The 63184-nt window shown below is 40.5% G+C and overlaps 2 protein-coding genes across 2 annotated transcripts; both read right to left on the bottom strand.

Annotated features, from left to right (window-relative positions):
- Positions 1-23070: 23070 nt before the first annotated feature.
- impg2a (interphotoreceptor matrix proteoglycan 2a) lies at positions 23071-43599 on the bottom strand. The gene is made up of 21 exons (XM_070915345.1): positions 43521-43599; positions 43193-43423; positions 41253-41419; positions 41113-41138; positions 40969-41001; positions 39966-40012; positions 39483-39553; positions 39229-39384; positions 38155-38213; positions 38016-38036; positions 35283-35491; positions 33758-33801; positions 32108-32303; positions 30884-31857; positions 29718-30005; positions 29400-29619; positions 27354-27564; positions 26056-26244; positions 24510-24711; positions 23612-23691; positions 23071-23113 (listed from the first exon to the last, which is right to left on the bottom strand). The coding sequence occupies exons 1-21, from the start codon at positions 43597-43599 to the stop codon at positions 23071-23073; spliced, it is 3546 nt and encodes a 1181-aa protein (XP_070771446.1).
- A 2724-nt stretch (positions 43600-46323) lies between these two features.
- LOC139292266 (sentrin-specific protease 7) lies at positions 46324-62586 on the bottom strand. The gene is made up of 22 exons (XM_070914536.1): positions 62507-62586; positions 61810-61875; positions 61593-61699; positions 58254-58508; positions 56888-57000; positions 56365-56483; positions 55799-56129; positions 54929-55089; positions 53969-54100; positions 53824-53857; positions 52116-52343; positions 51531-51988; positions 51110-51237; positions 50504-50620; positions 50291-50407; positions 49636-49731; positions 49329-49549; positions 49168-49214; positions 49051-49094; positions 48273-48341; positions 48039-48189; positions 46324-47842 (listed from the first exon to the last, which is right to left on the bottom strand). The coding sequence occupies exons 1-22, from the start codon at positions 62561-62563 to the stop codon at positions 47705-47707; spliced, it is 3189 nt and encodes a 1062-aa protein (XP_070770637.1). The 5' UTR covers positions 62564-62586; the 3' UTR covers positions 46324-47704.
- Positions 62587-63184: the final 598 nt, after the last annotated feature.

The following is a 63184-nucleotide window of genomic DNA, read 5'->3' as shown; positions in this document are numbered from 1 at the left end:
CTGCTGTGGCCAAGAGCAGAAGGTCTTTCACAGCTCAGTCGAGTGTGTGCAAGTTTCCCTACTTGGACTGGTTGTGATTTTGAGTATGGAAAAAGACAATAATTTAGATTTTTTTCCACTCACTTTTTCCAATCTGCTGATGCCATAAATGGAGTAGCTTATTAAGTTACAGACTTCCATACCAGGTCAGAGCAGTTTGAGGATGAAAATGTTGCAGACGTTAAAAGACTCATACTTCTCATACTTCATGCCACACCACAGAAATCACGCTCTTCTGTCATCACTATAGCACCACATTTCTATATTATAACCTCTATTCTGATGCATATTTTCAAAGAATGCCTCTGACTTCTGCCCCTGCTCCATTTTTGGAAATTTATTATGTGCCTGTCAGGATGTGTGGTAGTGCAGTAAGTCTGGTTTTCCTGCCAGATAAACGGGCTCCGCTCTGCATTCTGTAGCAAAGTGGAAAATATGATGTATGAAATATTCTTCCAAATATTCACACAGTTTCTCAGAGGTCACAGGCTCAGTCAGTTTCACTTAAACATCCACACGTTTTGTTTTTCATGTGCAGATAATAGCAGCCTCTCAGATCACCCTGTCATGTTTCTGATAACAATATTAAGTCGTAAATATAAAAATCGCAGCGGTACCTGGATGCACCCAGAGGATGACTTCATTGCTGATTACTGGAACAGTTGTTGTGGCGGTTGCTCAACAACTACACAATGTTAAAACTTCACATACTCACAAAGAACAGGTGAAAAACATACGTGCATCTTTCCACATCTGCTGAAGTCAAAAACCTACAGAACAGACAATTCTTGATCAGTATGTTCAAAATGTTCACATTTACACCACAGGCCAGAACCAGTAATTCCTCTATGAAAAAGAGACCCACAAGCACAATATGATGACGTTTGATAGACAAGACAGTGTTATTGCCAACTGCCATGTGGCAATCAGCAAATCTTTCTTTCTGGAAAGCCATGGGGTACAGCAGTGTTCTGAATGATGAAGCAGAAGGATTTAGGGGGACTAGAGAACAGAGAAAAGAGACAAATATAATTCATCCACTCTAAATTTGTCTCAGAGAGCAGAAGAGAGCGACCAAAAGCTCAATGTGGTTCTCATTTTGTGTGCCTTGGTTTGTATATATGTGTGTGCACGCTCACTGTGTCTGTGCAAGCGTGCATACTTTATGTATGTGAGTACGCTTGTCAGGATGGATCTTCCATCTGAAAGATAAATAACCACATTACATGGGGGGATCAGGCGTGCAGCTTACAGCTGACAGCAGATAGGATACTAGACAAATCCACAGGCATTAAGTAAGAATCTGGCTCAGAGGCGCCGATACACAAACACACAGATGTCGGTATCATAAAAGTCCAACTTTTTACACACTTTCTGCTCTGCTACTGCACTGTTATTTCACACCCAATAGTTTTGACAATCCTGCAATACACATGTGATGTAGATGCAGATTGACCTCTGTACACATGCTCTTTTTCCCTTAAAAAACTTTTTGGGAAATACTTCTTGCCAAAAGTTCGTCAAGATGATGATAACACTCACATGTCTGTGCAATAAAGCAGCTATAACCAATATAATTTTTAACATCAATAATGGATCACAACTGCTTGCATGTGAAAGAAGTCACTTGTAGTCATGAACCCACAGAGAATTATCACCCGACTCTGTAGCTCCCCTCAGCTTTATAGAGTTTCAGCTTATTGTTCTGGTTTTACAGCCTGCAAATTCACATTCACTAATACCATCAGCATCATTTTCAGCTGCAGCTGGCAGCTGTTTTCAGCAAAAAAGCTCTACAAACGGCAGGCAGATGAAGTTAGCAACTAGCAGGTGAACAAAGTGGAGCATTTAGCAGCTAAAGGGGCAGCTAAAGAGAGTGAATATTGGACTGACATTCTTCAGGTTTGCCAGAGACACAACTCCAAATGAAGGCTAATGTTGCGTCTTGTCAGACTTCCATAGCACAGTGACTCCAGAAACGTGTTGTTTTTGGTTTTTGTACAAACCAACAAGATATATCATCTTAATTTAGAGGCGCTGGCAGGTGGATTTTCTACCTTTGAACAGAGCCAGGCTAGCCGTTTCTCGGTTTCCAGCCATTCTGCTAAGTTAAGCTAACTGGCTGCTGACTCAAGCTTGATAGAAAGTGAATAAACGCATTTCCCAAAATGTTAAACTAGTCCTTTAACAGGGTCCAAAGGTCAAAGCAGAAAAACATTTGTGCTCTGTGAGTAAGAGGAAAAGTATACAAACACAACTTGAGGGTCAATGAGGTGTGTTATTAACCACTCAAGCATTATGTATTACAGTATGGACTGCATTCCCCATGATTCCACTAGTCCATTAAGCATCCAAATGCAAAACACAGAGCAGTCAAACAGGGAAGAGGGTGCATCCTTGACAATAGTTAAAACAGCAATACTTTACGTAACACATTTATGACTAAAATCACATAGCAGCTGCACATCATGCTGAAGTCATTTTCAGGCCTTGACACACTGAAAACCACTCACCTCTGCCTCCTTTCAAGTAAAAACCCAGCATCATATTTAGTTTTAAGGTTAAGACACATTTCTGAAATAATGTTTTATAGTGGAACATTGGCAGACTATGGGAGGGCAGTCTTGTACTGTACACGAGTGCTGCAGAATGGGTCAGTGTGCACACAGCGGAGCAAACACAGGAGGCCTTCAGAAGCCAACAGATAAATTGTTTTGATGTGTTTGCACACAGTGCGCGTCCCTGCACTTCATCGTTTGTGTTATTGTGAAAGTTAACGCTGCACTTTGTGAGATGACGTTAGTACAACAGTATCCATTGTCTCACCCAGGAAAACTTTTGGATGATGAGTGAATGCTTATGCAGGCAAAATGTAAGCTTAATGTATTTTTAATGCTGTCTTTCGATCACAATGACATATCGCCCCATGCTAAGCTAGTTTAGAGCCATCTTGAAATAGCGTCAGAACTCGACGACAGGAAAATAAACCATTAGAAAAGAGTCGGGGAGAGGTAGACAGACAAAGAAGCAAAAGAAGGAGACACAACCTCTGATTGAAGTGAGTTTGTTTTCCTGGCTTGCTAATATGATTGTACTAAATCCTTCTTTTGGTCTCAGCTCTGTCTTTGTTCCTCTGGGTGATTAAGACAAATAAACCATGGGATCAAACTAAGACAGGCTCTGGAAGACAGAATGGAGGAAGACAGGAGAGATTTGAACATAGTTCGCACAGCCCCAGCTCAGTAGGTGAAAGCAAACGGGAAGGCAGTGCACTGGTCTGTGGAAAATAATCAGCCACTCCACATCCCATCATTTCACACTTACTGAACAGAATACAAACGCCACAGTTTACAGTAAATGATGTAACAGCCTGAAAATCGGCAGTGTTACACTTTCTACAGAAACTAATTGCTCCTTCTTTCCCTTTTTATACCCCTTCATTTATCTGTTAAACCATCTGGATTGTGAGGTAGAAAAAAAATGAAGTATTTACCTGGATTTGAACCAGAGTAAATCAACATGTGACAGACGATGAAGTAAGAGGCACTTCATGGATACACAGCAGTCCTTGTTCGACCTCACAGGAGATACATATAACTCTCAACAGGTGTCTCTGTAGGGTTTCATCCATTTGTCTTCATGTCAAACAGTGCAAGGTTGGCGCTGCAGCAGAGCTGGTTAGTGTTAGTGTCCTGGCACGATATTCATAAAATGACAGATGAAGGGAACGAAAGAAGAGACAGAAATAATAGGATTGTTTAAGACATAGAAAACAACAATTAAAACATTTCTGTGCCCAGTGTGAAATAGAAGAAGTAAATACAGAAGCACATTTTCTTATAGGCTGCCTTTAGGAATCACACAGAAAATTCCTCCAACTTTACCCAAAAAACTCCAGAGGTCCCTCTCCTAACAAGGAGTTTGTCCAGCACCAGAACTGATAGGGGAATATATAACTTCACTGAATCTAGTTGACGAAAGAGAGAGGCCACAAGGAACTTAAAGGGAAATTCAGATGTATTACAACTTGGGTCTTATCTATGACGTTTTCACCTGTTAACAATAACGCTGTTCTCACGTTACACCAGTTAATTTTTGAGATTTGGAAACATGACGTCACTTAAAAGAAATCAGACAGGGCGAGAAACATGAGCAGTCTGATGATCATACAGGATGGAGACAAGCTAACAATTACACCAGATTATCTATAAAACCTTTTGGGGAGGTGACACCACAAGTAAGCACAGCAGGATTGTCAGTATTAATCCCTCATTGCACAGGAAAACTGCTACGGTAAGTACAGAGGGTCAAAGTTCAACCTGGAAGTCAGTCTGTAAACTGTGATAAATGTTTAGAACAGACATTGAGTGTGTGCGTTTTCTCTTCCAAATATGTCTGGCTAACCTGACAGTCAAGCAATTATGTTTATCATGCATTTGTTATTATAAAAATACCGATTGTAGCAGCTTTAAGACATTAGCTTCTGAGTGGGTATACTTTATTTTTCTTCTACTTTAAAAGTACTCTTATCGGTTGTTTTTGTTATGAACGCACTCATATTTATAACTACACAATCAGCTGGCTAATGGTTACTTTTTATAAAGAGAAATAACGATAACTGATAATGTTGCTGCTTATCGATACTATGTCTTTATAATAATTCAGCCCCAGGGCCTGTTTAATACCGGGTTTCGGTACCCATCCCTAGTTCTTTTTTATATGTTCTGTACTCTAAGAAGTGAACCAGAAGACATGATCTGAAGCTCTCGATTATACTTTGTTATACCGAACAGACAGACTTTTCTGTTACCAGTGATTTACCACCTAATTTAGTACATTTCTCTGTTTGACAGTGGGAAAAACAGATAAGAACAGTTGGCAAAAACCATGAAAAATTCAACAACGACCATACAAACTGAGCAAACAGACACCATGGCACTGCTGCACCCATTAAACCACCAATAGGAATGATGGCTAAAATTACAATAAGTGGGATTTGTTCACAATCACCCTGACACTCAGCACTAACTGGACGCAGACTGAGATCTGGATGTGATGAGTCCAATCAGCATGGACACTGCTGCATATTCTGTTAAGTTAAAACAGTCTGTGTGTCCTCAGGAGCAGCATGTGAAGTGAATTTAAAGGACAGCTGATGATGAGCCAGTGAAGCAAAGACGTTGCTTGAAGCAGCATTCCTGCTGCACAGGGATATTCTTAAACTGGCAGGGAGACTCATGAGCCAGTGGTCTGTGGTTGTTTACTATGTTTTTAATCTCTCCTAATGATAAAAACACTCCATTCTCATTCACATGGACTCACATGGAGACTGGATTTCTTGTTCTGCAGGGGACAATTGCAAATGATACAAGCTGGGGAACAATTGTGACTGTGACTTGAAGCATTTGGAAAATATTCAACATGTAACGATTACTTATCAGCTTCACCGGACAGCTTCAAGAGCAGCAACAAATCCTTACACATAATGCATATGGATGTGTGGATAACAGACTGTTACAGTGAGGGCATTCAGGGTTTAGGGATACTCCCAAGCGATGACTTTTACCATCCACCAAAGACCTTTAAAGGAGAAAGAATAAATATCAGAACTATCCTACCTCATGCAGTGGAAACCCAGAGCTGAGGGCAATGATAAGTTATTATTAATTCTTTGGTCCATAGAAACAAATGACATGTCAGTGGTTTTGCATGTCTTAGCCCATTAACTGCTGTTTTACTTTCCATTTTCCAAAGCACACCGTAAAGGTTTTTTAATTGATTTTCCCAACTTCCAGGAAGCTATTTGTTTCAGTTTGCCATAAAAATCTACTTGCAGAGAAAGACTTTCAATTTGCTTGAGATGCAATTCATCACAAGGAACATTTTGTCACCTTTACAGTATTTCATCATCTGGGTGTTCATTCCTTTGAAGTGTGTGGGGTTTTCTTTTAATGTTTCTTGTTGGTGCACTCCAGGACACTCGCATCCAAGTTGAACAATTTTATACATATACTACAAAATTCATATTATTCAATTCACAACATCCACACTTACTATAAGAAAACTGGAGAGGAAGCGCTACATTGATTAAAACATGAACTGGACTGCACACCAGTCTTCCTCAGGCTAAAAATAAATAAATAAATCACAAACACGGGCACAAGTAATCCATATTTACTTATTTTGTTTGTCTTGCAGGTTTTGTTTTCAGATAATGTTCTTATAAAAGTAAGCACAGACGTTATCCATTGTCAGAAGGGAACACAAGTGAAAACCATCAGAGAAAAATTAATGTATACACACCTGCAAAGCTCCCACAGTAAATAGAGGTAGAATATGCTGCAGTGAACTACAGATAACCTGACATCATGTGCAGCATGTGGGAGATATTCTCCATGGCAGCAGTCGGGGCCAGGTCTGTAATGACCATGCTAATGCCTGATTGCATTTAATTTGATACAAATGAGCACATTATCCAGCAATTTACCAGGAGCAATTATTGCGTAATACCTCACTTCATTAACAAACGGGGTATTTTGACTGGCACGTCACATCAAACACAAGTGTCAATAGTGAGCTGGGGATTTTTTTTAATCCTCTCTTTCCTCTACTTCTCTCAGGGGATCGTATACTCACCGCTGTGGAGAGATGTGCTGCTGGTGTAATAAACTACGATTCCCCAAAAAACTGCTGAAAGATTCCTGACAGAAACAGGCCAACATCTAATTGGGCCTGGAGAAGAGGGAAGTTCTAACTCTTAACTCTTTTTTTTTATTATCCATCCCTGTGTTTCCCATTAAAATAGTTTCCAGCCACTGAAAAGAGGATTTGAAACAGCCAGCCTCAGGTAGTACCTGCTGGAGCGTTTGCCAGACAGTTGGGCTGAACTCTAGACCCTGGTTCTGGTTCTGGTGTTGGACTCTTTCCAATAACTCTTCACCCTTTCAGTTAAGTCTATACCATTTATTTATTCCTCTTTTTTTTATCTTGAACACACAAGTCACTTTGCATGTAATAGCTGCGTGTTTCAGAAAGCTTGTGGTAATTGTTGTCAAAATCAGAAAGATAACATCGTGAATGATATGCATCTGTTGTATCATGTTGTGTGTTTGCTCTACGCAAGGCTGAAGAACAAGCTAAACATCAGCAACTGAAACCACAGGATAGTCTGCAATGCAAGATAACAAAAATAGTCTTGTCTTTGTTATCTGCTCTCTCACTTTGAGTCTTCTTCTAATTTCAAATCAAACTTGCTACAGATGTTTAATTCAACCAATCTAATAGTAACTAAGGTAAGAACAGATCCAGATATCCATATGGACAATGTGTGTGTGTGTGTGTGTGTGTGTGTAAAATAAGACATTTGACTGAAGAAGAAATGTACACCAGAGTAGCTCCATCTGTACAGGCACATGATTTTTATCCAGCTGGAAACTGAAAAGGTGCGTTTGAGGTGAATTGTGCTTAGAGGACCATCTTGTTTACAAATTTGAATCAGCAGAATAGCAATTCAAAGAGACACTAAGTTTGGGAAACAATCAATATAAAAAGGTATAAACTAACAATAATTTGAGTGGCCAAACGCATCCTCAATGTTCTAAAAATGCATTTGGTGAATTAATTAAATTAATTTTCTACATACATTTGTTCTAGCTAAATAAGCTAGTTAGTGAATCCCTTCGTTACCAACTGACCAACGCTAACATGTTGCTATAGCTCTAGCTTTTTAGTAACACCAGACAAATGCAGCTGAAATTAGCCCTTTATTGTATCACACACACAGCAGTTCATTAACAAGTGAAACCAGACAAATGATGGTTTTCATTTACATAATTAGTCTTTCTGTTTACAGTTTTGGGTTTACGCTCATGGTTTAGATACCACATTTACATCATTTTAAATGTTGTAAGTTGTGTTTTTTACATTGACATTCCTCTGAGCTCAATTTGACACCATAGATTTGTCGGAATTCCCAACTACAACTACAAAGCTGACGTGAATGTTTTCTCCCTCGTGGTTGCTCATAATATTATCTGTATGACATGGCGTTCCCCACTACCTGTTCTCCCAAGTCTCTGGGAGAAGGATGAAGGATCTCAAACTGAATATGTAGGTTAAGAAGATAATTATATGAAGTGCTGCATGTTTGATAGCAAAGACATAAAGCTAAATTCATTGACATGAAAGTGTATTTCTGAGCTGTACTATATTGCTTTGAGTCCAGTCCTTGACATGTGTGAGAGGGCCCGTCTGGACAATGATTACTGAGGCCATAGACGGAGAGAAGAGCGAAGACATCCAGGTCTAATTGTGAGCAGGTGACCAGCAGGCAAACGGTGGACAGATTGGAAAAACGGCCCCTGCTTCCAAATGCCACAGTCACCCCAACTGGCCCTTCTCCCTCACAGGCCTTTTTAATTTTCCATAACATTCCTTAATCCACCTGGCCGACTCTGCACACACCATACCCAGACACACTGCAAACATACACACGCAGATGCACAATACTTTCACATTTAGCCTCCAACCTTCATTATATTACCAGTAGATGGATGTGTGTGGGCAGCTTTCACTGAAGCATGATGCAAACCACAGCGTGTGTCAACAAACAATGAAGAAAGATCCACAACGGTGAAGGACAACCTGGACACGAAGAGATCTAAGTTACATACACACATACATATGATGATACAACATACAAGACTGGGTTGTTTATCTTCAGTTGACAGGTTGCTGTGTAAGCCACAATCTCTTGATTACACACACTGGTTAAAGTCTTGGACGATTTGTTTGGGCAAAGGACCATCTGGTTTCCATATGACTTTCAGAAACAACTCTTACTATTGGCTGGAAACCAAGAAATATCAGCATTGCTAAGATCAGCAGTTGGCCAAGGGGCTTCCTGAAGAGAACAGAGAGCCCTCTGATCTATTAAAAAACCCAACACAAAGATGGAAAGATGGCTTCATGAAAGTGCTGTTGCACCCAAGATTTTATTTAAAATGAGTGCAGCTGAGCTTAAAAAAAATATCATGTTTTGCACCACACAACTAACTCCTAGGGCATATGATCTCATTGTAAATACATGGCAGACTACAAAAAATATCAATTTCATGTATTTATCCATTATTGAGTCTTTTTACCGAGAGGTAGAGTTGTCTGTTAAATAGGAAGCTACAGCCAGTAGCCAGTTAGCATAGCTTAGCTTAAAGACTGGAAACTGCTAGCCTGGTTCTATTCAAAAGGTAACCTGCCTACCAGCACTTCTTATGCTCATTAACACTAATAAACACATTTTATCTCGTTTGTGTAATCCTTACAAAAAACGAGGTGTAAAAACAACACATTGTGTTTATGTGTTATGTTCTGGAGTTTCTGCTGGTTTCCTGGCAAATTAGGAAGTCACTGCGCCCAGCCAAGAACACATAATCTGACACATAATTCCCAGTAAAACCACAACTAGTCATTTCTACATTTTAGTAGGTGGATTTTGTTACTTTATTTCCAACGAAATGTCCTAAAATGTCAGATTATCCCTTTAAATAAAGTAAAAGATGATGTGCCTTTACGGTGAGATAATCTCAACTGTTCAAAGCAAATGAAACAGTTTCAAGAATGTGATTGTTTTGAAAGGTAAAGAGATCTCAAGTGCAACTTATTCTAATACATTATTCATCCTTTCCATAAATCTCTTAAAATACATAAAGATTCATAAATTCTCATTTTTAAAAATCATCAAAAGGTTAAGATTAGTTCAAGTTCATGCTTTGGATAATATTCCCTCCAACCCCTGACAGCCAGATCTGAACTTCTCACAGAGTCCATCAGGTTGGAGATGACATGTCACCCAGCCAGTTGGACTTGAACGCAGCGAAGAATGTGCCAGGCTACAATATCATTTAAGATCTTTAAGCCAGTGGAGAAAATAAAGTAGATGGAGAGGTTAAGAAAAGAATACGAGGAAGGATAACAGGCGAATCAAGTTTGACAGATTGAAAAGAAAACATGGAGATCAGGGAGGAAAAAGTGATGAAGAGATTCTTTAAAAGGAGTATCGTAATCGCAGATGATTTAAAACATGCTCTCCTGTTGAGCCCTGATTGTTATTCTTGCCTAGATTGGTTGGTAAGCCACGATTTCCTGCTCACAGCACCATGTATCTAAAACATTATCGCTGTCGACCACAGATATGATCGACTGAACAACAGAAGGGCCAAGGAAAACAAACCAATGGCTGAAGCACAGCAGGGCTGATAGAGAAACAGTTGTACAAAACCTGTTCTCTGCTTGCTTTGGGATCCTTCCTTCACCCTCCCTCTGCGCTGCACCCCAAGAGACATCAAATCCTTTGTCACCCTGTTGGAGACATTATTGGTGTCGATCAGCTGGATGTCTAAATGCCTTCTCCTTTTCTGTATGTTAAAGGAATAGTTTGACATTTTGGGAAATATGTTAATTAAATTTCTTGCTGAGAAGGTCGATACCACTCTCACGTCTGTACTGGCAATATGAAGCTGGAGCCAGCAACCAGTTAGCTTAGCTTAGCATAAGGTCTGGAAGCAGGGGGAACTTGGGTGTGTGTCAACACCTTCATATACAGTAAGACATGCCACAATATTTTACTCCAGAAAGTTTCAGGGTGGTGTTAACCAACAAAGATTAAAAACATCAGGTAAAAACAGTCGCTGCAGTAACCTGTGCTGGTGGTTTTCATGTTATGTTTGACAGTCTTTTATAGTCGGGCCCCACTGGTTTTATAGCCGCTTTGAGGCCCCGGAGGAAGAGAGAGGAGGATGATGTGACTGAACTGTCTGCTCCTCATCTGTTATGCAACGCTGTCTTTCAACCTGCCACACAGTGGGTAGTCTATTTCCCATCTTTTTTGTCCCATAAATAAAAGATTAATCTGTGGCATACATGTTACATGTTTAACAAAGATAGTAAATATCAGTTGGTTGGATAAACGGCTTAACAAAGATGGATGAGCAGTCGTGACGCAGCTGGTGGATGTAGGATTTGACTTTAGCCAAACATTAAAAGGTGCAATAATGACTGCTTCGGTGCTCTGTTTCTGCTGTTTCAAGCAAACATACTAGTCGTTTTACTTGTTTTAGCCCACTAACTAAAAGTAGTGTATATTTGACTCTGCATCTGACCATCCAAGTTTTTAGATTAACTTCCCGCATTCGGGCACCCACTGTCATCCATTAATTTCAGCAAGCTATGAAAAGTTGAGACAGCCGATCGATCACAGTGGACATTTAACTGGCTTTAGTTTTTGCCAAAGTTACATTGAGGCAAGGTAATTAAGCTGAAAGCTAGGAATGTTTTGGAAAAGCCTCCATTTGAGGAAACTCCAGCATTTCAGCACTAACACCAACCTTTTAATTCAAAAAAGCACCAAACTCACATTATCCTTCCTGACATCCATGTTTAGTTATCGTTTGTCTTTACTACACACCGCCAAGCGTTTTCAAATAAATCACTAATGCTAGCTGCAGTACTGTGGCTTAAAAAAAAGTTGGACTCCATTTTCACTGTGATGGATTATGTTGTGCAAGTTTCTGGTCTCCAGTTAATTATCATACTGCAGTGAAATTACCAGAAATCTGTGGCTAACTATAAGGCAGGAAATCCACCTTAATCTTCTGGTATGCTTTAGAAAGTGGGCAGCAGTGGTATTTTATTTTTGCTTAATGAAATTAAACATGACCCACCAAAGACTGCTTGCACAGCACTGAAAAATGGGCATCACTGATTAACAAGTGTGGCAAATGTGACAATATTTTGAGTCATTTGAGGACTGGTTGGTATCCACTCTTTTATTTAATACAGCTGTAAAGTACCTACTTCACCTACTCCCCTTCCAACCATATTGTTTGTAAAACCAATTGAAAATGGCCCCGCCAGCATCAAACTGCTGAAGTGCTGTGAAAACAATACTGGTTAACAGATTTGAAAAGGGAAAACAAAAAGCCACCTTCCACCACTATTTCTCAACAGAAAATACCAACAGAAAATGTCCAGATGGATTACAAACTTATATATCAAGTAGGATAATTATAGATTCACGATTACAGAGCAATACATTTAAAATAAATCTCCTCAAAGGAAAAGCATTAATATTGTACATGCAGAACAAATGCTGTGAGGCACTGACTACAAAAGTATTATTTCGTGTTTGTGCTAGATTCAACTTCTTGATGATGAACAGTCTGATGGTTCTGCTACTGTCTGCTGTTTACAGACTTTAATTAGACACTCCAGCTCCTCTCTCCACATGAGCACAGGGCCTCAGAGGGCTTTTGGTCCTGGCCTCTGGTTTCTGCACCTGCACACTGTCTCTTACACTATTTTTCTTTTCCACATGGTGTCTTTTCTCTTCCAAATGCTCCCTTGATGCTCCTGCCAGCAGGTCAAGAGTCACATAAACACCACACACAAGACACACACGTGGTTAAGAATTTAATTGGAGAACTGCAGCCAATCAAACACCAATTTTGACAAAAAATCTGGGCTTGGAACAGCTTCTTTCTCAACACTATGTCATGTGTTTCAGTCTATTTATCTAGATAAGGATGATAATTCTACGAAAAAAATCTAATATCATCGTTTATTCAATACTTGTGTTTTTAAGTAGCCTTTAACGAACACCATTTTGCATAAGCCCGAGAGGCGAGGCGAGGGGCCACAGTACGCTCAGACATGTCTGTAATCGCAGCAGAACAGAGAGGACTGAACAGTGTAGCACTTCATGGGAGCTGTAGTTTTTTTGTATGATCACAAAGTTAACTTTGTTAAAATCACAATAGTTTAAATTTCTATTAGCAAGTGCTGTAGTAGATGCCGATTTGTCTTAGAATATGGAAAGTAAACCCCAGGAAATCGCTTCATTTTTCCACAAAGGTCGATGACAGAAAAGCTCAATGAGGGATTGCACTGAGTTACAGAAGCTAGAGGAACAGAGGCTGGTTTTGCATGAGCTGCCAAGGTCAATAGCCCAACATTTGGGTCAATAGGAGTTTAACTTTGATTCATTTCTCATTTTTAGACACTGTAAAGTCACAGCGAGAGCACACTTGGGAATGATTGAATGTTGTTATTCCACACAGAAGGCCGACCAAAGGAAACAAGCTTTTGACTTTGATCTAAATTTGTCTGGGATCCTGTCTTGTCCTATGTGACACAGCAGTCTTCCCTCATTAACAGCTAGCATGGAGCGGGCAGTTACGCAACCAAAAAAACAAAGACCTCCAGATGATGACTTATGATCTCACAAAACCAATACTGTAAAATCATAATCACATAAACAGAGAGCATTTATTTATCATAGGGGAGTAACAACTAATTTTTTTATTTCCTATTTCTAACATTTAACACTGTGGCCACTAAAAGCTAATGTGAATGACATCAGGTTGGGAGCTCAGTGGATATGTGAGCAGCTTCTTTTCAATACAGAGAAGGCAAACCTGTCCCTCACTATAAGCTGAGGTGTTGACGGGCCAGAAGAGGTTTCCCTGCAACATCCATTCCCAGTGAGGAACTGTTTGTTCCCACCCGCCCCTGCTGAGGTCTGTGCTGACAGAAGGTCTGGAACAAGACAGCTGAGATCATGTTTTTCACACTCTTGATTTAGCAGTTCCAGTGCAGTTATAAATAATGTCATGGAGTAAACGCTCCATTACACACATATAATAGTGAAGGGACATAATTGGAAAAAAGAAGAAAACTATTATTCATTTTGCATTTTTTATGTCTGTGGGGACAAATGCATCATCCCATCAAAGGGATTTTTTTTTTTTTTTTACACAGACTGTCCCAGCCTATTACTGTAGGTCCAGTGTTTGAACAACACAACAACAATCACCAAAACAGAGGGATAACCAGTGCCAAACATCCAACTGATACTTGCTGATAAATAGCCAACTGGTTAGTGCTGCTGCCAAAGAACCTGGTCTGACTCTACCCCTGATTAAAGAGGGATGACAATAAGAGCTGTTTTAGACTTTAAGCTCAGGTTTTATCTCAACATATGTCTTCCTGCATGGAAATGTATGATATCAATCAATTTGACAAAGGAGAAACAACTTCTTGCAAGGTAATACATATCACAAACGTAGCTGTTTGATGAGTGTACAGTCTGATGGAGCCGTGATTCCCAACCAGGGGTACTTCTGCATTTGCAGGAGGTATGTGGAGATTATGTTACTTGAAGTGGCAGTATGTACTTTACCAAACCAACCAACAGTTCAATTTTCTGAAACACATTTTATGATATAATTAATAGTGTGGTACGTCAGACAGAAAAGGTTCAGGAACCACTGTGATACAGAATAACTGCACTAATCTGCCTTTTCTGACTGTGATAGTCAAAATGAAAGAAAGAAATTCTCAAAAATGGGGGGGGGGGGGGGGGGGCTTTTTACATTACAGTGCCACAGGACCTAAAGTGTTTCCCCGGCAGACTACCTTGGACAGTTATGTATCACAGCTAATGGCATTACGCTCATCACACAGACACGCACACACCACTTCTCAACAGGATAACTGCTCATCCCACAACATCTGTGTGGTATAAATCACCCTCAGAGAGGTTACCTCACAAACCACCCGGCCTCACAGCGAAAGAGAGAGAATCCCTTGGCAGCAACCGCCAACCAAGAGAAAGGAATTTGACTTCCACAAACTGAAATACATCAATTTGTAATTGCCAAAACACTGAAGTGGGATTTGGGGATGAGAAGAAGAAGCAGGCTAAAAAATGGGGTGATGCAACGGCAAACTGAAATCAACACCCCATTACGCTAAATGTATCTCCAGAGGTCTCACTGTGTAGATGTTAATCTGTCTCCTTTGGATGCTAGTATACTACTATGAATTATGTGATGCACAATTGGAAGTTCAAATACTTTACTTTGCTAGGATCTGGCTTCAGCTCATCTATACACTTCGTTTTTGGGCCAGTAACTTGTAAACAAGAATTACACTTAAAAATGCTTTAAAAAGCCAAACGATGCTAATGAGAGCAGCCAGAGCAAACCAAAATAGTAAAGTTTCCAGCCAAAAAATTACAAAACAGTGAGCTAATTAATGCTAATTCACTTACAGCAGCTTGATAAGTAAGGGCGTTTAATAATCGGCAGATTTGGGCCTGTGGCAATGACTATCAGGCCAGTAGGGCTTGGGAAAAGCTAATGATGACTTGCACACTCCTATCAGCCAGTGAACTCTTGGTCACCCATTACATGCACTACACTGCTGGTGAGGCACGTGGGCCGAAAAGAGAGCAGTAATCCAGCCACGTGCCTTTTCTGATTCTTCTTCCCTCGATCCGATTCGCTCTCCTCTTCCATCCTTCTCTCTCAGACACACACCCATAGCAAACATACTGGACACATTAATGGGTCCACATCATAGTTAGAAAGAAAATACATAGTCATAAGATATAAAGGGAAATGACGAAGAGGAGGAGCTGGTGTGAGTGCAAGAGAGACTGAAGGAGAAGGAGCTGTGACAAATGATAAAAAGAGATGAAAGTGAGTATAAAATGATCATATCAGTCGTTGGAAAGTCATTGATAACTTCCATAAAAAAACCTGCCATGTGATTTAACTTGTTGCAGTAAAACATTGTGTTTGTTAAAGCTGATTTGCCTCCAGACATAACAATTTGACATGATCTGTAACAGCAAAAACCTTCCTAAACAGCTGTTGCTAAGAGCAAAAAGTAAAAGTTTTACTTGAAAAGAGGGTCACATTCAGAGGTACCAGCTTGCCAGCAGCAAACGACTGCAGAGATGAACTATTTTTCATGCTGCAGAGGTGCAGGAGATAAACTCCATAGTTTCTGCACAGTGTTTCACAGCCAGCTGGTGAAGGCCAGGGTTAGCACTTCCCGCTAACTCTGTCATTTATCTGCTCATAAATCAGCAGATTTTTATAAGACATTTAACAAGAGTCTGCAGAGAGAAGAGGGGATGAGCTGCAGACATATTGAGATATCAAATAACGCCTCTGCAGGCTTATCAGTATAATTACATGCTGTTGTTGAGGAAGAGGCAGGAGGATAAGAAAAGACCTGTTCACTTACAGAATCCTGTAACTTATTGCCTTCATGACAAAGTGTCTATCCTCCCTCCTCTCCTATGCAATCAGGCATTCATTCAGTGTAGGCTAATTCATCACCAATCACACTTGGAGCCTCTCCAAACTACACTGTTTTATCGGCTCTCTCTCACACACACATTTGTGGCATGACAACACAAGGGTAAAAATGGCTCTAAAACACTTTTTTTTAAATACTGCCGTCAATGCCCTGATCTCTGGTATATATTGTGAGTAGTAAAGTTGAGATCAGGGCACAAAATTAGAACCACCTGGTGAATAAATGGCTGGTAGATTTGCTTCACTCACCAGCCAAAAAAATCAATGGTAATCTATTGAGTGGCTGGTAAAATCTGAACATTTACTAGCCATTTGGCAGGTGGACAAAAAAAGTAGATTTTGCACCCTGGTTGAGATTGATGCAGCTGTCATCCGAGTGCAGACAAACAGATATATGGCCCCCTTGTGGTTGCACAGGATCAGATGCATCCAAAACACCACAGATTCTTCACTTCCTGTAAACTGAGAATAGATTCCGCAACAAAAATGTCTCTTGAGTTTCCTTTCCAACATAACACCATTTGGAATTTGTGCAGCTGGAAAACCTGCTGTTTCCAATACAGTTAACACCCACAACAACCCATACATTGCTAAAGAAACTGCCCTTGTGAATACTGATGTGCAGATTGATGAATTAACTTCTAATTCTTTTTGGGGAATTTTTGGTTGAATTAAAAAAAACGAGACAGCTAGGACAACTTCTGTATTGCAGCACTCTGACCACCCAGACAGACAAACCCAAGAAGATTAAGTACCCCAGGTAATCTGCTCTGAGTCTGAGGAGTCAGATGTCCTGACACCCCCTTTAACAAGGCCTGCGATGTGGCAGTGCAAGACAACCAATGAGATGATTCTTCACCATCCTTGCTCTTGTCCTTCTTAACATGTAGTCAGCTTTATACTTAATGACTTTTCCTAAATTGATGAGAATTGCTTAGAAACATGACTTTGAACTGATGACATGTTTCAGAAGTCCACTACAGAAACCAATGTTTTTGGGTCTCACAGACAGCGATTAATCTGCTGATTATCGATTAATCGATTTGTCTATAAAATGTTGGGCAATAGTGAAAAATGTCCCAGAGCCAAACATACTTTATAATGTTATAAAATAGAGAAAAGCATCAAATATGAACAATTACGAGGCTTTTGTCATTTTAGATTGAAAATTATAATCAAGTATCAATTATTTTTCTGTCAATTAATTCATCGACTAACTGTAACAACTCTAGCTGACTTTTTGCACCCACTTGAAGTTGTATAGTAATTTAGTTTGTTTAAAACAACGACCTCTGAGGTCTAATTGACCCCAAACATAAGTAGCTCAAAGTTAATAGTAAATAATAAAACAAATGTAGTGGAGAACAAACTACAATATTGTCTTCCAAAATACAGTGGGGTGCAAGTATATAGTAGCATAATATGGATATACTCAAGTATAAACTTTGTAGGCGATTTAAATAATCTCAGACGATCCCGGGGAGAGAGAGAGAGAGAGAGAGAGAGAGAGAGAGAGAGAGACCACCAGGAAAGAAACCAGCAAGCAAATAGACAGTCAGACAGTCAGACTGAGACAGAGAGAGGGAGAGAACATCTGACTCACTACTTCTCTCTTTGATGGAGCTGAGGTATCCATGTCATCATATGTCCCACTCCACTTGTTACTCGGCCATTTTGTTTGACTGACAGAACAAAACTGCTAGCTTGCTAGCCGGTTGTTTCATTTAAATTAAGTTATTACTTTCTACTGTTAGTTATGAGGCCACAGTTATGACTGCCTTCACAATTCACTTCAGAGTCTCTCCTCCAGCGACGTGTCGATTCACAGTGACAAGACAGCGATCATATCTTACTGTTTGGTACTTAATCAACTTCACCTGTCCTCCTCACTTCGATAGACTTCGGGAGACTTCGGTAAGGCTGCAATATTGTGTTTGACCACACACGCTGGTTAACATGTACCGGCCGTTACAATCCATGGGGGCGCTGTTTCACTCATTTCAGAAAAATGGGAAAATGGGAAGACAAGGCCGCTACAACGAAATTAAAGTGAATAAAGTTTTAACCACAGTAGATGCTCTTCCTGGTGTCCACATAATGTGTTAACAATACCTCAATTATGTGGAGACAATTATGAAATCTTTAGGATTAATTGATTATCCGATCAACAGAAAATATTATTACTATTATTATTACTGCTATTATTACTCATACAGAAGAGTCTGCTGGGTCCCAAACAATACAGGAGTAACGCAAATGTCAACTAAACACAAGGGAACATCCTCCATCACAGGGACTTTTCATCTGTTCCTCACTCCTCTACCCAAATTATCCTTCAGCATGAAAAGATTACATGTCAGTCTGTCAGCGTGCAGTAATGATTTCCTCCCTCACTTGGTGTTTTCCATTTTTCACCCACTGTCCTGCACTGCAGTGACGGCAACTTTATGCGGGATCCCAACTGAGCCAGTACAGAACCACTTGCTGGTTGCTGCTGCTGTCACTCTTTATCCATCATTGACTTTTAACATGATGAGGCGTAAAGCCGGCACACCCTCCATTGCCATCACCATGCTGATTTAGATTTTTTAATATTAAATGAAATTAAATGACGCGATCACTGGCCACCAACACACCCGCTGACCTCACCAAACCACACCAAATATAATCCAAACCTCTGGAACAATGCTCATACTAAAACATAACAAAAGAAAACAGCAGCTGGATCCAATTTTTTCTCCATGTAGTTCAGTGACACACAGTTCAAGATTTGAGATATTGTTTCACCAGGCCAATGCTATGTTTACACAATGTCCTGTACTTGTGTACAGTATGACGCAGGCTGAGTACTGGTATACACACTTTTAGAAACTATTATGGCCACAGGCGGGCCTATAATCCATACCCGCTGAGGCTAATCTGCTCTTCGGATTATCCGGGAGTGGATAAACACCTGGTCCCACAGCATAGTGGAAAAAGCCAATATATCAGTGACTTTCAGAGAAAGACCAAGCCTCTTCCCACGCTATCTGTTTTTCTTGTCAGTGACAAGAGCAGTGGTATAAGTATTCACATCTTTTACTATAGTAAAAGTATCAATACCATAATGTAAATTTACTCTGTAAACGCATTCTGACTTTTACTTAAAATAATTGTTTTGGGAGAAGAAATATAAGAAATAAATATTATCAGGAAAATATTCAAGGTATCAAAAGTAAAAGTAATCATTTTGTGGAACCACTACTACACCGCTTACACTATTGGATTATTATTACAGATGCAATAATATGCATTAAACTAATCAAACACGCCCAAATGACTGCATTATGTTGCTGGTGCTGGCTGTTTTTACTGAGCTTGGAAAATCCAGTTTTTCTCTTGGAAAATCCAGTTTTTGTGCACCTGCAACCAGGAAAAATATGCAGAACAAGCTCAATCTTACCTCTTCTTTATTCATTTACTTAATTTTAAATTTTTTCCTGCTGTTCTTGTTTTAGTTGATTCATTTGATAATTATTCTAACCTTTTATTGCCATTTATATCTAAGCTTCTTATTTGTGTTTCTTGGTACCTGGGATCTTTTGTATTATTTTCTACGTGGCTATATTGTATATGAAGTCTCTGCCTCAATGTATTTCCAAGTTAAATTAAAGATTGAATGAGTGAACATGTGAGCAGCAATCACTTGTAGCTGGTCGAGTTGGAGCTACTGTGGGCAGTTTTTTGTTCGATTATATTTTACAGGCTGATCATGTGTTATTTTTGTAAATAAAATCTTAATCTGAAAAGTAACTACAGCTGAGTGGAAGTACAAAGTTGCATAGAATTGAAATAGTCAAGTAAAGTACCCCAAAATTGTACTTAAGTTAAGTGCTCAAGTAAATGTATTTTGTAACTTACATTCCACCACTGGACCAGAGTCTGCATTTTATATAAAACATTTTATTTTTGTACACGTTACAATTTGTTATTAGTCATTTACACAGCTGCACGGTATGATAACACTGTTAAAATGGTGAAACAGTTATCAGTATAAAAAGAATATGTTCATATAGTGACACATTTGAGACACACATGTTTACATCCTACAACTGTTAATAATATCCTCAATGCAATTTACATGACAGAACACTGTATGGGTGATTGGCCATTTGTCCAGGGGGCAGATGGAGGACGTTGACAAGCACTGTATGCAGACACAGAAAAAAGCATGCATATGAAAATAACATTGAATATGCAGATTGCAAAAGGCATGACACTGTCACAAGAGTCTGCTTCACCAGTGTTTCTCGCTTGTGTAGACGTCTACAATAAGAGCAAATGGACGAGAAGCTTGTAATGTAAACAAGAAGCTAGGACATGATCTACGTGTCTGACCTCGTAATAGAACTGACGGTCAACAACAAACGAAAACCTACAAATCGTAATCAGCTGCAGCTGTGAGGGTCCACGCAAGGGACAACAAGGATCAAGCACAACAAGTCCAGGGAGGAATATATGAGAGTACCAAAGAAAACACTGGAATTAGTCTCTCAGAAGGTTTCAGATAGAGGAGCTGGATTGTGGCCAAACAAGTAGTCAAGGGGCATCTCACTTTTTAAGAACTGCTGGTGACCTTGAAGTCACTTATAGCAGGAAACGCAGCTTGAGATTGTCTTTCCAAAGAGTGCATGTTGTTTATCAGCTAGCTTTTCCTGGTGTACTTGTTCTTTCAGTTGCATTACACATGAACATGAACACTGAATTCAGAACATTTAATCAAGTCCCTGGGCCGCTTGCATTTTTCCAGTGAAACGTGTTTTCACTTATTTCTGGATCCCAGAGCTAGGGTTCATGCTCTCTGCCTTTCTCCCATAACCACTGGTTTCACTTCTCTCGTGTCTACCACGCCATACAAACATACACGCAAGCATCTGACGGATGGAGCCGTTAAAAAGGCAGAAAATCACCTGCCAGTAGAAACATAGCTGGAATAACGCTCAGATTGTAAAAGGCTGCTTTTACATGAATGGACAGTAATGATACATACACTAAATATGGCCGCCTTAAAGGAATAGTTTGACATTTTTGGAAATACGTTTATTTGCTTTCTGGTGGAGATTTAGATGCCACAAGATCGATACCACTTTTATGTCAAGCTTACAGCAAGCAGCCATTTAGCTTAGCTTAGCACAAAGACTGGAAACAGGTGGAAACAGCTAGCCAGCGGTTACAAAATCTGTCTACCAGCACCTCTTTACATTACATCTTTGTTTATATCTAGTCTGTTTAATATGTATGTACTTACTGTTAGCTGTTTCTCCTTGTTTCCACTATTTGTGTCTAGTTAAGCTAACTGCTGCTGGCTGTAGCTTCATAATTTATGGATAGATATGAGAGTTCATTCGATCTTCTCATCTAATTCCCAGAAAGGGAATACGTGTACTTCCCAAATTGTTGAGCTATTCCTTTAATGCACAGTAGTTTATATAGAGTTGAGCTATTGGTGTTGCCTTTAAACTGCAAAAACAAGTCATCATAGACCACTACATTTCAAAGAGCATTTTAAATTAAGATAGCACCATTGACTAAAAAAGAGCAGCTCTCTCAGTGCCCCTCTGAGAAGACCTAAAGAGTATATTTGAGCTTTGTAGAGTAGAGAAAACTGTTCATATTAATATCTTAACTAGCAAACATACTTACAGTAACACTATATACATATTCACAGTTTTAAGTTCTTCCCTTTGTGCATGGATAGATATGACATGATGAAACAAAAGCGATTATTCCACTAAGCAAAAGTGCTACTGTAGACAGTATTGTTATGTGTCTGACAACATTTCAAGTAATAGGATGCGGTCCAGTTTTCCCGAAAGGGAGACGTTCACTAGATGAAAAGCAAACACGTGTCTTGATGTTACAGCCAGCTCACCCAGTGAAAAGAAGGCACCAAGGAAGGAGGAAGAACTGTCAGCTCTTCTGCCCACACAGGCAGGGATATACGCAGACACAGAGAGAGAAAGAAAATAGTCCGTCTTAAACAGTGTCATGGTGAGCAAGTGGAGAGTCTTGACAGGGAGCTTCATTTTTCTAACATAGAGGTTTCTGTTCAGCAGAAAAAGTATGTCAGTATGAAAGGTACACATTTTTTAAAAGCATGTATTTTACATACCTAATATACATACACTACACAGTCTTCTACTATCATACATTTTTGATCTCTTCAGCAAATTCAGCAAATTGAATTGAAGGTATTGGAAACACCTTATTCGATGTTGATTTATGAGGCTGCAGTATGTTGTGGGCCCACTCGTTATCCAAACTTTTAGAGAATGTTTTGACATTTTAGGAATCATGCTTATTCGCTTCCTTGCCCAGGGTTAGAGTTAAGATTGATACCACTCTCATGTTTGTACTGTAAATATGAAGCTACATCCAGCAGCTGGTTAGCTTAGCTTAGCAAAAAGACAGGAAACAGGCTTCCTAAAATAAGCCAGAGACTTCAACTGGCCAAGAAACAGTCTGGCACATAACCTCACGTAAAACAGCAATGTGTACTTTTAAACACTTTTAATGTGTTAATTAGTCAACTTTAGAGGTGCTGGTGGTATCAATCTTTTCACTTAATTCTCGACAAGAAACCGAATAAGTGTATTTCCCAAAAGTTCAAACTATTCCTCTAACGTTTCATATTAACTTCTGCTAATTTTGCCAAATCTTTGGGTATATACGTCCATTCCCCACATTAAGTATTACACTGCCTTTTCATCCCGACCTACTGTGGCTGGTATTTTTGACATAAATCTTGAGAGGAATTGTAATTGGAACAAAGAACCTGCTGCAAAGTCTTCAAATTAAGAAAGAATACCTTGTTGCTCACAGGAGAGTTTCATGCCTGTGTGGAGGAGCTCTCTCTGCGGGTATCCAGGACACTGTAGCACATACAAACACATTAGATTTAATCTCTCTAGGTAAATTAGTTACTTTATTTACTGCACAAACAAGTACCCACAACTTAAGTCAGGTTTATCTGGCATGAAGGATCTCCATGGCACACAGAGCAGTGATCTACAGCCAGGTACGACTTAAAAAACTATCACCACTCTTACACACAGACACACTGCCACTGCCAGACTGTTGGCAGACAAAGGAATGTCTGTGTCTGCTAATGGTTTCTGTCTTTCTATGTCAGCTCCAGGTCTGGCTGGTGAAGATTTAAAAATGATAAATCTGTTTCCACACTGGTTTGGCATGGCTTGAACTCTTTGTCTCCTCCAGTTCTCAACTAACAAACTAATGCTTTTCTTCGGTACAATCTTGCCAGACTCCTGTATCTCAAACTCGCTTCCATTTTTCCTCACATCCTGGTTTGTTTGGCCCATGTGTTTATCTCATTGCGGTATAAAAGGAAAAACAAGAGAGGCACTCACGCTTGATGCTGCCGTACAAAATCTGCAAACTGCCGGTCCTTAGCGTAGAGCTCTATAATGCGTATCCTGTCTTGGATTTCCTGCAGAAACACATGATATCAGTCGGGAGGGAACATTACATCACAGATAAACAGTAAACTCAACGGGCTTTGGCTCGAACAAAACTCAGAAATAAACTACAAAGACTTTCCTATTTAAGGGAGCAAAAGCCAGTTAGTGATAGAACAAGTTTACAACCTGAGATTTCCCAATTCAGATCCAGGTAAATGTGGGAAATGAAAGTGATGTGCACCGCCTGGGTCATTATCTAACATCCAGATGGCCTTGAGTAAGGCACATCTCCCACTGAATGAATATTTGTGCGTGAAATGAGTGAATAAATGTCCACATTAGGCTGGTTTAATTTAATTAATTTCATTTTTTTTCCCCCCTCAATTTCAGTCGACAAAGTTTTTCTCCCCCAAAAACTCTTTCTCTCTTTTTACAAAACAGTATAAATGTATAAATTGTAACTGGCCAGTTTGGTGTTTTAAAGTGTACGGGGAAACCCAGAACTATGATGACTGGCTATGATAACTATGATGGGGCTGTGTGCCAGTAAAGTTAAGCAGACAACCTTTAGTCACCTCTAATTTTCTCTGTGGGCATTTATTTCAAATGTCAATATACCCGAGCACATCTGTAGTCATTAACCTGTATTTATCCTGATTTTGTTTTGGCTTTATTTCACAATTATGAAATAAAGATTTTATCAGCACCGCGGCGCAGTAATTTAGTACAACTGCTGGTTAACATTTCACTGGATAGTAAAGGTAATGGGGTAAAAAAAAAAAATGTGGCTAAGACATCTAAATCTAAATCAGCCAGTGGATAGCAACCAACACACACACACACAAACCTCCTTGGTCAGTTCACTGTTCTCATAGATGTGCCGTATCTCCTCACTGCTGAAGTCAGTGGAGGCCTCAGCACTGGCACTGCTGTACACAGGAGCTTCGGGATAGCGGCGGTAGTAGTGGCTGTAGCCTGTGGTGGCCTCACTCTCGTACATGGGGTTGTACTTGGTCGCCCTCTCCAGAGATGGGAGACTCTCTGCTCGCCTGTGGAGCCACACACAAACAGAGAAATCAGTCACGGTGTAGAGGCAGGATGATAAACAAAGCAACACATCATCTAGGAGGCCATAAATGAAAGTGGACGAGACTTTAGCATTGATCAACCTTTTTAAATCCTTTCGTTTCTGAGTCAGACTGCAGACTTTCAGACAGACCGTTGTGTATAAAGCTTTTTGGAACTAGATCAGCACTATATCTGATCAGTTAATTGGCTGAGGTTAACATAGTGTTTCTCCACATGCTGCTCTGGGAACTATGCCAGACACACACACACACACAGAAAGATAATGAACAGATACTTTATGTGTCTTTGTGTCTGCAAAAGTAAGAAAAAGTAGAGGAGGAATCAAAGCAGGGCAGGAGGAAAGCAACACCCAGGCAAAGGAGAGGGGTGGCCCCACTGCTGTAAGTCTGGAGGAGTAAAGAGATGGCGCAGTGGATAATTTTGTCCGTCTAACTGTGGACAGGGGAGGTCATGGGATGTCTCAACTTATTCTGTCCCCTCAAGAAAGTAACCAGGCTCCTTTAATCTAAAGAGGATTACGTGGCGGATGGAAAACTTCAAACACACTAAATTTAAGCGTTTCTGTTCAGTATCAAACATAAAAGTGAGCTTTGTATATATTTTCAGGAATAGAGTTAACCCTACTAGTTAATTCATCATTTTCTGTTCATTTTATTAAGCAGTGTGTTGGAGGTTATATGTACATAGGATATACAGTATTAACTCCATAAAGTCTTGATTTTCCCCTTAAATTTGGTCTATATCATACATATGTCAGTGTCAGTTTTGTACACACACATTTTAAATTCAGCCTGACATATTTATAATCTTTGGAAAGATCTCCACTAGAAGTTAGAGTACAGTAGTTCTGTAGGTTTAAACAAGGTTTGGCCACACGACATAAGTAGGTTAAGATGGATGAAGTAAGTTCTCCAGAAAAAAGACGGGATATTTTTCTGTCCTGTTGTTAAGGACTAAACACACAAAATCTGATAACTAAACACACAAAATCTTAATATAGAAACTATGGAGAGACAAGTGAGAATGAATAATGTATAGTATATGGCTGATTAACATGCCTCACCACAATAACTGTATCTTGGTAAACTCTTATGACATTATGGCTGAAAAGTCACAAGTGTGTGCCCTACATCCCTCAAATTAAAATATACTCATATGCTCCTCTAATAAAACTTTCTGTTCTGTTAAAAAAGTGACATTGTATGGATTAGATGCTGGATCTACTTCATGTGTGTTTTTCATTTTCAAGGGTGGAAAGTCTGCTGAAACATTTTCCCATCTGGTACATGAGTGGTTTTCCTCACCGTATGGGGTCCTCCGACTCATCCTTGTCATACTGATCCCGTAACGTCCTGGCGAGGAAGAAGATGACTCCGGAGGCCACCAATAGGAATCCAGCTACGGAGGCGATCGCTATGCCGACCACCAGCGGCTCAGATACGTACTCCTCGCAGTGCTCTCCTCTGTACCACCAGTTCTCCCCGACGCGACACCTGAGATGACGATGGAAATTTGTCAGCAATGTCGTAAAAAACAATTTCCACTCAGAACTGGTACATGTTATTTTAATAAATCTCTAAGCTTTGAGGGTACCGCGGATGAACAAAATGTTACAGAACATACCCATCACTCTTCTTCTGTTTTTTATTCTGTGTCGAATGATTAAAGAATGTAAAAATGAATGACTAAATCTTCAATCATGTTCTTATGTTGTCTTGACAAAAGACAAGACTTGAGAGTCCATAACATGTCTACAATTGTAATGTTATGTATGTGTCATTAAAGCGTTAATGCCTTGTTTTGGAATAACTAACAGTCTCCATGGAGCAATGCAATACTTTTGGTTGGACGGCGAGAAGTAAACAACACTCCAACAGCATCTGGAGCTGCCTGCATGTTTTATGATGTGGTGGTGGGTGTGAAACAAAGGTTAGCCCTCATCTTGGCACACAGTCTCCTTTCTGTCTGTTCATAATCATTCAATACAAAGTGCACCACATACAACAGTTTGAACAGAGCCTGAGGACGTGTTTCTGTCACTGATTTGGATTATTGGCATATCATCTTATGAATCTTACACACGTTAACCGATTCCACCGTCTGTTTGGACATGGAAACACATGCAAAAACATGCTTAGACACAACAACACACACAGATAAATTGTTTGCAAGTAAGCCTGAGAAATGTTTAGATAATAAAATAAATAAAATAGGGCCATAACACCATATAATGAACAATATTTCACTGAACAAAAATGTGATAATATGCATCCTGGAGCTGAAAAAGTTGACCACAATATCAATCAAATCTTAGCAATTATCCCTAAATGGAACTCATTGTTTCCTTTATGTACAGTACATTTACTGCCAGAGTGCACAATTCAATTAACATAGTAAACTGCCAAAGGTTTGAGTGCTGACTCAAAATCTTGAACTAGGCCAAAACATCTAAAACACAATTTTAAAGCTCGAAGCTAAGAATCTGGCCTCCTGCATGAACTGTTATGACGTATTTGAAAAGATGGTCTTGCAAACCAGCAAACTCTTTCACTCTTTCCCACACACACACACACGCAGATCACTTCCCCTAATCCCCACCCACCTGCAGATGGCTCCCTGGCCGGGGATGATGTCACACTTGCCGTCATTGAGGCAAAAGTTAGTCTGCAGCTCACAGATACTCTGACAGGGCAGGCTGTCCACGCTGAAGTAGCCAGCATTACAGACACACTCCGCCTCCCCTGACCACTTGTTCACCTTACACTCCGCATACTCGTTACACGCCTGGAACTTGCAGGGGTCCGCCTTGTCACCTGGAAATGAAAGAACCAGGAGTGTTGACTTTAAGGTATTAAGAGAAACCGTGACAAGCAGGTTGATTATAGGTTGTGATATGCACATGTGTTGATCAGCATTTAAAAAAGGCAAGTAAATGCCTTCACCTCCAGTATCTCAAAAGATTTTGAATTATCAATATGTATAACTTTCATTCCAAATGCCATTGTGAAAAGGATATCACAGACTCAAAAGAACATTTTTGGAAATATGCTCATTTGCTTTCTTGCCAAGAGTCAGATGAAAAGATTTATACCACTCTCATGTCTGCACGATAAATATGAAGCTACAGCGGCAGCTGGTTAGCTTAGCTTAGCACAAAGACTGAAAACAGGGAAAGCAGCTAGACTGGCTCTGTCTGAAGGTAACAAAATCCACCTCTTAGCCCCTCTAAACCTCAGCAAATTACATATTTACACTTTGGGTTTTGTATAGATAAAACAAACTTTAGAGGTGCTGGTAGTCTGATATCTTCAGACAGAGCCACACTAGCTGTCCTTATGCTAAGCTAACTGGCTGCAGCCATATATTTATCATATTTACCGTACAGACATGAGAGTGGTATCAATCTTCTCCTCTAATTAGCATATTTCCCAAAATGTCAAACTATTTTTTTTAAATTACACCAAAAATACACAAAATTAAACAAACTTGACTCAACAAAATAAAAGTCTACTGTTACACACAAGATTCTAAATATTTCAGATATATATGAAAAAAATAATAGTACTAAGAGTAATGATTACATTTATTTCTGAAACAGACACACACAAAGGCAATTCTTCCTCCCTTTCTAATGCAGCCCTTATGCATGCTGGGAAACCGCATTGTGCTCAGTCATGATTGTAAACACAAGCATGAATCACTGTGATCATGAATGGCCGATTACAAGCTGACTGATGTTCTCATACTCAGAAGCCTGTAGATCGATACCACATGAGGAAATTAAAAAAGTGCACCGAAAATGTCATGCTGGGTCCATAATTGAGCCACATTATAAGAATAAAAGGAATATAAAGACACACTCTGTAAAACCAGAGCTGCACACAGCAGTTAGTCGGTCAAAGTGCAGTTCATGACATGTGTTAACTTGGCTGCTGTCCAGGGAAGCCCTGATCTCATCCCAGCTGATGTGACATTCACCTCTTGAGACCAAGAAGTGTCACGACAAGGATTCAACACCTGCTTTCCCAGGCCTTTTCACACACTAACACGTTTTTCAATACTGACTGAGTGCAGTTATTTTATAAAACAATGCTGTGAGATTACACCCATTAAGGGAATAGCTAAACATTTTGGGAAATACACTTTCTTGCAGAGAGATGGTGAAGAGGAAGGCCACTCTCATGTCTATACTTAAGCCAGCAGTCAGTCAGTTTAGCTCAGCATGAAGACTGGAAACAGGGGGAAACGGCTAGCTTGACTCTGTCCAAAGATAACAAAATCCGCCTAGCAGCACCGCTAAAGCTCACTAATAAAGTTATGTCTTGTTTGTTTAAAATATAGCAATAAATAGCAATTTGTGGTTATACAGGGACTATTTCTTGGCCGGCTGCAGCAACTTCCTCTATGGTTTTACAGGTGCTGGCCAACAGATTTTGTTGTCTCTGGACAGAGCCAGGCTAGCTGTTTCCCCCTGTTTCCAGTTTTTATGCTATGCTAAGATAACCGTCTACTGGAAAGCGAATTAGAATTTTTTCCCAAAAAGTCTGAGAAATCCTTTATGAAACACCTGACTTAAGCTTCAAACAGTTGACACTATCACAGTTGTATTGATCAAAGCACACTACAGTGTAAAACAGCGAGAACGCACCCGACTCCACATCCAGTGAATACTTATCAATGGCCAGGTTCATGGTCTGGTAAGCTGTGTTACAGAAGTCCTCCAGGATCAGATAAACAGTGGAGGTGACGCTTTGTGGAACAGGCTTGCCAAATTTCATCCGGCTGTTGACCACAATGCTCCCATTCCTGAAGTTCAGGATCTCCAGGTTCTCAAAGTTGGTCAGATTGGACTGTAGGTAGGGCACAAGCTGGGAAAAAAATGAAAAATGTACAGTTTGATGTTACACACCAGAGGCTTTGACACAACAGTGGGAAACCACAAGTACAGTAAATGTGAGAAGTTTACCAGCTCTAGGAAGCGTTGCTCCAAAGCTTTGTATTCTGGGGAGCTCTTGTTAAAGAGATCATCTGAGAAGATCATGTTGGTCACCCTCAGGCTGAAGAACACCATCAGCGCTCGTCCAGGGTTCGCAGGCATGGCGATACTGACTTGGTCTGTGCCGTGTGCCACACCAAACGGGAAGCCAGTGCTGCCCTCCTCTGTGTGGTTAATCATATCGTAACCATAATGGATCACATCATAGCCCTGGTCTCCGATGGTGGCATCACCCAAGCCTTCGTTAGTGGTCTGGATCTGGGAGATAAAAAAGTGGATTGATTTTGAGATGAGACTTTTTACTTCTAACTGGGATACAACAATGTTTACATTGTCTTATAGGTCCACTTTAAATCCCTGGAAATTCAAAGTCAAATTAGTTTTTGCTAAGAAATCACTATATATCCTTGTTTTGACTTGTGTACTTATTTGGTCAAAATTGCCATAAAAGAACAAATTAATGCATTACATTAATGTACAATATCTGCATGGACAGGCACTAAAACTAGTTAAAATAACATAATTTCAGTTGAACAGCCACAGTTAGCCAGCTAGGGACCGTTGTTTGGCATTGCTGAGCCTTATCTGTGAGGTTACAGGGCCTCTTGTTGCTGTGACTTTGGATACTGGTCATTTGACCCATCTGGACCTATGAAAGAATAATAGACCCCCTCCTTTGTATAACGCCAGACAAACACAGCACTGATTGTGCAGGAGCTGCCGATCACTCAACAGGTAGTGGGAATCAGTGCTAACGTTAGCAAGCTAGGCTAACTAGCTTCCACTTTTTGTGTGGAAGACAAACTTAACAGCACGTGTTGAATGTTGTAAAGTGATCAACACTATGCGGACACCTATAAAGGTGGAAAAACATCTTGTATTAACGTTTGCTATGACGTGCTCCAGTAGCTCACAGAAGCTGACAGCATGTCTCCAAGCAACACAGGCTCTCAAATGTCAATCGACTGTTGCCAAGGGAAATACCCATCCAGAGGCCTGGAGCTTGGATGCTTTTTCCACAATACAAAAACATTTTATCCTCGTTTGAAAATGTAAAAATATGCAAGTATCATTATAGCTTATATTTCCTTAGACAAAAAGTGAGAATTCAAATTTCTGTTCAACTTTTGCTTTACCTCCACCAGTAACGGGACGATGATGTCAGGTTGCCCCTCAGAGGCAGGGTCAGAGATCCGGGTAAAAGGTGACTCCTTCTCTGGAGACAGGGTAGTCGGTTGGGCAGGGCTCGGGAAGTCTGTCACTGGTGGCTCTGGTTCATCCTTGTAGACCAGTAAGATCTCATCCTCTGTAAGATCCTCTGCCGAGATCTCTGGAGCTTCCCGGGCCTCTTCTTCTACAGCCGGAGCTTCAGGTGCAGTCTCTTCCTTCCCCTCTTCTCCCTCGCTGTCTGCTGCTTCCTTCATGCCGTCCTCTTCAAATACAGGTTCCTCGGCATAGGTCAACACCACATTATTGTCTGCGTTTTCTACAGGCTGTTCGGGGTTAATTTTCTCATCTGCAGATGGAACATTTGTGAGGTTGGACTCTTCTTCTGTGCCCTCCACCGAGTCTTCACCAACAGGAAGCAGACCTGTTTCTGCTGCCGCCGGCTCTGATGCTTCACTCGCTACATCTACAGCCTCAGGAGGTGGGACTAGGGCAGGCAGGCCTTCTTCTTCTTCTGTGGTCTCAGTTGCGATTGTGGAGATCTCGAGCTCCTCTGGGATCTCAACAACCCCATCCAGATGCTCCTCTTCCAGAGTTGGAGTGATAGGTTCTTCTCCCACTGCAGCAACCTCAACTTTCTCTGTTTCAGCTTTAGAGATGGCGTCTACATGTATGGTGACATCTTCTGTTACCAGCACATTTTCTAAACCAGTCTCCTCATGAGACACTTCTGCTGCTGTGGGTGTGGATGGCTGGAGCAGATCCTCCAGGTCATTTGTGCCTGAACCAGAGGCCTCGACCTCCACTGGTGGTTCAGGCAGCGTGATGCCCTCTGGCAGCTCAGGGGAGGGAAGCTCAGCTGGTGGCTCCTCTGGTGGGGGGTTTTCTACAGCAGGACTGGTCTGCACACTGTCCTCCAGCAACAGACCCTCCTCCTCAATGCCTGGAAAAACAAAGGCGAAAAGAGACTTAACTCAATCTCTGCTGGTCCCCTTTTATAGAAACCAGAGCCCACAGATCTATCTGACAAACCAGACAAAACATTTGATTTAAGATCAACAAAATGAGAATTGAGAGATACAGAAAATCATCCTTCCGTTTCCTAATTTCAGTGCAAACATAAATCAGTAGGATGTTTTTATATATTGTGCTGGTGTGCAGCCATCTCTGCCATGCTTAGGATAGACACTCACTGCCAGCTTCAGGTGCACTAGTGATGAGGACAAGAGCAGGAGACACGACTGTACTCTCCTCCAGAACAATGACATCGTTTTCATCTGTCGCCACTGTGTTAGTTTCAGAGGGTTCAGGCGGGACGTCCTCTTTGATGACATCTCCAGTGTCCTCTTCTAGGATCATGACCTCTGGCGGCTCATCGGCAGCATTAATCTGTATCACAAACAGGCTTTATTAACTTTAGCTTTTCTTAACCTAGTGCAACAGGAGCTTTGATTGGCCAGCTGTTTTGTGTTTACAGGTCAGGCCAATTAGAGCTCCTGCTGCTGCTCTGTGAGTTGGACATAATTTGTGTCAGTTGAACATTCTGTTGCTATGGCAACCACTACTGGCATAGTTCCATAGCAGTTGCTGTCTAACTGACATTTCCTACATCCACCATTTTGTCAGATCTCTGGCCTGACAAACATATCCACTCTCCAAATGCCCATATTGGAGCATTATCTGTAGGTACCGCTTTTTTTTACAGCTGTTTTGTGATTGTTAATGCAAACTTTTAAGTAGAATTACTTTTAAGAATCACTGTTGGGATAAAGGTTTTTTTCACTCTTTTTAGTTGTACTCTTATATGCATGTTTACCAGATTAATTACTGTGCTGAACCTCCTATGAGGACTTAATGTTGACCTTTCACTGGTGATACATTTCTTCTTGACATGAAGCACAATGTAACTAATTCGACCGCTAGCATAGTCTAAACGTTTTTGAATCTTGTTGCTGTACAAACTAGCTAATTTTACAAAACATTTGGTCCAACTCTTGTTTATCTAACTCTTTTTACAAATACTGACATTGAATTTTTTTGTCCAATATTGTCTTCACAATTGCTCCTAATAAAATCTTTAAAGGCAATCCGCTGTCTACAACAATTATTGGAAGTGTGTTTCACGTATAGTGAGGGCAGATTTACTTTGAGTTTATTAATTAACAAATGCAAATTTAATAAATAAATGTGTAGCTTTTTAAATGTAGTCATGTATTGACTGAACAGTAAAAGTCTATAATTATTTTGGTCCTTACTTCTAATATCAACTCAAAGAAAGCTTGAAAACAGCAGCTGGATCTAAAATGTTGTAGGGTAGCAAAGTGCTTTAGTGACACAGTAGCTCTGTGCTCCGTCCTGTTAATCAATTAGTGACGCAAAGTTTGCCAAACTCTCCCACTTCATATAATGAGTCAAATTAATCACGCTAAGAGAGCTGAGCTATAAAGTGAACCAGCAGACACATTTAGTGCAACCCAAACTCTGATTAACATCAAGGAGCACAGACGACCACAAGGCAGCACAGATTTTAGATGGTATTACTTGTATAAACTTATATGTGCTTATAGCCTTTGCCCCAGAATAGCAGTGGATTATTATAGCAAGAGCCAAACTAATCCTCAAAGCCTCACTTCATCCTTGCTGGCGAGCTCATCCCCTACCTGCACTGGTGTGGTCTGGATAACATCACAAGCCAGTTACAAGTTATCACAACATCAGTCATATTTCAACTGTCAGCTTCCTTAAACAAAAGTGATTTATCAACTTAGTGGAACTCAGAGCAGCTGGAGAGCCCAGAGAGAGATCATTGTCATGATAGTTGTGGAGGTTAACTTGTTACTCACCGCGGCTCCGTCTGCAGCGTTGACAAACTCAGGGACCTCAGACACTGTGGAACCAGTGGGGAAACAAATATTAATACAAACTGACACACAAAAGGCAAATGTGCCAAATAGCTAAAATAATCATGCCTGCAGGACAGAATCCTTTTAACTGTTACCATTTCAGCACTGACAGCTTTCACTTTGACAGCATTACCTTCGGGGGTAAATATCTACAAATCAGCGCTAAAATCTGGCGTGAATATCAGCCGCTGTGGGCCAAGGCCATTACTGCATCACCACCAAAACAGGAAAACAAAGCCAAGCTGTGCCTTCAAGTTCCCCAGCCACACATGTCGGCCATATGAGAGTGTTTAGCCCTCATTTCACATGTCCAAGCCTATAATTAATGTGAGCATCAAATGGCATTCATCTCCAGGGGAGCTTGCTAACACAGTAAACTAATGACACGCATTCTTTCAAAAACATGAGCAGGAAGAAATCTCACAGGAAGAGGAGATGCTATAGACATGATCACATCCTTCATCTTCTTCACATTTCTGGAGAAGGGCCCTGGTCAGTGGTAGGAGGTATCTAAGCTACTTACTGACTAGCTAAATCTAACAGAGGTAGTGGTTTAGATCTCCATATGTGAGCATTTGAGTGTTACTTTTGTGTCTACAAAAGGGGAACTCCACCGATTTTATACCTGTTTACTGGTCTTGGGGAGTACTCCTGCATTTGTGAAAATTTGTATAAAGCCATTTGTAGGTCCAGAGGGAGCTGTGCAAAATCTTATCTGTTGGATCTAAAGACTACAAGTCTGAAAATTAAAGTGGAGTTAGAAAGAAGTGAGGTTACTAGACCTCAGTAGCCCGCTCCTCATTGCTTCTACTAGCATAACACAGTTGAATATGCAACCCAACTGTCCAAGGTTGAGTTGCATTGTGGGTAATGAAGGCGCCAGGTTTTGACAAAGAAGAACAATAGATGAAATAAAAAAGACAATATCTCGGGTTCTGCGGCATCAATCTTTATCCTCATAACTGTCTGTCCGACAATGTTATAGGCGTGCAATGCTAAATCGGTAAGAGTTAACTGTAAGATCCACTGGGTGAAAGCCAAAATGAATGCTCAGTTCTCTTTTGCAGACCATTTAATGACAAGGACTTAACTGTTGCGCAGAATAAATACACAGTTCCTGTAACTGATGACTGTTATTTGTTCATTAGAAATGGCCCACTTTTGAAACTTCCTAGGAATATGTGTCTGTCCTCTTCGACAAAAAGAGCAGACAAATAAGAAACAGATGAGACTATTAAAACCCTGGAATGTTTTCTCAAGTGGTGTAGCGTATGTTACAATATCAATGCTGAGTCTACTGTGTCTCTATTTGATATGACATTTGGAGGTTTGCCCTGCACTGCCTCTGCCAATGCGTTCCCAGTGACTTCACCTCTATGTCAATTAAATAAATAGCTGTAATGGTGGCATGCGTGTGTTCTATCACAGTGCAGGGAATCTATCTTTGCACTGGTCATCGTCTTACCGCTGTCCAGCTCGTCGTTATGCAGGGCTTCAGTGTTGAAGTTTTTGACCTCGCTTATGGTGTAGACCACCGTAGGGCGCTCCATGACCTCGCGGTACGAGTTTTCCACCCGGTTCGACTGCAAGGTCAGGTAGTCCAGCTGATCCGAGCTCACTCCTGCTCCATCCACCACCACTGTGACAGCATAGTCCACCACCACGCCATCCAGCCTGAAGACACAAATATGTAGTAGTTAAATCTAATCCACATACTGAACAGCCTCAGGGGTGAGCAATAATTCAATATAATACAACAAAAACAATACAATACAACACATCTGCAAATTCAAATTCGTCATTCAGGAAGATTATAATGTAGTGTTTCTGTTGACATTGTTGGTGTTGCACTGGACTGCATTATACTGAGAGGTGTTTCTAATATTTTGTCAAAAATGAGGGAGGAAGAATATCAGAAACACATTTCAATATTATGCAGTCCATTACAACACCACCGCAAACTACAACCTCAGTAATAAACTTAAGCTCAATTAATAGTGCTCTGACAGTGTCAATCAAAACTGAACTCTATCATCTTTGTAAAGGGAGAATTCATGGCTAAACTGTTGTATTGGATTTCATCAGATTTTACTGGTGTACCTAATAAAGTGGCCATGCAGTGTAATTATAGTGTTATTGTTTTATGAAATTTAAATGAACAATTTAAGGTTTTTTGTTTTATATGTGTGAAAAGTTTTGTTTGGTGTAAAACATTAATTATTTTATACACATTTGCATGTATTCAGCATATATATATCAAGATCACTATGAAAATATGTTGATCTACTGTAGGGCCATAGCAAACAAACACGTACATTAAGTACACTACACAATATAAATACATCTTCCAAAAGCCACTAAATGAGGGCCAAGAGTGAACTTTCAATCTCAATTCTTATTTACATTGTGATATTAATTTCAGCCATATTCCTCAGCAATCTCTCTCTTCCAAATCCTTATCACATCAGCCTTGATTACTCTTTTTCTACCTGCTTGCTGCAGCTCCACATGAGCAATAACAGAGTTAAGTGCACCTTAGTGGTCGTTAAGTGAGAGGAGAGGGTTTATTTTTCATTTTTCTAACCTAAAGTTGCTGAGGAAAATTTCCAATCAATACACTAATGCCTAAGCTGCACCTAAACACCATTTTCCATTCATCTTACACACACATTTACAATGAGAAAGTATGAAATAATGTCTCCTGGATGAGCGAGCGGTTCTCAGAGATGGGGATGAAAATCGCTCAGGCATTAGCGTGATTTAACGTCAAACCTGTTAAAAGAGTTGTAGACCGCTCACAGATGACTGATGGCTCGAGTGATTTACTCCTGATTGGTATGCAAGAGCTCGACTGTATAGGCAAAAAAAACAGCCGACTCAGCAGAATGATCAATATCAACATAATAAACATGGAAACCTCACAAGAGATTCCAGGCCCTGGAAAAAGCCATCTATCAGCCTTCATTTGACTACTGGGAGCCCTCCACTCTGACCTAGTTTGTTGGGTTTCTGGCGCACAGCTGAGCACGTGCCGGCCTACAGTCGGCCACATTTAGAAGGAGATCCAATTTTTCCCCCTTTAGTTTCACACTCAGAGGCAGGCAGACAGAGCTCTACTCCTGCTGTGCCCTGTTATCTGCAGTTAGCAGAAGCATGCAACATTAACCACTGCATCACTGCAGGAAGGTATAAACATATCTCTCAATGTATTTAATGTATATATGTTTGCACAATTATAGCCATATACTAAACAAAGTTTGGTTAACAAAAAGGGCAAACGTACTTTTTACCCCGCAAAATTCATGTGATGGCTGTGCCAGTTATCAGTTACTTTTCAGATTAAGAATTTACATGCAAAACATATGATCAGTTTATAAAATACGATGAATTGTTAAGATTAAGCTGCCCAATAGTATATAAAGTTGGTCAAATTTGCTCCACCTCAACCAGCTACAACATTAAAGTGCTTTAGAGGAGCTGGAAGGTGGATACTTTTGCACAGAGTCAGGCTGTCTGTTTCCCTCTGTTTCCAGTCTTTACGCTAAGCTAGCTGCAGCCCTAAATTTTATTTCATATATTAAATGTGAGCGTGGTATCAATCTTCTTATCAAACTCTCCGCCAGAAAGCGAAAGTGTATTTCCCAAAATGTCAAACTATTTACCTTTAAGAGAACATTTGAATGCAAGTAAAAGCCTTGCATTCAGAAGTAAAGGATGTTAATAATTCTTCCAACACCAGTAGTACGATAGTTAGAAAAACAGTCAGACCATTACCCACCAACTTCTTTCCCTCCATTTACTTGTCTTTTTTAATTCCTCTGTTTTGCTCTTTGTTACCTTTGCTCCCCTGACACGCACAATATCTCCTCCCTCCTCTTCTCCCTCCCTCTACCAGAGGCTTGGCGAGGTCATAAAGCCCTGATAATCATCTCTATAGAAGAGCACCTGCTCACTCCGCTGGATCCATCCTGATCCCACTTAACAGGTGAGTGACCACACTAAGACCATTAACACAGGCAGCTAGTGACACATCTTCACACGTGCCCACGCTCACAGGTAAACACAGTGTGTGAAGGTGACACCACACACACTCACACAGATCTAGCTATGGTTGATAGAGATCTGTGGGTTTAAATACAAGACAGGGTGGGGAGAACTAGTCAAGGTCAAAGTACCACAGCCTGTATTGATGACTCACCCTTGGGTGTCCTTCTGGGGCCTGCATTTAGCAAGGAGAGTGAAATTGTATTAATTCTACAAGCTAAGGTAGGTTTTGGCCATATTGTGAGGACAGGTATTTTAACCAGATCCAGGATTAAACCACAGCAAAGACTGACCTGAAGTCCAGCACAGACACACTCTTAAATCCAGGAAGCCCCTCCAGAGCGTCCTCTATCTGCAAGGAAAAAATTATCAACCCTCACAGGACAAGAGTTTGTTTCTTATCTTGACGGTGTTACAATGAACTTGCTTGGCAAAATAAAACTGATTTGTTGTTCCAAAAGGGAATATTTTCTTCAAAGTAGTTGAAAGGTCTTGAGTCTTTTGTGCTGTGGCTCACATCATTATCGTTGGAAGGCAGACAGCTGCACTGTGGTCAACTTTTATTGGTCTGCAAGGCCTTCCTTCTAGGCACTACGAAAAAACAATACATACTGTTCTGCAGATTCACTGACCCAGTTTATTTAATCCATCAGAGAAAGGGGATACAAAAAGGTCTCCAGGGCCTTTTGTCTTCTGGCTTGTCCACCAGTTCCCCCTTCTCTACATTCAGTCACTACCTCTTCAGTCCTCCACCAAAGGTATATATGAGAAGGCAGATTTTATGTGTATAGCAGATCTCCATTGAGAATAAAAAACAGGTCAGCGATTAGGAGAAAAGTTTTCCTTTGTGGACACAAAATGAAGTATGTGCTTATGATGTATGATTTTATTTACAAGGTGTGTGTGTGTGTGTGTGTGTGTGTGTGTGTGTGTGTGTGTGTGTCTGTGTGCCCTCCCATATTTGTGTGTCTAGCTAGTTGCCAGGGAAAAGTACCTAAACAAATTTGCAGAATTTTCCGAGTACCTGTAAAAACCACTGAAGTTGCTTCCAAAGGTGAGTACCTGTGCATACGTGTGCATGTGCAAAGGTTTATCTATTCCCAAGACAAGTCATAAAGCTGAATTTTCAGCACATAGTTAATTCTCCAAAATGAAATGCGTACCATAAAATCTGCGTTTCTGAAATCCTGCCTAACAGTTTGGGTTTAACTGCTGCAGTTAAAGTGCGTGTTATTAAAACTAACAATGTATCCATCACAGACCATAAACCAGGAGATATAGTGAACCCAGTCTGCAGCCAAGATACAGTAGCACTGAGGGGAGTCGTAAAGAGAGACAGACAGAAGGAGTTGGAGCCAGAGACGAACCTTTTCAGCAAGCTGTCTGCTGAGTGTTTGGTACTGGAGGCTGGCTGGATCGTCCAGGCTGTCGCTGTACGTCTCTCCGGTCAGGAGGATGCTCAGCTCCACCACCTGCTCCAGCACAGCGGGGGTGGGAAGCTCCACGGCAATGTCATTGTCCAGCTGTGCCATTAGAGAGAGATGCAGTAATATAGTACTTAGGTGCGCACATTAGTAAAACAGTATGGATCCCAATCCGTAAACAATCTGTGTGCACTTACTAGACTTTCCTCCGCCTCTGGGACGACGGCGGCTGCTTCAACCTTTTCCTCCTCTCCTGTAGCTGTATCTTCTGGGTGGTTGAGTTCATGTGGAGAAAAAAGGGACTGTTGGTTTAATTCAAGTGGATGTGAGCTTAAACCTTTGGCAAGTACCGTGATTCCTGATGGCGGTATGGATTAGACTGTCCTGACCCCCAAGTCCTTTTGAAATCTCAGGCTGAAGTGGCCTCCAGCCAAACTCCCTCTCACACAATAAACCACTAACTGCTAACTAACTAACTACTGCATAGAAAGCTAGAAACCAGGGATATATGCATATGAAAACACACGCAATATAATGGTCAGACGCTGACAATAACAATGCTTGTGCTCAGGTACAGACATGCCAGACATGGCAGGATGCTTATATGACAGCAGAGGCACCATGTGATCAAAGTTACGTGAAGTCCTACTGCTAACAGTGTTGTCCGGAGTGACACTGACCTAGCTCAGGAGCCTCAGCAACTTCCGGTGTGCCTGGCGTTGGACTGCTGTGAAACGGAAGAAGATGGTTTCAACAATGCGGACATCATATTACTTAATAATCAAACGTAAAAAGAATAAACAGCACAAAGGTTTATATGGGTGATGCACACAGTGGGTAGAGATACAAGTAGGATTTAGAGGATGAGGCCAGGGTTATTTCATTTTTTCATTGTTAATCAACGAATTCTCTAAACTTGCCAAAACCAATCAATAATTTACTCTGTTAACAAGTACTGTATCGTCTCAGCCAAAGCCTGATAGCTGCTCACATGTTATAGAAATTCATAGTTTCCCTAAAACTATTTCAAGACTTAAATAGTTAGACATTTTGGGGCATATCATTTTCTTTCTGAGAGTTAGATGAGAAGATCAATATCGTTCTCCTACTGTTGGGCTAAACATGAAGCTACAGCCAGTAACTGGTTAGCTTAGCCTAGCACAAAGACAAGGAACTCCAAGCCCCCTTTAGACAGAGCCAGGCTAGCTGTTTCCCCCCTGCTTCCAGTCTTTATGCTAAGCTAAGCTAAGCTAACCTAACCGACTGCTGGCTCCAGCTTCATATTTACATTCCCATCTAACTTTCGGCAAGAAAGTTAATAAGCATATTTTACAAAATCTAACTATTACTTTAAAAGATCCATACTGGGTGCCAATGGATGACAATAACGTGAAGGCATAAGCTGTATCAGACTGTGGCAACTTGTTAGCATGAATGATCATTGTTGGTTTTATGGGATTTGTTGAAAATAAAATCCAATAAAAAGATTAAATAATGCCAGTGTTATCTTTTTAACTCAGACAGAGGGAAAGCAAATATACAGTGAAGCTTGGATATTAGTATCTACAAAAACAGGAAACAAATCAAACACAAATGAATGAACATGAGACATCTGAAGTCATGTGTGGTAACTGATGAGCGGGAATATGAACAGGTAAGGTTGAAGAGTCTTGACAACCGTACCTGCACATATGTTGCCAGGACCTGGTGGGCTCACTACAGACAGTGGGAAGAATGACACATTTACAAAACACAGACTCCATGATGAGATCATAGATTTATGATTGAAATGGAGGGTTAGCACTGAGGAAAAGAGGTTTCTTTTACCTTTTCAAACCTGGCCGTGACATTCTCTAGAGATAGAAAAAATAAGGCTTTAATCTACAGTATCAGCCACCGCCTGCAGTATATTATGTTCTGTGCTACTCACAGATATTTTTTAATTAAAGCATTAGTCATCCACTAACCTTTTTAACCAGAGCCTGATGCTCCTCTGATTGGCTAAAGTAGCTGCCAATATCTTGTGCCGTGACTGTGCCCTCCTGGCACTGGCTCATCCAGCTTTGGTACTCCTCTTGCTCTGGGAGGCGGTCCCAGAAGATCTTGAAAGCCTCCCATATGGTCTCCTGGCACACTAGTCAGACCAGAGAAAGCATCATCTACTTAAAAAACAAGCTTGCAGAACATGCTTCCATAGTAGTGTTTTCAAAATGTATTCGGCTGGGGTGACGCTTCACTTCAAGACGGACTATAGTACAAATTCAGTTCTTGTGAAGGTTTCTTCTGGGCAATGAAGACCTCTCTGTTTGCTGATTAGCAGGGGAATAAAACCATCGTTAATCAATTCAAACAACGATATACATAGATATTATTAGCTGGAAATGTCCATTGCCACTTCGTGACATAACTCCCTTTCATGAGTCAGCCTACTGGGCACTGATCCAAAGTCTCAGACACAGAAATATGCTCCAATCTTCTTCCCTAATCAACGCTGTATGTGAGGCCTGATACATCAGTGGTCTCACAATTCTCAACTTTTCACCACCATCATCAGAGTCACAGTCTCTTTGCACCTACAAGCCCATGTTTGTCTAAGTCTAGCTGCCCAGGAGTTCACTCATATACATTACAAAGTGTTTCTCAATCAGTAAGAGACCAAAATGTTTCTTCTCTATTTATGCCCACCTGTGGTGAACTGCAGCATTTGCATCAGTTTCTTGATTATATGTGTCTAATCATGTATAATCCATAATATATCATTATAATTATAATCAATGTACATAAAGCATCAAAAGTAAAAGTACTCAGTATAAAGAGAAACCCCATGAGTGTTATATTATTACATATCTAAAATTGGTTAATTATCACTGATGCTTTTACTGGCATTTTACTGTTGTATTTAGTTGGAACTAATTCAAACTATTCTATTTATAGTTTGGTAGTTTTTTCTATAACAATGCACCAAATTTAATGTTTAAGATGATAAAGTGGTTCTTTATATGGAAATAATACACAAAGTAAAGAGTAACTAAAGCTGTGGAATATATGTAGTTGAGTAAAGAGTACAATATTTCTCTCTGAAATGTAGTGAAGTAGAAGTATAAAGTAGTATATAATGGTAATACTCAAGTACAAGTACCTCAGAATTATACTACAGTACAGCAGTGCTTGAGTTAATGTACTTAATTACATTGCACCACTGGTATCTAGCCATGCCGGTGGTTTTGGCTTCTTGTGTCCAGAGTTTGAGATGTCCACTTCTGAGATTTCTGCTGCTACACCAGTTTTATGAAAGTGAAGGAAATGTTGTTGGTGGTGATAAAAGTACTGAAAGATGCAGTGTGTCTTTCATTAGAAACAATGTCTTTTACTCTGTATTAGGAAGGAAGAAGAATGCACTGAATAAGAAAAGACAGTATCTTTGGTTCTGCTGCATTGATTTTGACACTTTTTTTAAAAACCAACCATCGTGAGTCTGATAATGTTACAGGAGTGCAATGCCAAATCAGTGGAGAACTCTTTTAATCTCAAAACCTGGCCACATAAATACAAAACTATCTGCATGAGTAGAAACCATTAGGGTAAGTGAGTAAAGGTAAACTGACCTTGTAAGGAGTGAAGTGGACCACAGTCTGTTTAAATGCAAATCTCATAAGGCCTAATTGCGACTGGTGTCCACACAGATGTCAACTGACATTCTTGTGCTTGACCCAGGTGGATCTCTTGCTGTAAATGTGACAAAGGTTAACACTCCTACCTATTTGACAATTCAGTGAGGACAATCTCACGAAATCAATCAAAGTTTGTTTTTGTTGTTGCCGACATCTCTTCCTGCGGTTTGTCCCTTATCTGACATGACTACATCTACAGTGTTCAGTCATTTACTCTCATTTATGTGCAGTCTTACCTCTGAGATGAAAGTAGCTCAGATGGTTTGCAACAACTTGCTGGGCGGTCTCTTGTGCACAGAGTTTGACTCCACTCGGGAAAAGGATGTTTCGTTTCCGTCGAGAGATAACTGCATGGCCTTCATGAGATACCTTCACTTCAGATACATGAACGTTGCCTGGAGACACCACAGGCTCCTTACTATAAGGCAGACTCAGGTAACCCATAGAGGAACCTTCCAGTGTTGCATCTGGGGTACCACAAAAAAAAAACACGTTTAAGACTTAACGTTTGACTTTGGATTTGATTAGTGAGAAAGAAGCTTATAAGTTAACAATCACACATACCTGTCCTTATGTCCAAAAATATGACCACAAAACTAAATACAACAGAGTAGAAAACACATCTCCAAGATACGATGCTCATGTTAAATCCGTGATTGTGTTTAAATCCGTGGACTTGGGAAAGGATCAAGTAGATATGTACTTCCTCTCAAGTCATGTAACAGCGACGTGAACAGCTTCTTACAAGTTTGCATAGTTCAGAAGTCTCCAGATGCAGGAAAATAACAGAATCCCTTGCAGAAGTCATTTAACGACACTATGACATACTGGTTTCCTGCTTTGCTCCGCGGCTGAAGAAAGGTGTGTCCCATGGTGCTGAGAGGACAGCTCCTGGCTCAGGTAGATAGGCAGATGGCCCTTGGAGAGAGGGGGATTTTTTAATGCTCTATAATCCTGTTTACTCTAAGCCTTTTAGAAGAGCTCGCCAAGAAGTTACTGGAGCAACACTAGGAAGGGAGGGCGCTTAGTGTGGAGAAAACGTGGACAAGGTAACAAAGGCCACAGAATCAACAGCAAGCAGAGAGATGCATCAATACATGCAGATATGATGGCAATTTACTGATTCTTGAAGGTAATTTAGTTGGGATTCATTGTTTTCTGCAAGAACTCACCAAAGAAAATGTTTGCAAGTAAAAAAAGAAAAAAAGACTTGATCCTGGTCCAGTTGAAGGACAGTCCCTTTAACTGTTAAAGTACCCAATCAGGCAAATGGGATAACTTACACCTAGCCTTTGGAGATCCTAACAGCGGCCATGTGTCTGCTGCTCTCAATGAAAAAAACACCCATCAATCTAAAGCCAACAAGATCACAAAGAATTATATCACCTCACATAACTTTCTATAATCTAGATAGAAGCTCCTTGCAAATAATTGATGCTATTTTGTTGAACACACAGACCACCACGCACCCACCCACCCACCCACAAAAATACACTGATTATGTGTCATGCTGGTCTAGCAGCTGAGGTGATGAGCTAAGGAGCGGACACTGAAATCCTCTCAGTATGTATATATTGACAGCAGTGAGAGTCATGGGCTTAGTCTGGAGTCAACCTTTAACCCCAAACTCTTCCTGTGTGGTTTATCCTGTTTTTAAAAGGGAAACCATCCTCTTGTTATCTTTAAGTAGCTGCATTACGTACGTGACAAGAAACAAAAAAGGGAAGGAGCAGGTAATGAGGGCTAACAAACTTAGGGTTAAGTAAGCTGACAAAATCAAAATGTGCTTTATTTCCTGTCACCAACACCAACATTAACATGCTAACAAGCTCACAATGACAATGCTAAAATACTGATGTTTAGCAGGTATACTGTAATCTTCACCACCTTAGTTAAGTGTGTTAGCATGCTAACAGTTGCTAATTAGCACTAAATACACAGTGCAATTGAGGTAGCAATATGTCATTAGTTTTGCAAGTTTTTGGGTCCTAAACCAAAAGTATTGAACAAATTGAACTTTTGACCTGATGGTGGCACTGGGGGTCCTGTTGAGACATTTCACTGGACACATGAAAACTTTGGGGACCATGAATGTTTGTACCAAATTTAATGGCAATCAATCAAATAGTTTCAGTCTGGATAAAAGTGTTGGATAGACAGACGCTGCCATTCCTAGCGCCAAACTGCTAACATGACTGAAAAGACTAACTAATACTTACACAGCTGCGATAGAAACTATTACCAGCAATTTCAGGTTACACATTGTTTCATAAGTCTTTCTATGAGAGGGTAAGAAACCATGAATAAAATACTTGTTCTAAAAGGTGGCAGTCTCTTAAATGCTTCAAAGGCAGAGGAGCTAAATTTGATTGGCTTGATGGCCCTCTTCATGGCGCAGGCATCTGGCCATAGCAGTTGGCTGAACAATGTTTAACTATGCTCCAGAGAGTGCTTGATCCTGTACCCTGAGATCCTGGGCAGCTAGCAGGGGAGCCAAGTAGGCCTGGAGGGCAGTGGTTTTACTCTCACTATTCACTTACTGTACGAGTGCATGATCACTTTGGAGGATGTAGCCTGTGGTGCTGTTGAATTGTATTGCATTACACTGACAGATGTTTGTTATTTAGCATACACTCTCACTCAATTATATAAATGGGGTGGACAAAATAGTAGAAACACCTGTCAGTATAATACAGTTCAACAGCAATATGGTGTCAACATTATAATAAAGCTAGGATTGATTGCAGGACTGATGTATTAGACTGCATTTGCTTTAGCTGGGTGTATCTAATAAGCTGGCAACTGAGTGTAGATGTTGTGTACACCGAACGGCTGCAGCACACTGCCATACATAATGCGAGAAGGATTACTCAGAGTCAGACTGCGAGGGGATCTGACAGATTGAGACAGTAAATACACCTAAGCCAACCATGTAACCCTCTGAACAGATTATACTGGAAAGCATTGTAATGTTCTGAACAGGCATTTCCAAATGAAGCCTTTTAGACCCCAGAAGAACGAAGTTGGCTCCTCTGGTCAAAAAAAGAATTATGAATAGTAATAGAAAAAAAGGATTTGCAGAACAGCAGCCAAAGAAAACTTCTAATACATAAAAGGAGATAATCAACCAATTTACAACAGAGACACTCAGTCTCTGTTTTAGTTACCAACCTCTAATCCTCATCTTGTTATGAAAACCAAGTAGGACAAGAGGTCAAGAGTCAGGACCACAACCAAACATTGTCCAATTGGCATTTGTCATATAATACCTCATAGAAAAACAGTGGACTTGTTAAATTTAACTCTATAGGTTTGTGATTCTAGATGAAAATAAAAACTGTTTAAAAAAACAACAGAATAACAAGTGTAGTTTTGTCTACAGGTTTTAATACACCATTGAAACCAAAGACAATTTGGAATCAGCTCCTATACATTCGTCAAACACAAGGTCGTGACATCTGGGACATTTTAAAGTGTTAAAAGAGTCAAGCATCTGAACAAAAATGGGAAAAAACTACAAGACTATCAAGACTGGTCTCTGTTGAAAAGAACTTAGGCAACAGTAGTGATGGACTGCAGTGTCTCTTAGGTCTTAATTTGAGGGCATACCATCACCCATGCTATGGTATGTGCACCCCTGAACTTTTTGCAAGTTGTATTCTTATTAAAATAATTAATTAAGGATTCAGGTTTCTTATATGTTGTACGTAAGCATGAAGGGGGGCCGCTTCCCCCACATTTTACACCAGAATGTTTCTTCTGGATCTATATTCTGATCACTTTACATGATAGCAGCTGCTAACTTTGAAAGAGTCTGTGTGTCAGTCTGGACAAAAGAACTTCCAATGACACGTCAGTATCAAAACAATTATTTAGAATATGCTATATGCATACTGACTGTATGCAGTAGCCTGCATTGATAGTCTGACATCCCAATTTGGACTAATTCTGCCAATTTGTGGAGGCAAAGTTGTTATCAGGCACCATCACTGCGTCACTGCAATATGATTTGAGGGTCCATGATAGACTGCAATAGAGAGTGAGTCACAGATAAGTGGTAGCATACAATAGTTCAGCTTTGTTGCAAAGAGAGGTGAGTGAATGGTTCTAGTTTATTGTCAACATGTTTTCTATCAGGCAGCCAACAGGATAATAACAGGATAGCTGAGTGAGGCACTGAGTGGCTGAAAGAGTTAAAACGATGGACTCAACGGCATGACATTTATAATGAAATGTATAAAGGAAACTGCGATGTACTATGCCTGTGTTTTAGGAATTTGCTTCATACAGTAAATGTGTGCTGAAGCAAAGAATCAGAACAGATTTGCTCAGAAAACTCAGAAATATTAAATGCCACATGACAAAGCAAGTAAACCCGACTAAACCTGTCTACAATTTGCTGTATTAGGTTTTACCGTTGTTACACTTTCTTCTTTGACTTCTGATTCTACATAGAAAATTAAAAACAAATAATTGCCTTTATAAAATATCTTGCAGTATAAAAACAATCATTGCATGTCTAGATATAAACAAACTCTTTCTGGCTGGATGGACAAATTAACTGATGCCTTCATGTTCAGTCACAGGACCCACAGATAGTCATAGGTTTACATGTTCTGTTCAAGTAAATACATAAAACAATAACAGCTCTAATTTAAAGGAAATATTTTCAGTTCACGCTGAAATGTCCGTCGCTCAGTATGAGCAGTGATTAATAATTAATGGCTACAGGAATGTGATGAATGTGTCTATCTGTTACTATCCAGGTTTTGATGTCGGTAAAGGTTTAGCACCAGATCTCTGATTTCGTCTCGTTTCCTCCGCACCTGCTGCCGCGGAAACCAACGTTCTAGGCGTAGAGGGAGATCAAACTGCAACACAGGGTCCTGAGAGCAGAAGCAGAAGCAAACCCCATTACTGTGTGCATGCCTTGAAAAAGACCTTTTAATGTTAAAGTTAATTAAAGTTTTAATTAAAACATTTAAAGCTGTTGCTCATCTAATATTAGTGGCCATTTTATAAAATATGTCAGACTATGTGAGCCTAAAAAAAAAAAAAAAGAGATGCTGCCAAGTTCTTTACCTTCAGAAAACTCTCGACGTATTGCAGCAGGTAGAGGCCACAGTCGCTGCTGTTGTCCTGAAGGGGAACTTGGCAGTGTGAGCTTTGCATCTGATCAGGACTAAAGTCCCTTGATGAACCACGACGGACCTCCCATTCTGACTGCAAGTAGCTGAGGGACAAATGCGCATCATCTTACAAACATTTATAAACACATACACGCAACTAAAGACAGATTAAAAGCTTCATACTTACTCCCGTAATAGTTTGAAGACTCGCTCATGAAGAGAAAGTTTGAGGGAATCCATGATAAGGATACACGGCCTACAGAGAAGAGAGGCACATCCGTCATTCAGTGTTTGAATCCACATTAGGCATAAATGTTTTCACATTTATAGGGTAGTGTGCAACTGCAAGCAGACCACCAAGACCACTAAGTAACTGTTGCACTAAGCACATAAAAAGACAAACCTCCAAAACACAGTCAAGACTCTTTAAACACAGAATCAAAGTATCTTTGAAAATAACCACCACAATCCTCTTCTTCAGCTGCACGGCCGAGCTTTAATAGGCATTTTATTGGTTTAACAGCAGTTCAAGTTTCCCACGCATAAAATAAAGTGTGTGCACAGAAGTGAAATCCCATCTCAAGCGGTCATTCAAGACATGATAGGCATTCTGATGCCTCAGCTGGATGTAGACAGATTTTGACTGTGCTGGATCAGTGTTTGTGGTATTTGTGAACATTGTACTGCAGAATTTAATAGGGTATGAATTTATAGGGTGGCCAATTGGACACGCAATTGCTTTCAAGCAGTTTATTCTTATATTTGACCAAGAGTCGAAGCATGCAAATATGTAACTATACTACATAATGGTGGGGATTGTGTTAATATTATGTATGAAGGTGTGAAGAGTATCGACACATTTTCTCATGAGGGTGCTCTTTAAATCACGCACACAATAACTATGGACATCTCTGGGGCTTCATGTGAAAACCTAGTAATGTAACTCTGTAGACCCGCACACTCACCTCTTGCAAACAGTTTTCTTCTGGCAGGTCAGCTGTGTGCAGTTCTACAAACAAAGAAAAAATCAGTCAAAAAGAAAAAATATTGTTATTCCTAACGAGCACAGAAGTCTTTCTTACCACTGGACCAGGTGGGGGATCTTTGGTGGATTCTTCTTGAGTGTTTTCTAAAAACACATGAAACTAAGCATTACCTTCAGCTTTCCAATCACAACATAAATAAATAAATAAATAAATAAAAGAGCTTTAAATACTGTTCTTTGTTCCTTAGTCTAACATACCTGTCTCTGTACCCACGTTGTCACTGTGGTCTAATGTAGTTGGTGCAGGTGGTGTCTCTGTGTTATCATTTGGGCTTTTAGATCCTTGAGCCACCTCTTGATCCTGTAACTCTGCCGTCCCATCGTGGCTCTTTCTCGTCTCTGAGTTTGGACCATTCCAGGTCTCAGATTTTGGCTCATCCAGTCCAGGAAAGCAAATGACAACTAAATACCAATGAGCCCTAAACAGACAACAGAGCAACGTGATGTGTAATGTCATACACCAAAACACCTCTTTACAATACACGTCTTGACGTATTTAACTCACTCCTGATTGACAGGCACAAACAGGAAGTCCTTTTTGAAGATGTCCACATGGCGGGTCCAGGTCTTCACCCGCTGGTGCCGCCTCTGCCTCTGACAGCTGTGTGCACACAAAAATAAAAAGCAGGGACACAAGTTTTAACAATGTTTCACACGTCCTCACACGCACAAACACTTACCAGACCAAATATATACCAAATATATCAAACGTCCTTCTCGACAGAGTATGTTCATTCATTAAACTCAAAATAAGTTGATGGTGACACTAAGCTGATAACTTGTGAAATCAGAGTGTTTTACTTTATTTATTCTAACAATTGTGTTGACTGTACTTATCTATATTCGTTTGACAGCGTACAATACAAATATTTAGATTACTATGTAAAACAATTATTAACACTAAGATATATTACAAGAAGTCCAACTATGAACCAAACAGCAGAAGCAGTGAGTCTCGCCAAACGTGACAGGTACAGGAACAGTATCCACAGGCTAACAAGCACTCAAGGTATCTGGGGAGCCCCAAAGCGGTCTCTTGTGTTTAGTGTCTTGACCAACGACACTTTGACATGTGGACAGGAGGAACGCTAACCTGCTCTACTTCCTAACTATCCCCAAACTCGTTTTTGTTTCGTTAATTATTTGCCAGCATTACTTACGAGTCACTGGCGCTGCCTTCACTGGCATTGTCCCTCCGTGTGAGCTGCTTGTAGAAGAAGCTGCTGAAGATGTGGCAGCGCTCGGCCACAGCAGCAGAAGCGTTCTGGAGGAGGTATCTGGGTCAAAAAACATATCATCAGCACAATCAATTCAAAACCGGATCTCTTCTCCACAAACGTGTTGGGAACTTAAGTAAATTTGAAGTTCCTTACTTGAGGTAAAAATCAATGATTACATCATTGAGGAACTGCCCACTGTCAAGGCACTGCAGGTCCTCCATTGTGACAGTTATTCCTCCTTTCAATGGCGGAGGAGGAAACTGGATCAACCTAAGCAGAGGTGGAAGAAAGAAGAATGACCCAGTTTGACAGTGACAGTAGATGACAGGTCACACCAGTACTAGTAGCACAGAGCAACCATAGATTTGAACCTGATCATCTGCAGTGGTAGGTAGACTTTAATAGTTACAATATCTTTTATTAGGGATGCATTGAATCTTACTCTTTCACAAAAAGGTAGGGCTGTAGGGCTCCTTTCCATAATGTTGTCATGTTCACAGTAATTGAGCTTCGTTACTGTCCACCACTGCATCTATCATTCATTTATTCAGTCACAGTTGGGTAAAGTTTTCCCTGGTCTCCTCTTACATGAAAATGATCTCAATTTTTAAATCTGTCCAGAGAGAAAACCTTGGATCAGTGCATCCCTAATTCTAATTATATTTTTATTCCTCAGAGTGAACTGCACTGGTCACATGCCAACCCCTGCTGAGTCAGGCTGCATGAGAGGCTGCATATGGAATAATGTAGGTTACTTGCCTATGAGCCAGGCCCTGATGTTTATATTTAGTCCAGCTGGAGTCTAGTTTACACAGGGACACGGAGTAGGATCCTTTGGTTCTACGATGGCACAGTGTGTATGCAGGAGTGGGTTCCTCCTTTCTCTTCTGTGGGAGAAAAGTTATACCATAGGAGCAAAACTTACACTGTAATCATTACAGAGACCTGTGTTTCCCAAACAGGGGGTCAGGACCTCCACAAGGGGACACAAAATTAATCGTAGTGGTGGTGATAAACAGGAAATGAAATAAGAAAAAAACCTTTCTGCAAATGACAGATGCTTGTTTTTTCATGCATTTTGTCCTTGTGAATTAGCACAATTGTACTTTTTTGGGACTGATGAGGTAGATACTGCTATGTTTTACGGGACAACAAGCCAAAAGTGTTGCGAACAACTTACCTCAGAGGGACGTTCAAGCTCTTTCTGTTCTTTCTGATCCTCCTCTGGTTTGAGTTGTGTCCCTGTGTCTCGTTCTGTCTCTGTCTCCAGCTCCAGTGGTGTCTCTTGCTGGAAATCAACCTGCAGTTGTATGTGTTGCGTGATGTTTTTGTCTGCATCAGAATGCGGACCATCCTGGTCCGTGTTAGGTTTAGGGTCAGTGTTCTCAAGACCCAGCAGAGACAGCAGGTGAGAGTCAAGTCCAGTTCTTCTAATCAGCTCTATGCAATCATCCAGAGAAAGAAGAGGAGTGTGGATGTCTTCCAAACCAGGAACTATGTCTGCACCATTGGGAGCACAGGATTTTTCAGCTGCAAGACTGTTGAGACAGTCAATGTCCAGGAAGGAGCGCAATAAAGCCCCCTCCATTCCCTCCAGAGCATCTCTCAGAGTCAGCAGGATGAAGGGGCTCGCCTTGTCTATTAAAATAGAAAATCATAACAAAACTGAGAAGTATATCAGGAATATGAAACAAAAACATTTGTAAATTTGCTCCAAGTGTACTCTGAAGTTGTATCTACAGTGTGAGTCTTCCAGTGGTCTCACCAGTGTTCGCGCTTTCATCTTGTTTGACACGCAGCTTGAGGAGGTCCCGCTGTACGGCAGCTGCAGCAGTTTCTGACACACATAACAGGAGGACAGCAGCAGGGGAAGGCTCCTCCTCGCCCTTAAAGTGAAGCTCCAGGGCCTCCAGTTCCTGCTTTTCCCAAATACTGTACCTCCTCAGCTCTTTACGCTCAAAGGTCAACATCATCTCCACCTGTCCACTAGTGTCTGGGGACAAGAAGAGGTCAGGTTAGCTTAGCAACTTGCAGTGCTGGTATCAAATGATGAACACTGTTGCTTCTTTATCTTTACCACACTCAACAGCCTTGCGTTTTCCCCTAGCATAGCAGTAAAAGCATTCAAACAACTTCCATAACCAAAGGAAGTTTTCCTGCTCTGGCGCAGCACCCTGGAATATGAATGAGCTTATAGCTGTGAACAGGGCCATCATCTGTTGATGACTTTATTACTTTCTTCTTACTTTGCTGAAATAGAAAACATGTTTCAGATCTAAAACAAAAGAAGACTAAGAGTCTACAGTCATGCTAGCAGATCTGTGAGGCTGAACTTAGCTTAAGATGCTGATGTTTAGCAGGTAATATTTACCATGTTAAGCATCTTAGTTTAGCCTGTTAACGCCAGTTAGCACTAAACACCAAGTACAACTGAGGCTGATGGGAATGTCATTAGTTTTGCAACCAAAATGTACGACCTGAATTAGGATTCATCCTCTGGGGAACATGAACGTCTGTACAGAATTTAAATGGCAATCCATCCAATCGTTTTTGAGATATTTCCACGGGAATAACAGAGACTAACGCACAATGATTGATTGACAGCTCTCTTTGCACACTTACAGGCTGCAAATCAATCAGTGTGTGCTCCAGTCTCTGTTATTCCCTTGGAGGTTTGCTGTCCTCAAACTGAACCTGCACCTGATTCAGCTGCATATTGCTTCGGGTTGCGCAGTGAACCCTGTTTCAACCTTAAAATTTTTTAGATACTTCAGTCTGGGCCAAAGAGGTGGAACGACCAACCAATCGAAAGACAGACAGACAGACAGAGGCTAAAAATATCAATATGGCTGTGCAAAGAAATGTTGGATTGCTTGACGGACTACATCCTGTAAATCCTTGTGAAACTTTCTGAAGGCTAGGCTCAGCAAATTCCTTATAATGTATGTTACTTGGCAATAAACAGTTTCTGATTCTGATTCTCAAGGCTAAAGTACTCAGGCCTTCTTTCACTCAAGGTTAGTATTATTCGTAGTAGTATTCGTTTTTCAGAAACAAACTTGTACTTGACAGAAAATGTATCTACTCAAGAACGTTACACAGTTTGTCCACAATGTTGTACAAAACTGATATGCAACTGATTTAGTTTAACAAATGTATTTCTTACACACACATGGCCAAGATCAAGTCTCAAGGAATAACCACCGTAGTTCCCTGAAGGGGATATTTCACAGGCTTAGAGGTGAAAGTGCACTAGGGCCACTAGGGTCTAATCCATTAACACACACACAAACACACACACACTTTAGCATCTGAAATAGACCGCTAAGCTGGGAGTGGATGGTGTGCAGACAGCATGACCAAAAATAGGGGAGATGTGTTCCTGTGGGATCTGAGTTTATACAACCCAGACTAAAGATCGCAGACAGGACACAAACTGTGATACAAAGATTAAAAACTATTCACAGCATTACCTTTCAGTGGGATGATGATTTTTTGGTTTGCTATCTGTGAAAGGAGAGTAAAAATATGTTACACTTCATGTCCATGAAATGTGATATGATTACTGAATGTGATACCATCAGCAACATGCATGTATTTGTGGTGTACACAGCTTACCAACATGTCTCCATTTGCTTTCCCTTGGTAACCTCCACAGTGCAGGGTGGAGAAGGCCACGCCCATACAGGAGCAGGCAACACTGGGGACGAGAGAAACTGGACCAGGGAGATCTACAACTACACGCAACACCTGCAACACACAAACATACATACACACACAGTTACGAGAAAATGGTGCAAACAGGGTGGTAGATCAGCACAATAACGCAGGTACACAATAACAGTATATTAACCCCCACATTACAATGAGACCGATCAGTAAGGTCAAGCAATATGGTTGAAACAAATTCAATATTTTAAAGCAACTGTGTGTAGGAATTGAAAAACCCTTACTTTGGCACCATCTAGTGGTAGTATCGAGAATGACATTGCAGTTGTCAGCAATGCACGCTGCTACATTTTCTCTTGTTAGCTATCTTGTTAGCATGAGAAGAAATGGGGAGTAAAAATCATGCGGACAACTCTGATTAAAACAAATTAAAACAAGTTATTACAGTGGATAACTTGGTTGTCTTTTGCCGAACTCAGTGTAAAATGAAGCTTGTATGTAGTGTTAGCTCAAGCTTCTGTGATTGCAGGCGCCTCTGCCCCTGCCCTTACAGCAACATGCTTTTTCAAATACAGCTAAGTTTTAAAACATTAACTGTTCAAACTGGGGATAAAATGTGGGGTTCTGGGGGGCACTATCCTGCAAACCAGCATGATAATCTTTAAATGTATCTTATTTTGGTTCATCTTTTAGAGTTTGTGGTAAATCTCTACAGTCAAGTGATTTTTTTAAATCCAACCATAGTGGTAAAAACAATTAACGAGTAGAATAATTGAATTTTCTTCAAAGATCCATTTCTGCTCTACACTCATTGAGTCAGACACAAGACTAAATTGTCACACAGGAACATTCTTGATCTTTTATGAAATGTGTGAATCATAATATAATACAGGAACACATTCTGCCAACCTCCATGTCATGTATGTCAGAAGCTTCTTGCTGTTTGGCCACAGCTTCCCGTGGGGATTGTCCCTGTATTACAGAGTCTTCCACAGTGACCAGTGTATGGACTGCTGGGCTGCAGTGTTGAGGAACGTCACCGCTCTCCTCATCATCACTGGACAGCACAACTGAAATACAAGCATGAAGAACACATAAATATATATGTATATGTATTTTTTTTCAGGACAAACTACCCCAATAACTTACAAAAGATACTGGCCAATGTCAGAAACAAGATGCCTGAGTCATGCGGCACTCAGATGTCAGCTTGTTAGGTACACCTAGCTAAAACTAATGCAGTCTAATTCAACAGTCCTGCAATAAATCTTACATGAAGATTATAGTGTTCAGTTTTTGTTGAAACTGTCTTAGAGAGGTATTGATTCAACTTTATGACCATGTTGGAGGATGGTCTGTTGAACTATATTGCATTATGCATAGAGGTATTTCTGTTATTTAGTCTACCTCGTATAAAAAGGGATGGACAAAATAAGAGCAATATTCTGTATAATGATGTGCCTGTGAGCCCTGGTGCATTAGCTACATGACAATGTAGAAGACAATTTTAAGCCTGTTCTTCTAGTGTTCTCTAGAGCCAGTTTAAGAACAGTCGCCACAAGATAAGTGCTTAGCTTCAAAATCAGATGCTCTCTGGGGTTTTGTATATGCACAGATAAGGCTCAAACACACAGCCTGCAAAATGGCATTACAGGCAAGCTACCTGAGCAACGGTTTCCTGAGTTTCCTCGTAGATAAATTCAAACAAAAATTCATCAGCTGAAGCTTCCAGGGTTAGAAGATTATCTGGCAAAACTCATCCTGTGTTGGTGTACTCACTAGGTTCAGAAGGGCGGGAATTGGTTGTGTTGTCCTGGCAGGACGATGGACTTTGTCTGGGGGTACCAATAAAGTCTTTGGCCTCCAAATTAGGACTGATGATTGGGACCAGAACCTCTGTTCGATCATCTGCTCCCACCGTGAACTGTACAATGGTGCGGTCCAGGCTCTCCAAATCTCCGTCTTCTCCACTTTCTTCCAGACAAATACCTGTCGGGGCTGGTCCTCCATCTCTTCCGTCTTCTCCAGTGAGGCGAAGCACACTCTCACGGTTGCGTTTGGCCCCGTCTGTTCCATTGCACCGCGACCCTGCATCCTTTCTTTTCCTCTTCTGTTGAGACAGAATACAGCAGTTTTGGTGTTGAGTTCACCAGACAATGCATGCTGCTACAACACAGAATAGAGCATTGTTGAGCTGTAAGACATAATGTATGTAACACATTTACATAATGGAGGTGTGTGTCTGGGCTTTTGTTTTATGACTTTTGTAGGAATGGGTTATGTTTGGATAAAGTTTACTCACTCCTTCCTTTGAAGCTTTCTCTGTGACCCTGTACGGCACTCACCAAACTGTGTTCTACTTCTTTTTCTGGATCAGTCCACCCGTCCTTGATGCTAGCTGGAGAGAACTCATCACAACTTCCTGTATCCTCAGCAGGCTCCCAGCACACTGACAAACCACAATCTGTATGAGACAGAAACACTAATCAACCTATCATGCTAATATAAACACATACAGTACAGTCTGACAACATGACTACTACAACAAGAAAAAAAGACAAGGAAATGGCTAAATTATGAACTGAGATATGCTTGTAAAAAGCGGAGTAAATTCTGCCATGTGTTTTATTTTACAGAACATATAAGAAGGTGAAAAAAATCAATGAACCTTTCACATTGAAACAACCCTTAAATTAAAAAGGACATCTGAGAGAAGGTCTGGGGAAAGCAGGAAAATGCAAGTGTGATGCTTATGACGGTGTAAGATAACTGATAAGGTCAAAGCTTCAACCAAAACCAGCATCAGAGTAACCCAGCCACGTACAAAGGAAAAACTGTGTGTGTCTGAATTTGTTCAGGTTTACAAACCTACGACTTCAGAGAAGTCCTCTCCGTTGTCCGTGCCTATTATCACCTCCTCAATATCTTTGTTTTCTTCTTTGTCCCCTTCGTCATCAACATATTGCAACCTTCTCCTGAGTCTTGACCAGAAGACATGAAAGAATTAACACCATGTTATGATTATGTCGTGTACATTATTCTCTTTTTTAGCAAAGCTACATGAAGCAGTGTAAAAGTTAGTCCCAGGACCTTTACGTACTAAACTTGTACATAATCCATCAGAGACTAAACACATAAAAAACAAATGCAGAAACACAGATTTGAACTGGAATCTCAAGCTGTGACATCCTTCTATGTGGTATTATTCCAAATACAATAACCACATTTTCTGCCTGGAAAATACAGAGAGTCGTGGATGCAGCTGGCCGAGACAAACTCCATTAAAAGGTAATTTCTCCTTAAACTAATCGAAAACAAGTCGAAGAAATTACCCGAATAGTCAAGTCAATTCTATTTATACAGCCCAATAGCACAAATCACAAACTGCCTCAAATTGCCACAAAGTTGCTTAATAATTAACATTAATAAAGAAAACCTCCTACTATTCATTATTAACATGTCTATGTGAAAAGCCACCACACTATCCTGACTTTTGAAATTAAGTCTATTTTCTTTTTCTTTTTAGCAAATACCAGTACAGCCTCATATGAAAGACAGAGAGAGAGCCCACACTGAAAACGCACTTTCTAGAACAAAATGACCCGACAAGGTTTTCATATAAGTGAGTCCAATTTTCGGACCCAGTTTCCCTTTCTCTTCTGCAACTGTCTGTCTATGGGATTATTATTATTACTGCAACATTCAACAATTGACAATATGACAATTCAAAGCAAAAATAACACTAGTAGCATTATCAAAATATGATTTTGGTGTCATTCATGGATGCAGGCAGTCAGCCACAGAAAGACACTAAATACACGTGTGTTTTTAACACCAAAATGGGAGAAAATGTTTTAAAAATGCAGTGGGTGAGCAGCTCTCACCGGAATAAATAGGCTGCCACGTATGGACACATCATCCATTAATGAGGAATTGTTGGTGTGAAAGAAAAGTACAGAAGTGGGGTTATATCTTGGACTATTTCTTCGCCAAATGCAGTCCCTTCTGCTGGTTGCCTAGCAACCTTAAGGCGACAACAAAACTCTAGGAAGTCATTGCTCCCGGGCAAAGAATAGTCTGGCACATTACCAACCTTAAAACAGCAACTTGTAATTTGTATTTGTTATGCTAAGCTAAGCAGCTACTTGACGTAGCTTTATATTTATCGGAAAGATATGACAGTGGTATCAATGTTCAAGAAAGCAAAAAAAATCCTTTAACATGGACTTCCTACCTTTGCGAGGGTGAGGAGGTGGTCTTCTGGTTGCGTTTAGAGGTTGCGCTCTTGTTATTATCGTTCCTGGCCTCCCTCTGAGTCAACCTTGTGTCTCTGCAGATCAGGGGTTCCTCTCTGTACCGACCACTCTCCCTCCATGTACTTGACACTTGTCCTTTATTCCTCAACGTATGACTCCGTTTCATCTTTTCCATATAAGCCTTGCCTTGTTCTGTCTTCAGGACATCTGTCAGGATCAGACAGGGCTTCCTCCTAAAGGATGAAACAGAGAAGCAATTATTCACAACCTCCCTAGAGCAGCGTCTTCTCTGCAACATCGAGCCCTCTCAAGGTACAAACTTACAGCTCATCTACCATAACACGTTAGCCTTCATGTATACCAGCTGATCAAGAGGGAGGGGTAGGCAAGTTTTCTGGTATAGATAAGCCATGTGTGCAGTCATGATAAGTTTTGTTTTGTGTCACTATTTCTTTGAGCAGTGCAACTTGGAGCACTGTGCAGGATAAATACTGTACACACAAACAAGAGACATTCCTGAAAATTGCGGCAAAGGTGGTTTTATGTTTGCCGTTAGCTACAAGTCAGATCAAGACAAAACTTGGGATGACGATGAACTTTGACACACAAACATACTCAGGACAGTGATAACTAACCCTATGTTTGTAACTTATCACCAAGAACTTTCTGTTCCTGCATTCATGGAGTTGCTTCATACAGTCATGAGTAAAAAACAGTACCAGTTTATCCACCATCAGTATCACAGAAGGCAAAGTGCTGTGTAGTTCATAGAGTAAACATTAATGAGCTAAATAACATGTGCAGTATGTGCTGGACAAATAAAGACAATGTCATTCAGGCACTGTAGTTTAAAAGTTCATGAAAAACCTTTGCTGCAAAAGATTTTCCTCAGTTTCAAAAATTGGGACAGAAGATGCTTTTTCAATTTAAGTTACCTCTCATTGATTAAAATTATACCCATCAAAACAAAAGAGAACCTGTACATTTAACATACAGTACATACTGTACATACACAGTCATCATATTAAAAAGGAAACCCTCATAACGTTTTATGTAAAATAACATTTGAGCTATATATACACATAGTAGGAATTCATTTATTACATTGAAGGTGCAGCCTATAATCCTGCTTTAGATGTTCAACTGCATCAGAAATGTTTAATACTTCTTATGACGCTGAAAAAAACAAGCATCGCTGTAAATAACCTCTACAATATTCAGGGCGAGTGCCCCACCTTGTGAAAGTTTAAGAAACTGCAATGAACACAGGCAAAATAGGTCCTTTCAACAACAAGGCAAGTGCTTTGCATAGGGCGAGTGTGGAAGAGAAAGCCTGAATGAATAATTAGCTAGTGGTCACTTTTATTGAACATTTGTGGGTACACAGACCTGATGTTTAATAAAGCTATATTTACTGTGTTAAAAGCTTTCTGTGACAATTAAAACTTTTTCGTGATGGGGCTGAAGACTGGGGGTGACAAGGAATTAATATCAAATATGATCAATTTCCAGAATTTATTGAGTGCATCTTGTTCATTCTACTACATATCTTAAAAGGAATACGAACATGAAAAAGAGCCTGCTTCTGGGCAATGATGGGGGCCCCTGTATGAGGCAGTAGGTGAATGCCCAATAAGAGAAAGAACAGGCATATTGGGGGTAGTAGAAGTGAGGTAAGGACCCTGTCTGTCTTAGGCATCTTCTCTGATGCCAGGTAGAGTTGGTGTTGATTTGAAATCCTGCGGTGTGGCTTCGTGGCATCCGTTAGCATCACATCCAGTTCCTTAATCTCTGGTCTTGAGGTGTGAAATTGGCGGTACAGATTTCCCGGAATTTTAACCCCTGCTCCTATTCACACATGACCCCATACAGGCAATGTTCCTGAACATTTCAGGGATAGACTAAAGGGGCTTTAGTTTGTTTAGAGATATTCCAAAGGGGGGAGGTGGGGGGAGACTGATGCCCTCCTGTCAGGACAGAGCTGTTCTCTCCTTTTGTTTTATCATCAAGGTTGGTGTTACAGACGTCATGGCAGTGACTGGGGGGGTGGTTAATGCCATCGTTAAGTGGCGCTTCAATGTTAACAGTGAATCCCAAAAGGGGTGAGGCAGCAGAGAGGGGAGAGTGAAGACTGATCTATGAGCTGGTTGTCAACACACTGACATTGAGGCTGTGGTGCTTTGTCTTCGTGGCATCAAGGCAGCCGTGTGTCAGGACACATCATCTTAGGCCTGGTCGATGGGTGTTGAAGACTGATCCAAAAATGGACCATTTAGTACTTTAACTCCAGATCTGCCTGGGTGGAGGCCATCTGTGCTGAAAAGATGCCTACATGCCCGGAACAGATTGAAGTCATCAATGTAATTGATCCCTTTCAGACCGCAGGTTTTGCAGAGCCACGTGTTGAGCCCTAAGAGTCTGCTGAACCTGTTGATCCCCCTCCATTCACAAAAAACTGTCTTCCAACGAAATCCTGCATTATGTTTTAATTTTCCAGTTGTAATGCCCGGGGTGACTGTGGTCTGTGTTTATGCCCAGATATCCGAGGTTGAAGTTGGCTGAACTGAATCCATAAATTTAGGGATTCAGTCCTCCACTTATCTTTAGCACCCAGACTATCCCAGCAGGTAGAAATCCCATTCACAAAACATGATTTCACTCGTTTTGTTTCAGTGAGTCTTGGTCATCTAGAGATAGCTCTCCATTAAAATCTTGTCGAGTTGAATTCTGATGAACTAACTCACCGGCAGAAGACATTTGCGTGTCAGTGTCGTGGAGTTCAGAAGACTTCTCCAGTGCAAATAACCTTGCCTCTGAGTACGGAAATTTTCTGTAACAATTTATGACAGTCTGTGCACTTCATCCATTCTGATGAGAAGAGAGGCATAGTGCAGTCCAGGGTGCAATTCTGTCAGTAGTCCACTAAGTTATTGTTTTGTTTGCGTTAACATCGTGGGTAGCAGAAGGCAGTTCAAAGTAGATAATTGCAACCCAGAGTTGTCATAAATGATCCTCCCAATGATTTAGTTGTCATAGGAAACCTCCTTAAATGTGTTGTAGTTTGAGTCAAGTAGGAAAAAGTAACAAAAATAACAACTAAGCAGAGAGCAAGTGAGAGGAGCGTCTGCACTGCAGCAAAGCAGGAATCCACCTTGGACTAATAACTGATTGAAGTCAGAGCCCAGTTTAAAGTAAACACCAGAACATATTTGTCAGTTTCAACTAATGGGCAGAAAAATGACCGGGTATTTCAGTCTACAATCAATAACTTTAAAAAAACTCCATCTGTCAAAACTCTCTGGTCGGCTCCTGCTTACCTGACCATTTCCAATGGGTCCATGGCTGCATCAAACAGCATGGATCCATTTTTATGCTGTGAATCACGGTGTCTCAATTTGCAACCTGCAAAGGCAGTCCAGGAAACCTGTTAAAGGGACGGAAACAGTGCAGGTCTCAAGAATAATCCAGCATAGCCATGTTACCATCATAGCATTTGTTCATGTGGTCAGACAGAGAGCAAAGATATCAAGGTACCTGTCTTTCTAACTTCCCACACTCTGATGAAAGACATGGCATGGGAATTGTGAGTGGGTTGTCCATCTAAAATTCACAGGGTGGTTAGTCACCATACTTGGGAAAATGAATGACATGAAACAGCCAAAAGCTTGTGAACTCTGCCGTAGATGTGCAAATGCAGCAAGTGCAAATGAGCAAAGGTAAATCCATTATCCTGAGATAATTTGTCTATGCGTTGCAAGCATGTGGTCGTAGCTGTTTGGCCAAATTGGTATTAAAGCACATTTCTAATGTGCTCATGAGTAGCAGCTAGAGCTGAAGCAATAGTCAGTAAATTGATCCAATCCAGTGGCAACATGGTAGTAGCTTTGATTCTGCAAATATATGCTGATTGCAGCTGCTCATGCTCAAGCTGTCAAGTGTCCTGCCCTTATTGTGGTCAAGTTCTTTTAACAACAGGGAAGTGTGCTTACTGATTGTCAGAATTTGTCAATACAGCAATCTCGAGAGCAGGCCTGTGTGCAAGCAACCACAGAGTAAAGCCATTAAACAATCCCAGATCACAATGAGCTTGTGATCAGCCTGTGATTAGCGCAATTTATGATGGCAGCCACAAAACAAGTGTCACTGCAGTACCAATTCAAGCGGCACACTAAAAGCTCACAAGTTAACATGCATGAAATCTGGATATTTCAAAAACATGGGTCACACATACCAAGTTATCCTTGTCAACAGTAAATGGAATAGTTAAGGCTCTTCTTCGCTCCATCATGGTCCGTGATTTGATAAGGCACAGCAAGAACACTGCAAGAAACGCATACAAATTATTATAACTATATCAAAACAAGTCAAACCCTGTATGACAAGGTGGTCACGAACACCCATAACTGTAACAGGTAAAAGACATGACAAACAAAACAACAATCATGACAAACAAAAAGGACTGGTAACACTATGCAAACAGTGACAAATCCCTAATAACACAAAGAATCTGCACTCTTGGGAAGATGGAAACCTGAAGGTAAAAAACAGGTGGTTCATTAAATTCCTAAAAACAAGAAAATTCTTGATGGATAAACTAATAACTGAATGGCACTTGTTTTGGGAAGCTGGTTTTTATGTTGCACGGATAGCACATATAACGCTACCTATTCTAAACAGGCCAACAGTATTAAAGTCATTTTATGCAAAAAAGCACGTGTTTGATTATAAAATAAAATCTCTTCAAGTGCCTGGACACAACATAAAGTGAAAAATCTTATCAGCTAGCGCTAGCGTTAGCCGCCAGAGTTAGCCATGGTAATGCCACTGTGTCCATGATGCTAGCTAAACGTTAGCTAAAGAGAGTTCGGGCTTACCCTAGACCAGGACTTCACTTAATATTAAGAGAGAA

Source organism: Enoplosus armatus, chromosome 11 (assembly GCF_043641665.1).
Source record: "Enoplosus armatus isolate fEnoArm2 chromosome 11, fEnoArm2.hap1, whole genome shotgun sequence".
Taxonomy (NCBI): domain Eukaryota; kingdom Metazoa; phylum Chordata; class Actinopteri; order Centrarchiformes; family Enoplosidae; genus Enoplosus; species Enoplosus armatus.
The sequence above is the reverse complement of the archived record's forward strand: the minus strand, read 5'-3'. Positions and strand labels throughout refer to the sequence as shown.

Coding starts and splice junctions, on each gene's coding strand:
- impg2a (XM_070915345.1), bottom strand. CDS start 43,599: ATGAGCATCGTATCTTGGAGATGTGTTTTCTACTCTGTTGTATTTAGT. Junction 30,006..30,883: donor TCGTCCCGTTACTGGTGGAG/GTAAAGCAAAAG, acceptor TTTATCTCCCAG/ATCCAGACCACTAACGAAGG. Junction 26,245..27,353: donor GGCCAGGGAGCCATCTGCAG/GTGGGTGGGGAT, acceptor TCGTCATCTCAG/GTGTCGCGTCGGGGAGAACT.
- LOC139292266 (XM_070914536.1), bottom strand. CDS start 62,563: ATGATGGAGCGAAGAAGAGCCTTAACTATTCCATTTACTGTTGACAAG. Junction 52,344..53,823: donor AATCATCATCCCACTGAAAG/GTAATGCTGTGA, acceptor TCTTGTCCCCAG/ACACTAGTGGACAGGTGGAG. Junction 47,843..48,038: donor ACGTCGAGAGTTTTCTGAAG/GTAAAGAACTTG, acceptor TTCTGCTCTCAG/GACCCTGTGTTGCAGTTTGA.